Source organism: Anarhichas minor, unplaced genomic scaffold (genome assembly GCF_050575085.1).
Source record: "Anarhichas minor isolate MPS153535 unplaced genomic scaffold, ASM5057508v1 ptg000014l, whole genome shotgun sequence".
Taxonomy (NCBI): Eukaryota; Metazoa; Chordata; class Actinopteri; order Perciformes; family Anarhichadidae; genus Anarhichas; species Anarhichas minor.
This window is the reverse complement of record NW_027466460.1, coordinates 13,147,321-13,212,823: the sequence shown is the minus strand read 5'-3', so window position 1 is coordinate 13,212,823 and position 65,503 is coordinate 13,147,321. Positions and strand designations below refer to the sequence as shown.

The window sequence follows — 65,503 nt, the reverse complement described above, 5'->3', positions numbered from 1 at the left end:
GAACAAAAGTGAGTGGATGGAGAGAATTTAAAGAAAAGAGAGCCGCATGGATAAAAATAGAGAGAACAAAGAAAAGTGCTCCAACCAGATTGATCTCATTTTCCTGCACATGAATCGGAAAAACACTGCTTTCTGTTAAATGTTAATCTCGTTTTCTCTCTCACACACACACACACACACACACACACACACACACACACACACACACACACACACACACACACACACACACACACACACACACACACACACACACACACACAGTCTGTGCAGGTTTTTCCATCATCAATAAAACATTACTGATCTCAGCCTGATGTATGTGGGTGTCCGTCTGGCCCCGTCTATGCTGCTCTTTCCATGATTGTGCGGTATCCAAAGAAGGAATACTCCAACAAAGAAATCTTCCTTTAAATGCCAGACACTGCGGGCAGAAACATTGTTTTTCATCCACTGGTCGATTTTGAGATTTAGGGACATTTTGCTTCTTTCAGACTCGTGGAAAGAAAGCATCCAAAATAAGGTGTCGGTGTTTATTTTACTGCACTTTGTTTATTTGTGTCTGTAGATTGCTCATGAATTCACCAAATGTTAGCATTAAGGGTTAGGGTTACCAATGTTTCATGGCAATCCATGCAGTAGTTGTGATATTTCCGTTTGCACAGATCAACGTTGCCATCTACCAGCACTGAGCCTCTATGAGAATCTGATGCTTCGGGGCTGCTGCCAGCCGTTGGTAATTCAGCTCTGCGTGTTGAACATTTAGATGAAGACCAGAGAACTGAAATATGCTGCATGAGCAGTTTGAGAAGTTGCTTTAGAAGTTTTGAGGAGTTTTTACTGTGTGTCTTGTAGCTGCTTTGAATCCAAGCTGACTTCAGCTGCTGTCCTCCACAAAGCAAACAAGCAACATGGCGACCTTTGAAGCACTCAACATGAAAATAACACAACTTTCAGTGAAGTATTCCTTTAAACAAACACACACAGGCTGAAATCAGGCGGCAAACTGCGGTTCGGAAAAGTGAAGCCAAAGCGTCTTAAACTTGCATTGTCAGGGGGCGACTCCTCTGGTTGCAAAAAGAAGTCAGATTGTATAGAAGTCAATGAGAAAATGACTCTACTTCTCACTTGATTTATTACCTCAGTAAACATTGTAAACATGAGTTCATGGTCCCAGTCACTAGTTTTAAGTCTTCTTCAACAGCATGATGTTCATTTAATAGATTTTGGTCCATTTAGAGTAAATTAGACCATAAAGTAGAGTATGCTTTAGGGCAGGCTTACTGTGATTGACAGGTGGCTATACTGCTACCAGAGCGGTATACAGCCGTCTCTAGATCTCTCCTCTGCGGTCCTTATGTGGTCACTTCCGTTCACTTCCAAGATGGCGACGGCCAAAACAGCAGTCCACAAACCAATTGGCGACGTCGAGGCGACTTTGTCCAGTTCTTACGTACAGTCTATGGTTGAAATACAGGTGAATTGTTTCCTGATCTTTGAGGGGGGGTTTTCGGGGCAGAGAAAAACTTTAATCAATATCACATTGTGGACCAGAATCCCCTGAAATCGTGACTGACGCCACGATACCCACAAAGCTCTGTCCTAGACTGCGACCTTTGACACATCTAACTCCTCCTCCTCTCCCCCCCAACTCTGATCACTTGCCCCCCCCCCCCTTCCACCACTGCATCCTTGTCTCCTCTAGATGTGGTGTGAGAGCGATCCCTCGCTCTGCCAAGAAGAAAGGAAGGAATAAAACATCCTTGTTGTTTGTTCTCCTTCCCTCTCGCAATCACACATTTTCTCTTTTCACGGCAACAACCACACTTGAGCAGCGCTTTATATTCGATTAAATGTAACGAGGAGATGAAAGCAACTTTTAAAACTCTGTGTAGTGGGTTTCTTTTTTCTTGTCCGTTTGTACAGTTCGGAGACAGTGAGAGGAAACGGGGGGGGGGGGGGGGGGGGAGTCCCAACTTGAGGTTTGGAAAATTGTGACCTTGCACTCTGAATCCTGCAATATTGACAAGACAAAGAAAGAAAAGGAAGAGAGGAGGGAGACTTGAGAAGCAGAAATCAAAGAGAGAGGGATTAGGCTAGAAAAAAGACAGAGCTTGACTGTCCTTGTATGTTACTGTTGTACATATCACACACACACACACACACACACACACACACACACACACACACACACACACACGGAGCCTGAGAGAAGCATTATGCTCTAAACACACAGACAGGAGGGGAAAAAGAGCAGCAGGCACGCACACACACAGCGTCTGACAGCACTATAAATAGAGATTCTTCAATCCGCGTCGATTCAACCACCACAACATTCTCCAGATACACACTCGCACACACAAACACAGCTTCAGCTCACACTGCGGCTGCACTGATATGGTAAGAGAGGAAATTAAAGCCATCATGAAGAGGGGGAACTTAAGTTGGTAAGTGCATGTGCAGTTCAGCTGTTGTGCTCTATATGATCTCCAGGATGAAAGCGAAGGCAGTAAGCTGCCTTTATCTTTGAAGGGAAGGAATAAAGAAGTTTGTCATGACAAAGACAGACAGAGGAGAACACACAGCAGGGCGAATAATGAGGTCTGGCTTTACTCTTTTCCCGCTGATTCTCTCAATATGTGCCCGTTTCTTTTCATATGTCTATACTTCATACAGAAGCAAAACCTTTCTGAGGCCAAAATGAATTCATCTTACCAATCGATTTAGACACTCTGTGTACTTCTACGTAGATTAGTAGTAGTACTGCATCGTATGACATTAGCATATCAGGTTTTAATATGTAAAATGTAACAAGTACTTGAGTAAGTTACATCACACCACTGTGTTTATTGGTGACATCGAGGCTGTCTACGTCTGTGGAGAAGAGTTTTTGCCATGCTAGCGGCTTTAGGGATTAAATTATAGGTCGGTTGGTCAGTCCACCACTTTGGTCCAGACTAAAATATCTCAACAACTATTGGATGGATGGCCATAAAATCTCGTACACATTCTTGTTCTTTGCAGGATGAGTTGTATTAACTGTGGCGATCCCTTAACTCTTCATCATACCTGTGAAACGGCAGCGTATCTATGATCCCAGAGTCTTACGTTGCTCAACTTAATATCCTATCTATCTATGACACATTAGAGGGATAGTTTGAGTCTTTTTAGGTGGGGTTGTATGACTTATTCTTAGTCAGTGTATTACCTACAGTAGAAGGCAGTCGGCACGCCCTCAGTTTGGAGAAGCAGACTTGAGTACCGGCACGGGAGCTAAGCAAAGTGCTGCTGTGATCGGGGACGACAGCAAAACCTAATTTAGCAACAAAGGAAAACAGAAAAGAAGTGTCACTCCAAGAACAAGCAGCACTGTAATAAAAAGGCCATCTTCTTTAATGTGTCTTCAAGTTGTCAGTGATCAACAGGAAGATGACTCATGTTCCAGCCTAACTGATGATTAGATTGTGTGAGATACACCTCACAGATCCCCTCACCACATGTTCTATATGTTGCACAAACATAAGGCCAAAGGTCATTGAATGTATAGTCATATTGGTGCTGAGTTACAGCTTTGAGAAGCTTTAAAGTTTTAGTGTCTTGTGGAACAAAATGAGAAGCATGCTAATCAGCTTGCTGTGCTTCCGAGTAAGCTTTATGATCAGTTAACAGACTTCTTGGTAACACGTTGCTTATCTTTAAGGTATTACGCTACGGGATGTGAAGTAATGTTTTTTATGCGATGATATTTATATGCTTCATTTTCAGCTATGTCGCAAAACATCAGAAATACGAACACTGGCCAAACAAGTACTTTGTTTGAACGCAACCCATACAGCATAATGCAACCGTCCTCAGTGAGAGAGTTTCTAAACATGTAATATTATACTGACTTTGCTTGAGGGATCAGAACAGATTATGCAGCACAGACACACTGCACATTATTAGAGAGGAAACATTCCTCAGATGGTTGGTGGTTCTGGCAACCTGGCCGCTTGGCACGTCTGCCTTCTGTGTGTGTGTGTGTGTGTGTGTGTGTGTGTGTGTGTGTGTGTGTGTGTGTGTGTGTTTAGTTGGCAGCACTACACACACTCCAATGTCACGGTCGTCTTCAACATCTGTCCACTTGGAGAATGACCCGCCAGGCTCCCACACAGAGCAACTCGGGGCACATTGCTTTCCAATGAGGAATACTGTTGCTCTCATCTGCGACTCCAAACAACTGTAGTACAACTGTACCCCTGTGTTCCCTTAGAAAGACCAGTTTCAATCTTTAAATAGAGATGGTATCACTAAAACACCATAAAATAAGATTCCTGCAGATTCCTACAAACTGAAAGAGAAAGTGAGTGACTTCTAGAAAATGCAGGTACTTTCTGGTGTACCAAGGTCAAAGCTGAAAACTGACACCGCTTGGAAAATCTCACACAAAATAAATCACTACAAAAAAAACACATTTTCATTCACCCTTTTGTAACAATAAATCAATAGATTCTTGTTTTATACTTATTTTCCATGTCTTTTATCTTTTAATTGGTGGGTTAAACACTAAATTACCTTTGTTTTACACATCGTCCTTACTGTTTTCTATCCCTGCATGTTTTTCTTCCTGTGCAAAGCACTTTGTAAAATGCTCTACACAGTAAATAAAGTTGCCTGTTTGCCGTACTGCCATGTGGATGTTCATCCAGAGAACCTCGTAGCCCCGCCCACATCAAGCGCTCAAACCGGCCATTGGCTCGACTAGACGAGGCCACGCCCACTGGTGGAGTTTATAACTTCTCTGTAAAATAAAGCAGCGCGTGAGGGAGTCTCACAACAAGAGGTCTCCCACTGAATGCTTTTATAGGGTCACTGAGTCTGCACAGAGGAGATGTTGTAAACAGCAGAGGAGACTTTCTTAGACTTTCTTCTGTCTATGAATGAAGCTGTAAAAACAGTCACAATGTGGAAACCCGCCGGTGGATCACACGGCACCTTCAGCCCAGCTGCTGCCGCCGCCGCGGTCACCTGTCTGCTCGTGACCGGGACGCTGGTCGTCACTGTCGGACACCCGAGCAGCGGACACCCGGCGGAGCCTCCAGCAGCCGCAGCGGCGAGCGGGAAAGCTTTCTCGGCGTACTTCAGGACACTCACCCGGGAGAGGCGAGCGATACCCGGCCCGCCGAGGAGAAGCGCTGCCCCCGGGCCGGTGGAGCGTCTCTCCCCGGACGACCTGTTCATAGCGGTGAAAACCACCGGGAGGTATCACCGGCAGAGACTGGAGCTCCTGCTGGACACCTGGATCTCCAGAAACATGCAACAGGTGAGTTCAGAGTGATTCGGAAACAAGTCGGCTGAATTTCATACAGAAAACCATCAGAGATCAGACGACACAGAAACGCCCCTCACACAGCTAAATTAATACAAATGAGACTTTAACTTAGTAATAAATAAACAAAAACATGACTGGAAACCCGAAGATAAGTAAACCGCTACATGCTGTGTTAATGTGGGTCTTAACCATTCAAAAGTGAATAATAAATTGACCTTTATTATGTTATTTTATGCAAATCCTAATCACACAATAGAATAAAGGAACTGGCTGCCAGACAGTGCTGTGAATTCACTTATAAACTTGAGATCTTGTGTTGTGTTTATGTGCTTTTATCAGCTGGTGAAGGGTCACGTGAAGGGGCATTTTGTCTTTCGGTGCTGATTAATTGAGATCGGAGCCAAAAATTGCACATGACGTGGTCTCGTGCAAAGTGTGATCACATGTTAATAGTCAATGCGTCAACAAGGGAAGTTGTACAGGTAAAGGTGTCCCTCGTCTCCTGCTGCAAATTGCCAGCGAGTTCTAATCCCCCCGAAACGTGACAGGGTCCGCCGGCTCTTTGATCCAGCCCGCTGCAGATGGATCGTAAATGAGAGATGGAGGCCTTTGTGAGGCGCGAACAGGGAGACCTGAGGGCGAACAGGTCGGCCACGCTGCTGCTGACGCGGTGACTTTAAAGAAGAGGAGAGAACACACTGCGGGGTGAAACCTGCATATCATTAAGTCTCAATGCTGCAAATCAAACAAAACCACTGTTCAGTTGTAGTTTAGACTGTCACATGCAGAGTCTGGCCGTAGTGTGCATTATATATAAAAACAGCTTCAAACATCATGACAGCTGAGATGACAAGGCTTTGAACTCTCTTGACTTCCTGTTATTTCAGAGTGATTGCAGCTTCAGCGGTGGACAGTAACAAAATACAAATACATTGTTAATATTTCTACTTCAGTTCAGTTTACGACTACTACTGCTATTAATCATACCGTGTCACTTTAACTTACTGTAACCTTGTCTTTGATTGCTCTTGTATCGATCATTCTTGTGTAGTTTATACTCTCACACTATTGTATATTAGTTAGTTGCTTATGTTGTTTATTCTTATTTTTCTCTTTATTTGTTCTTATATCCGTCTTTGTGCTGCTGTAACACCTGATTTTCCTCTCTTTGGGCTCAATAAAGGTTCATCTTATCTATTCTACTACTTAAGAGTGAAATAATGTAATATAAACATCACCAGCAGTTAATGAGGCAGCTGGAGTTAATACTTGTGTTTGCGTTTAAACGATTCAATGCATATAAACTACCCGCTGCTGCAGATAAAGGAGTTTAGATGTTTGCTCCATTAAACCAGGTTCAACATTAAGATGCCTCACCTTAACTCTAACCCTCACCCAGTAATTATAATAACACTGAAGGGAGCCATTCTTTAGCCTGAGTACTTTCACTTTTGATTCTAAACTGCTGGTATTTGTGTTTTTACTCAATTACTTGTTTGAATGCTGGACTTTTATGTGTAATCTTTCTATTGCACCGTCTTTTACTTTTGTCAATGATCTGAATAGGGCTACAGCTAATGACTAATCCACAGATCATTGGCTTGATATTATGGGAAAAAGCTCATCTACGTTTTCAGCTATTCACTTTACTATCATAGAGAAGTAAGAAAACCACAAGACACATTTCAAGAGCTGGAAACTCAGAATCATAGACTATCAAAACAGATGCCAGTTAATTCGATTAATGGACTAATCATCGCCGCTCTAAATCAGAATTCTTCTTCCGCCACTGATCCCATTAGAAACCATCTTCTCCTCATTATTACACCGAGCAGCCTTGTGATCTGGAGGACTTGGAACATGGCTACTGGATTTGAAAGATAAATATTTGAGATCAGACAGCCTGTTTCTTGGTCTGAATCACGGTGGCGAGTGAGTCAAAGATGAATCTGTTGCTGTGAAACACATGGGGCTGTGGTGAACTGCACCCAGCGGCTTCAAAGCTCCTAATCGAATGCAGACGTGACTGCGGAGCGCACGGCGGTCGCTCCGCTTTCCATTTAAACCCCAGTGTGTGAGGAAGGACTCGCTCCAGTCTCATCTCATGCTGCACAGAGACTGTTGACATGTAAATAGAGCTGATGGAGGGGCAATCAGCTGGTGTGTGTGTGTGTGTGTGTGTGTGTGTGTGTGTGTGTGTGTGTGTGTGTGTGTGTGTGTGTGTGTGTGTGTGTGTGTGTGTGTGTGTGTGTGTGTGTGTGTGTGTGTGTGTGTGTGTGTGTGTGTGTGTGTGTGATGCATTCTTGCCTCTGCTCTCACGGTCAGGTGTGTGTAACTCTACCTATTTCCCAGAAACACCTCTATACGATGAGTCTGCTGAGTAATGGAAATACAGCAACACACACACACACAAATTGTCAGTGTTACCTTCACACACACACACACACACGCACGCCCTGGGAACTCACAGGGTTTCTCATGGGAAGTTAAAAAGTGTCTGATCACAAGAGTAAACAAAGACACGCACACAGACACCACTTTCTCCTGCCTCGGTGGTTGTCGCTGTTTCCTGTGTAATCCCCCCCCCCCCCACCACCACCACCTCCTGCCCTCCTATGACACACTCTGACTCACAAGCTGACTGCTCTCTGGAGGCTTAAGAGGCTCAGAGCGGGGGGGGGGGGGGGGTTTGACAAAAACTCACAGCTGTCTGGACACACAGATATGTTTCTGTCTCTCTCTCTACAACAGGCAGTGGTGTGATCACACAGTACACAGACCAAAGATTTATTATTGAATTTGTGCTGCATGGCGGGAAGGTTGCAGATCCCTCTGAGCCGGGTCCTCTCACTGGTGGGGTATTAGGACAGTGAAAGTATTAGGACAGGTCTTCTGTTATTGTCCCTGCAGCACTTTGGATTTGAAAAGAAAGGACCACTAATGAGGTTAAAGTGCTGACTTCAAGCTGTGATTTCAGGATGTTTACAATCCGATGAACTAATTATAAAACTATATAAATCTTTCAGGGGACAGAAAGTAAATAGACAAGTTAACACAAACTTGAACTGAAGTAAAAACATTAGATTTTCTTTATTTGGTCCTTTGCAGTTAGTTCATGTCTAAAGGCTTTAATGCACTAACATTAAACAGGCACCGTCCCCGCTGATGTGGTGCCAGACCCGCACTGCAGCAACCCATTGAGTATCGATCTGTTCGTCTGGAGGTTGGAAGTCGACTTGTATTAAAGAGTCATAGACTTCAAGGACGTACATTCATTATTTTAACAGCGTTTGAATGACTCTATTTGATGTTTGAGCTGCAGGGATGGCCAGACTGAAATCTCTACTTAAACGTTGTCTAAACGTTCAGGATCATTGTCCTGCTGCGTTATCCTAAAATATAGGGACAATGAATAAAAAGGACAACACGTCCTCCACTGCTCACCCAATGTGGACGTAAACAGCGTCGAATTAAAACTGAGATTAGGAACTTTAAACCTCGATGTCATCGTTTCATCTCTCGGCTCTATTGTGCTGGAATACAGAGCCAAGACAATATTTACAGACCCCGCTCTGTATGTGCACCCAGGCTGTGTGTGTGTGTTAACTTCCTGTGGAAAGTTGAGGGGTCTGCACGGCTTCCTGAGTGCGCAGTGACCCCCGACCCCGTCACTCATCACATAAACACACACACACACAGCTACAGAGTTGAGAGCAGCTGCTCTGCTGCTGATAGACAAGAAGCTTACCTTTTTAATGTTGGCCTGCATCCAACATCAGCAATGCCTGCTGCTGCTGCTGCTGCGGGTGTTGGTGTGTGACCGAGGAAACAGGTGGAGTCTCACCTGAGGCCGTAAGCAATGATCCCCGAACAACGACGGTGGAGCAGTGAAAGCGTCTGCACGACGGGTGTTTTTCGTTTCCCCCGCTGGTCACTAAAGGTTTGTTTTTGTTCTTTTCCACAGACGTTCGTGTTCACCGATGGAGAGGACGAGAAGCTGAGGAAAAGGATGGGTGAGCTGCACACACACACACGCACGCTCACATTCACACACACACACACACGCTCACACACACACACACACACACTCACACACACACACACACACACATGCTCACGGAGCAGTTTCGCTGAGTTGCAGCAGTGTTATCTGCAGTCTGTGAGCAGGAAAGCAGGAACCAGGCTGCTGACTGGGCAATATTGTGTTTCCACAAAGTGCAGGAAGTCACTGCAGGTTTTATCAACAGGCCTTTCCTCGTCTAACTCGTGGAATTGTTTTACTTTCAATGAGGTATTCTTCTCACTATCGGACACATTGTACGACTCTATGCAGACAAAAGAGGTGTAATTATTATATTTATTAGCATCCTGCTTATAATAGTATCTAGCTGCAACGATTACTATTTAATTCATCACTAACTATTTTGATAATTGATTAATGTGTAATTGTTAAAGAACAAAAATAGCCAAAATTCTCTGATTCCTGGGGATGCAACTAAATATAGTGTTCATTGTAGATTAATCTGTTGATTATTTTCTCAGTTAATCGATTAGTTTGGTTTATAAAATGTTTTATGTTTTGTCCACAACTCAAAGATTTTCAGTTGACTGTCAAAGAAGACAACTTCTTAACTCAACTATGACTGTAAACTGAATGTCTTTGAGTTGTGAACAAAACAAGACATTTGAGGACGTCCTGCTGGGCTTTGGGAAACACTCTTTGACATTTCTGACATTTAATCGAGAGATTAATCCACAGATGAATCCACAGTGAAAGTGATCGTTAGTTGCGGCCCGTATGGGATCACAGCTTTAAACAGCTTTCTTGCTTCTGAAACAAATATTTAGTCACAAAGTTGCTTCATCAAATACACATAATAATTCGAACCACTGCTGAGTCAGCGTTGGTTATTGATTTTTGTTTGTCGTTGATCATCAGGAGCTCACCTGATCAACACCAACTGCTCAGCAGCCCACAATCGCCAGGCCCTCTCCTGTAAAATGGCTCTGGAGTACGACACTTTCATCAACTCTGGCAGGAAGTAAGACTCACTCCACACACACACACACACACACACACACACAGTAACACTTGACATATACACACAGAGCATTTTACCAACCCTCATCCGTCACAGGTGGTTCTGTCACGTGGACGATGATAACTACGTGAACGTGCGCTCCCTGCTGAAGCTCTTGTCTCAGTACAGTCACACACAGGACGTCTACATCGGCCGGCCCAGCCTCGAGCGACCAATAGAGGCCACGGAGAGTCTCGGCACCTCTCAAATGGTAAACTTTAATCGGTTGATTGTTCAAGTCTGCAGCTCCCTGCTCCATAACTGAGATATGCATCTAGGTCTCAGTCTCTGGGGGGTGTTGCTCAGTCTTACAACCTTGCAATGAAGTGAATGAAACAAGGATTACGCTTTAGCTCGTGATGACAAAGGGTGCATAATGGCTGCTAACAACAAGAGCTAACTATCGCCTCAAACACGTTGCCCCTTTTCCTTCCGCTCCAAGAGCATTATGGGTAGTGAAGTCCTTTCTAATACAACGTAAGGCCTCTAAATTATCTTCCGTACTTATTACTTCATAAAGCCGAAATATTCAAGAGACAGTACAGGCTTCTTTTAACTCAATATCTGTTTTACATGAACTATTATCTTCCCTTCAGGAATAAACATCACTTTCATTAAAATAGCAGTAGTGTAACGTGCGTGTGTGTGTGTGTGTGTGTGTGTGTGTGTGTGTGCGCAGAAGCAGGTGCGTTTCTGGTTCGCCACAGGCGGAGCAGGCTTCTGTCTGAGCCACGGCCTCGCTCTGAAGATGAAGCCCTGGGCGAGGTAAAAACCTTCACCAACAGATAAAGGATGAGATATCTTTCGGCACAGTTTTCAGCGACATCGTCAAACCTCCCTTCTCTTACGCTCTCTTCTTCTGCCTCTGTCCAGCGACGGCGCCTTCATGGCGACAGCTGAGCACATTCGCCTCCCGGACGACTGCACCGTCGGTTACATCGCGGAGGCGCTGCTTGGCGTGAGCCTCATCCGCTCAGCGTTGTTCCACTCTCACCTGGAGAACCTGGGACTGGTGTCGGACATACACAACCAGGTACACACACACACACACACACACACACACACACACACACAAACAGATTTAATGATCTGAAAACTCTCTGAACACCTTGTGTTTGTCACCCTTTAGGTGACCCTCAGCTACGGCACAGTGGAAAACAGCAGAAACATCGTCAACCTGAAGGGACCGTTTTCAATAAATGAAGATCCTACAAGGTAAAATATCCGTGTGAATCAGTTTACGGCAGTGATTTTGTTTCTTCGATATGCAGAAAGGAGAACAGTACAAAAGAGTGCGACATCTGTGTGAGAAACGCCTCTTACAATTTCCAGAAAACTGGAGGCGATGGCATCAAAGTGCTTCTTTTGTTTGACCAACAATCAGACACATAAAGAGACGGTTTATTATCACTACAGATAAATAAAAGTATCACATCCTCACAATAGAGAAGAAACATTTGCCGTTTATGCCGTTATGTCCATCATGTAACCATATGATTACGATCAACATTATGCGTGCAGTAGTGGTAAATACGTCTGCAAAGTATAATTTGACCGGCTCATCCACTGCAGTCTGCGGTGTGATGAGGTCGATCCAACCTTTTCTTGAGAAAAACCCACTTATTTTCTGAGATTTTTTTTTTCCATTAATGTGTTACTTTAAAATTGAACAGAATATTATTATATATTATATTAAGTTTTTATCTTGTAAATGTGTTTTTTTCCTGTTAATTCACGACTTTTATCTCAGAGAATAAAAGCATTTTTCTTGTAAAGGTCTGTTTTTGTTTTTTTCTCAGAATATAACCCCCCCCCCCCCCCTTTTAGCCTGTGAATGCTCGTCTGTGAATGCTCAGTGTAACACAAAAGGTGACCTTCTCTCTGAATATCTACAGTACGGGGGCCGTGACATCTCACTGAAAGGAACGACGTAACGGGCAAACACAACAATTCACAGCATAAAACAAAGACCTTAAAGATCTTATCTTTGGCCTTCCTGACATTAAGGGGATTTATTTTTTTATTTCTCCAGCTTCCCGTCTTTTCTTTCCCCTTCTTTGCTTTGTCCTCGACTCAGTAATTGTATCATTGTGTTTTTATTTGGGCTAATTGTAATTATTGCTGCAGCTTGTCAATGGACTCTGATGGCAGCGTGCCGGGGGGGGCGGGGGGGCTGGACGTAATGCGATCAGCTCGTTGACCTGCTGGTGGACGGGTTAATTGAAAAAGATTAAAGATCTTTTCAAACAATCCATAACAGATACTGTTTATTGTATTTTATCTGATATTCACGACGCGGCCCTGCAGCTGCTCCGTCTGCGTCAGGAAAGGCTTTTAGTTTTAGGACATGTGTACTACAATGCTCCTTTATGTAACTCTTTCTCATGTGTGTATGTTTTTACTACAGTGACAAGCTTCCTGGCTTTGTGCATTGTGTGCATGAGTGTATGCACACGGCTAATTGTATTCACTTATTTTGAAATCCCCAGTTGGCGGCTTCCAGGCATTGTGACACTGGTTTCCCTCTCTGTCTCAGGTTCAGGTCGGTCCATTGTCTGCTGCACCCAGACGCCGCTCGCTGCCCGAGCCCCCGGCCGCTTTAACGCCCGTCCAGAGACACGGACGGACGGGGGTGGAGGAGGAGAACTGAGCGTCCTCTGATGGAGGAGGAAGTCACCGCAGACGTCCAGGAGTCGCACTGCTGCCCTCTTCTGGCCTCCCCCCCCCCCCAAGAGCCCCGGGAAACATTTGGACGTAGATGTTTTAACAGCGGTCCGAGTGGAACACTGACTTTTTATTGATTTGACATCTGAACTCTCACCCTGTGAATTGTCGTTGGGCGTCAAAAGGCCAAACACGGCAACAAGAGAAAAAGACTTATGACCATTATTATGAAAAATGGAAGAGACTGCTCCTCTATTTTTTTAGATCCTGAGAGTGGTCGTTATAATAACATTGTGTGCTCACCAAAGTAACCGCTGAGATCCATGCTTAGCTACGACAAAGTCAGATCAGTCATCTAATCCAACTCTCGGCAAAAATGCAAAAAAAAACTTCTATTTCAAATATGTTTAATTGTTCTTTTTAAGTTGAATCATCTAAACCACTTTATTTAGAGGTAAAACTGAAAGTGAGCACACTTGCGAGTCGCTTCTACTCCCATCACACTGGAAAACAGTGTGTGCATACAAGTACGGTAAGTAGAGGAGGTCAAAGTTGAACCACGAAGTCATCTGTAAACTTGCTGTTGGCCTTTTATTTTATTTGTCGAGTAGGTTTGACCGGTTTGTTTGACGGTGAAAAGATGAAGGATCGAATCAGTCATATTTTTATAATCTGAAGTTTTATCTTGTCAGCGTTCAGTATTATCTTTTTTTTAAGTATATCATCATGCCTGAGCACCTTGCCGTTATATTTCTGCTGGTTTAGTTGCACTGTTTCCTCCTGTCTTCAGTCTTCGTGCTAAGCTAAGCTAACTGGCTGCTGGTTCCAGCTACATATTTGCCGAGCGTCTTGATTCTTTCCATCTAACTCTCGGCAAGAAAGCAAATAAGAGTATTTCCCACAATGAACAGACTATTCTTTTAAAAACTCAACTCATCCAGTGAGGCCTGTTCCAAATGACTCTCCTGAAAAGCCCTCATCCTGTTCGACTGCTTCTGAAACGTCTCTCACAGCAGCGGTGTAACAAAGAATGACTCATGTTGGGTCGTCTTCTATCTTTCTGTGCATTGAAAGCATTTGTTGCAACTGAGTGAAAGTTATTAAGTTAAATTCTGTCCCTTGTTAAGTGAATGTATGTGATGAACCGTTGCTTCTGAAGCGTACATGCTCTCTCCAGTATCTGGACTGTACGCAGACATGCAATAAAAAAACGTTTTTTAAAAAACAACACCTTTTGATCTCTGTGATTGTGAACCGGGGGATTTTAAATGAGGTTGTTAAGGGACTCCGCCTCCACCTCTGACCTCTGACCTTGTTTATGAGCTGGTGGGTTCCTGTCTGGAGACCACCGCCGCCCCCGCTACAACAGCCGTCCTCTTATCTGATGGAGCCATGCACAAGGCCCTGGAGAGATAAAGGCAGAACCAAAACATTAGCAGAGTGTGAGAGTGTGTGTGTGTGTGTGTGTGTGTGTGTCTTGTGGCCTCTCTCCCACTGTGAGACGTCAGACTGGTTTAACCTGCTACAGAGTGCCATCTGCTGGCTGCACGTGTTACTGCAAAGAGCAGCAGCTAGTTCTGGTTATTAAAACTGTCTCTCTGCTGCTTGTCCTGAACCGTTTTTAGCTGTATATTGTAACTGTTGCCAGACTTACAACCCTACCATAATGCTTGTTCAAACGTAGGGTTTATTAAAAGTTTATATTAAAGAGTAAATTAAACATACATGCAAAATTAGCTCTTTTGCTATATTGTATCAGTTAAGGCTTTGTACTCTGTGGGACATTTTATTTGCAGTTGGCTACACATCAACTCCAGCGACAATACTTGCAGTTTATACGTGTAGCTAGAGGAACAGAATATGATGTCGGTGGTCCTTTTGCAACAGTTCCTAGATTTGAGGCTGAAATCATCTTACCTTGCACGGCAGCTAGATTCTCGCGAGAATAAGAATCTATCACAGGACAGACTGAAACGACGTTCTTGTTTTTTTTTTACTAATGTACAGTTTGTAATGGAAGCAAACGTGCATTTATTGATACAGAGTGAACACACAAAGGATGCATTTCACGTATGTCTGATGTTTTTCTGATCATATTTGATAGATTTGTCTGAACTAGGAGTTCATTTGAATGCTTTCTCTTTGGACTTCTGCTTTAGAATTAAATACAGTACATCTGAAGCACACAGAGGCTGACGACTAATGTTTCTGAGTTCAGATGTCGACTGTATTTAGTCACCTTGACTTCTTTTCTAATTAACTGCTTTTAATAAACAAAGAGCGTCTAGATTTAATTAAAATAAAACAATACATTGATAGATAAAATACACCATTCTGATTTCCAAAAATGATACTTGCATCCAACAACTGTTGTAAAACAAATGGAACCATAAGACGGTTAAAATGTCACATTAAATGCACTAAAACTACAAAGATGAGTGGAGATTAATGGAGGTAATTACCTTATTTCATCACTGTCAAACACTGTCCCTCTCCAGTTGACATAAATGGTAGTGCATAGGTATATATACAGTATATATACATATATATATGTATAGAACTGCATGTTTAATTGATTGGCCTTAAGCAGAAGTAGACAGTTTGCAATGAATCATCAATAATAAATGATGGAAGCTGAATCAATGCGGTATGAAAATGTGTTTGGCGCCTATAAAAACCTACCAAACCATTTCAGTCTCACGCGAGAGCTCTCCAAACTTTCCCTTTGTGCTTTCAGGTTCTGAGAGCTTGCCGACCCGACAGATTCATCTGCTTCTTTATAATCTACCCAGCAACAGTGCAGACACACAGTATCAGTTACTGTGTGTCTGCACTGAGCAGTAAGAACTAAGGACAAGGACCTGAATGAAAAGATGAATACTTGCCTCTCTGTTCGTTCACTCACATTAAGAAAACACCCTGCAGTCTGGATCAGTACGTTAAAGTTGCTTTAATTTCTTCTTTTTTTTTAAACATTTAATTCCAGGCTGGATGATATCATTACCACAGTTTTGACATGTACATCATTAATATCTTAGTTAAACCATCGGAAAATAAAAACAGCCATAGAAAACAATGTTTGCCCGTCACATCTGGAGAGAGGTGTACTTGAAGTCCTGTAAATACCGCACACACACACACACACACACAGACGTGGCTGACTCTCCAGCACCAGCGTGGATCTTTTGATTTTTTTCTTCCTCCCCATCAAGACAGACTGCACCAGATCGGTTAAATCGCATCGCACAGGAATTCAAATACAACTTTCAGTCAGCTGCGCAGACGACACTGGAATAGTTTTATTAAAACATTGCAAGACAGAGAGAGTCATTCACCATTAATAAGAGAGGAAAAACGCTGCTCTTGCCTTTGTTCTCCTACAAAACAGCTAGCTATTGTTTTATCTTTAAAGTTTGATTTTTTTTTTTTTTTACAAGACAGAGAAAAAAAAACAACCCGTGATATGAAGAGTGTTGTAAGAGTTTTAAAAACATTATGAAAGGCCATTAATCAGTGACGAGTCCCACAGATCTTAACGTTGTTTGCATTTATGGTGCTAAAAAATAAGAACAAACCCCACTGTAAAGTACTAGACCATCGGTAGCATTGTTACCATAACATGGACATCTTCTCTCTAGCAAAGTCACACATGTAAGATTGTCTCGCTTATACGAGAAGTGGTCATTGATTAATAGTAGAATATTAAAATGCTGTACAGGAATGGTGGTTGGATGTTAGGGCTCGGCTCACTCTGAAACGTGGTTACTACGTTACCTACTAATCACCCATAATGCAAATGGTTATCAGCTGTGGGAGGGCGTGCAGTCACTACAGCTCTAGATGTGAATGTAAACGGGACAAGAGGGAAAGATGCATTTTCATAGGAAACTGTGGTGTGTGTGAGTGTGTGTGTTTGAATGTGTATTGTATGTACAGCATGTATGTGTGTGTGTGTTTTAATGTGTGTGTGTGTGTGTGTATGAGGGCATGCGCGGCGTCTGTGCAGAAATGACTCGGGCTCAGACACACTGATCACTGTACTTACACAGTAACAGTGCGATAGAGCAACAGCCAATCACGCTGCAGCGTTGTCATACACACACACATACACACACACACACACACACGGGTTCACGGATACAGTTTTTTATACACTGTACAGAGAGTTTTAGAGCGGGAGGAAAAACCACTGGCAGTGTGTTTCACTTCTCCAGCTCGCAAAGTCACCTTGAAGAGAATTTGTGCTTGTGGGTAAAAAGATAAAATAAAATAAAAGAAAGACAGAAAGACTGGTGTCTAAAGGTCGATCGAAGGTCACCAGTTAACAAAATAAAAGCACAGGAAGAAAGAAAAAGCGGTAGAGAAGAGGAAACAGAATACTACTCAGTCACAGTATCACATCACATGAATTCAGCTTATGATGAAACATTAAAAAAACACCCACTTTCCCTCATTTTGTAAGACTATTTATCAGGGATTTTCAGGATTCCAGGATTTGATGGAGGTGTTTTATTTTTACTGCTTTTTATATTCCTGATCACATCCCTGAATGAACGCAAAAGTAATAAAAAACAATTAAAAACGTTTCCGTCGCTCCTCAGTCCTGATCGTCTTCTTGACCAGCCCTCATAGCACCTGGCAAATGTGTAGTCGCAATTTCCAGTGAGTCTTATTCCACTTCTGTCCATTGTTTTTATTTTTTCAAGTGTCGTTCCCTTTAATTTACAGTCGGGGGGGGGGGGGGGGGGGGGGGACATTCCACGAGATTTCGTTCCCCTTTATTTTGAGACGTGTGGAGGCAGTAGAAGAAGAGGACAGAATCAGGCATTCAGAGTTTTTTGGCACAGGTTGAGCCTTCTTACGTCCCTTTGTCTCTCGCTTCGACCCCCAAAAATTCAAATCAGTTATTCCACAACAGGATTCCTGGCTCACGTTCATAACGCGACACGTGCACTGTGAACGCACGTAAACAAATACAGAGAGAGAGAGAGATGTGGACACACTTTTCAAGTCTTAGTTAGACGACAATGTTAAGCTAAAGAGGGTGTGGATGTGGTGGTACGTTTTCTATCTAAACATGGCTTTCTAATTCACTGGCTTATTATTTATACACGCGTGTGTGTGTGTGTGTGTGTGTGTGTGTGTGTGTGTGTGTGTGTGTAAGAGAGGTACAGCAAAAGACGTCCATGGTAAACACGCAGCACACCACATTACCAGTAATGATTCAACAGTATACTTCTCATGGAATGAGAGTAAAGCACACGTTTACTATTTACAGGTCTGTACAGTGTGTGTGTGTGTGTGTGTGTGTGTGCGTGTGTGTGTGTGTGTGTGTGATCTAAATGTAAAAGTGTCAGGGGATTGAGTGGTGGGAGCTGTCTCCACCGGAGGGCAGTGTACGGATCCCAGTGGAGCGGAGAGATAATTGAAAAGTAGAAGAAGAAAGTGGACGAATCCAGAGCCAAGGAGCTTTAGTTGCTGTGCATTGTGGGTATGTGGGCTGATGCGTCACAGCTCGGGGAGGAGAGGAGTAGAAATCGTGATCTTCTGGGATGGGCGTCGGCTTTTAAACTTTTGGATAATTGGGGGCGAGAAGTAGAAGTGGACCTTCAGAGGGCAGTCCTTCGCTGAGGTGCTCGGTTGGTGAGTTCGGACTTGCTGTGTTGTTTGTGGGGAACCGGTCGGTGTTGGTGAAGTTCAGTGGACCTTGACAAAGCGGGGTCCTGTTGGTGCTTTTAAGAAAAGGCCCCGCTCTGCTCGAGCTCTGCTGAGCGCCGAGTTGGATCTCGTTACTGGCTGTGAAAACTGGATTTAGGCAGTACTGGGTTGGACTGGTGCGGTTCTGGTCTCTAGTGGACTGAGGACTGTGGTCGGGCAGCGGGGTGAGGCCGGCTAGCCGGGTCCAGTTGGTCGTTGGGAACGGAGCGTCGGTTCTGGTCCGGTCGGTTGGTGGCCAGGTACTTCGCTCTCATACTGGAGGTGTACTGGAGAGACGTGGACAGTGAGGGAACAAAAGGAAGGAGGGGGGGGGGAGGAGAGGGAGGAGAAGTGGGGGAGTTATGTTGGGGGAGAAGACAACCAGAGGGAGGAAGTGAAGTAGGAAAGAATTAAGAGTCAGGAGGGAAGATAACGAGAAGACGAGAAGAAAAGACGTGTTGATTATGATCACGCCTTATTTACACGGAAGAATAAAAGAAGTAATGTAGAAACAGTTTAATCATGTACATTAGATCAGGTAATGTCAATGGTTGTAAGTAACATACATAGATAGGTAGATCTCTAATAGATAGATAGATATGTAGATAAATAGATAGATACGTAGATAGATAGATAGATATGTAGATATATAGATAGATACGTAGATAGATGGGTAGATAGATAGATACGTAGATACGTAGATATATAGATACAAACAAACACAAACACAGCAGAAATACTTTGACCAGTCATTTGGACAGCCGGGGGTTTGATTACAACAGTCACTGGCGACATAACAGCAGATTAAGGTCTGGATGGTGTTATTGTAAATTAGCAGATGTGGTCCATTTTTGTCAGTGGCTTGTAGTTAGTGCTCTAGTTCTGATGTAGTAGGTTGTTAGCCTGGTATGAGTTAGTGGTCTCGTTTGTGAGCAGCTGGCTGGTTACTGTTGGAGGTCCCTGGTTTCCTCACGGCTGCAGACACAGCGATGACAGCGGCCCGGTCCACACACCGGCCTAACAATGATGAACCGGGGCCAGATGGGGTGGCTGCTACAGTTCAGTACCGTGGAGGTGGGGAACGTGTGCTCCTGCTACTGTTTAATGGTGAAGGGTGAGGGGGCACAGAAACAGAGGACACATACACCTGGACAGGAAAATGCACACATAGACACACTGTGGGAACAGGAGGGGGAGGGGGGGGGGGGGAGGGGGAGCAGGAAATTTAGAGGGTTGGGCTCAAAAATGTTTCATCTTCACTGCAGGGTGCGGCCAGCTGTATCCTAAAAGGTGTTTAGAAGCACTAACGCTGCACCATCGGTGTGTGAATGGGTGAATTGAGAGGCAACATGTTAAAGCGATGTGTCCGGTAAGGTGGGATTTAGAAATGCGCTGTATGAATGCGGTCCATTTACCATTTTGTGGATTCGATTTTGTCAGTCCACGCTCTTGTCGCCCCATATGTATGAAGTTGATACTGCATGGAACAACACCCACAACTACAGTCCCAGCAGCACCTTGTCAGAGCCACAACTCTCAACCTGTTTAGTGGCAAATAGTTCAAACAAGAGGTGCAATTCAGACACCTGCAAGGATTGTGACTTGGTGTTGAAGAAAAGGGTTTTAAATGTAAATAAAACAACAGAAAAACATCTCAATGATGTCTCCGTTTGTCGCTACGTGGTCTACGAGTTCTCCTCACATGGCACTGACGGCCACAGTGACACCAACCAGACTTTGTACATCAGAAGTAGAGGACAACAATTGCACTTATCAGAAGAGACAAGCTTCTCTTTTGATGTGAAGTGCAAATCCTGCTAACAACAGACTTCTTTTTCAAACTTCCAGTTATCCCAGGCTGCCAAAATGACCTTTCCGAAAAGGCGATCCGTGATCACGGTCTAGTTTGAGCACAGAGGACACTTGCAGTGGTGTAGGGATAGGGCACTACCTTCCAATATCCACACTAGCATGCTATAAAAACAGTAGACATTAAGACACAAGTGCATTTATCAACACCATGCTTCCTTGGTTACAGTCTAGAATGATCAAGTCCCATCTCTGCGGGTTCTGCGGTTTAGAATATTTCCCAGCTGCATTGTGGGTATTGGAAGGTAGTGGAGGGAGAGTGTGTTCTAGAAAGTGTGCACTTACAGAGGGTGGAGGGGACTCCCTGCCAATCAGGGGGGTGTTCTCACACCGAGGGTTCTGAAAGTTTGCGTTCTGGCTCCTGCATTATAGAATAAGAGGTTACTGCATGTGGTCACCCTGCCACTGGTGCTCAGCTGTTGATCTGTTGTCCATCTGTGGTCTGCTCATGATTACGACTTGAAGGGCAACTCCGGTATTTCTCAACCTGGACCCTGTTTCTCCATGTTTTTGTGTCTTAGTGACTAATGTGGATACACGTTTTTTGAAGCTGTTCCAGTATTGAAGGAGAACGCTGCAGACGGCGGACGCTAAACAGGCTGCGATGTAATTGCTCGGTCAATTTACAGCCACTAAAAGTGCTTGTTTTTGTTCCACTGACAACATTGTCGAAAGAACCCTAGTGACTAAAAAAAAGGTTTTCTTTACCTTTTGCTTGATCCGGTCTGAGAAGTCTCGTTCTGAAATCTTAGCTCGCATCCACATTTACGAAATCAGCAAAATATTCAGCCATGCCATTGAAAACCTTTGAAACAACACTAAGCTATGCTTTCTGTACTCCGACACAACAAACTCTGCCTCAACTCTCATTCACGTTTCCACCGTTTACCTTTTGTTTGATCCGGTCCGTTAATCATTGTGACTTGTTGCCGGAAGACAACGGCGAAAAACTTGAGTGAGAGTTGGAGGGAGATCAGTGTTGTCAGAGTGTGCCGTGTTGGAGTACAGAAAGTGTAGCTTCGTGTTAACTGAATATTTTGTTGATATTGATAATGTGACGCAAGATTTTAGAAAACGTTTTTAGAACGAGACTTCCCTGAGCAAACACGCAAGCGAAAGGTAAAGAAGTGTCTGTCGGGTCCTTTCCGTAATGTTTCCAGACACTTATAATAACAATCTGAGCTCGTCAATGGCAAAAACAAGTCCTTTCAGTGGACGTACATCGATGGCGAGGAATTGCCCTGTGTGATTACATTACAGCCTGTTAGCGGCTGCAGCGTTCTTGTTCAATATATTGGACCAATTTCAAAAATTGTTGTCCACGTGTAACTTCGACACAAGAACGCGGGACAATAGGGTCACGGTTGAACGATAACAAAGTTCCCCTTCACTGACTGTCTGATAAATGGCCTCAGTAGTAATTATAAGTCGGGGACTTAAGCTCGCTGGCACCATATAGCCAGGGGTTAAACACCTCGGCCACAGTCCCACATAGCTGACATTCTTTCTTAACAATGCACAAAAGACAAACATTTGGTCTAACAATGGGACACTGGCTCAGTAAAATAGGACCTTTATCATTGGTCTGGTAAAAAGTATATATTGGTAAATAATAACTATTAAAGGACTAAAAAGGAGCCTCAAAGATAAATGTCCCTTGCGAGCACAGTTTAGCAGCAAGCCAAACAAAGGCTATTTCCTTGATCTCTTGTATTTTATGTACAACAGCGCAACTGATGACTGATGTTAACAGTCTACACGTCTACACACCTAAGAGGTAAATATTATGGATGTCTGAAGGTTCAACTTACAGTAATAATGCAAAGAGATACATAGGTCGCTTGATATAAACAACACACATTAGTCATCGTTCAGTATTTAAAGCTCTGTTTCAGTTTGAAATAAAACGTAAGATCTTTGTACTTAAAGGACAAATAAGTGGTTTTCTATGTTTTGGTCCATTAACTATGAATATAGAGTTTAACTTACTGCCAAACCAGTTTCCAAAGTATAGGTCTACTGAATGTTACTGAACTGGATTATGTGAATCTGTTCCTTTGACTCTTGTTCTTGAATGTCAGATTCCACGAGCACGACAAGGAACGACATATCCTCACGCCTGTATAGTCACGCAAAGATAGCCTAACTTTCACTGTAAGGCCTTACCTATCTCAGGCAAGTGTCAAGTCTCCTAATGTTCTGGCATGGACTCAAACTGACTACATGGAAGGACATAAATCACTCTAAAACCCTACTAAATGCTTTGGAACATAACTCATCGGCTTATAGGATTTGTCGATGGACCAAAACATGAAAAACACGGTCCTTTAATGGTCAAAAACACTCACAAGGCCACATTGACTTTCAGAATACAGGTTTGGTCTATTTTCTTATTTCCTGCTGCAGAGTTACAGCAAACATCACATAGTACTTGATTAGCTCACAGCTAATATAGAAGCAAGCAGTGGCAGACTAGAGATGCATCTGCTAAGTTCTCTTGTTGTATTCAGAGCAAGCAGTCCTTTGGCAAACTGTAACACGTAGCAAGCAGGGTGAAAGCGTTATACTTATACTATGGAAGGTAGAGTTGGACTGAAACAGGCAGGCTGGCTGATACAGCAGGCAGCAATTTTTCTATCGGTATCAAAAGGAAAGCTAGAGCGGGGTTTTAACTCACTGACAATGTGTCACAAGGGACATGCGAGCCGTACAGAGCACAAACTATCTATTCTAACTTATCGCATCGCAGGCAGTGGAGCGTTGCTATGCTGCTAGTCTGGGTCTCGGGGGTTGGGGGGTTGGGGGGTTGGGTGGGAGGGGGCAAGCATCAGCTACCTACGGCAGGCAGTGTATTGATCCTGCTAGCCTCTAGCTAGCGGTGGGTGCTAACTCACATGTATTCAGTGACGGGGGCATTGCTGACAGTGTGGGCTGTAGCGGGCAGGCTAGCTTCGCTACCGTAGCTGGAGCCACAGCTGTAGAGACTGGGCATGTGAACGCGGTACAGGTTATCGTGCACACCGCCCCGCGAGGCACCCGACTCGTCCTCTCCGTCTTCCTCATCCGTCCTTCAATTGGTCAGGGTTAGGGCAGGGCACGAGAGGGCATGATGGATAGGAGGGGGGGGGGAAGGGTAGAGGGGAGGGAGATCCGAGAGAGACAACAGAGTGTAAACAAGTGGTTGAAGAGGAGGTTAGGAGAGGGGAAGGTGTACTTGTACTATGTGGAGTCCCCTGACACACGAGACTGGGTGAGGCCATGCCTTCAGCACCAAAGCAGCTGAACAAGAAGAAAAGGAACATGGGCAGCATTCATCTACACAACAGCTCCACTACAAGTACAGTGGGGGCTCTAATGTTACTACACAGCCCAGAGCGAAGCTGTTTGTCATTGCTGTGTGTGGTTACATAACATGATAGTAGATTCCTCCACACTCTTTTAATACGTAGAAACATGCAGTCATTGTCTTCTCATGCAGTCGTCCTCTATTGACACAGAGGACTCGCTCCTGATAATTACTCTGCATTTCAAATTGTCCAAAACTGAATCAAATTGAAATCAATTTTCCTGAAAGTACTTCATGCATCGCCGAGTGCTCCATGGAACTTAAAGCAAAAACATCAGGGGGAGAAAGAACAAAAAAAAAAAGAAGAGATAACATGGCTGGTTTGGGCAAAACTATTTTCAGACATAAAATGGTCAAAAATGTAAAAACGGGCCAGCGACGTAACACAATGAGGCGTCAAATAAGATATGTGCTGATTTGGAAGTTGCATCTCTGGCTACAGAAATGTAATGGCTTCTACAATGTACGGCTCAACCACAAAATACATGTACGTGTGCATATGTAGACCCTATTATCAGGAATATCTGTACTATTCTTTGAGGTTGTTTTAGGGACGTTTATAACAGCCACCCCACATATTGACGCGTACGCATCAGGCCGGTAATGTTTCAAAGAAAAGAGGGCGGGAGCAGTATGAAGAACGTTAACGCAGGCATGAGGCACGACAGCAGTTACTGCATTGACTGGCCACTAGATGGAGGTGTTTCACTCCAGCAACCAAAAAAAGAGCTCAGCACAGGCAGCGTGATGTGCAACCAACCCCAACAAACTCTGGGACATTATGGATTATTGCTTAAAACCAGCTGGGCCGGTAATTCACACCCAACAAACAAGCGTAAAACACCACAATTATGGCACAGCTGTGGTTCGTTATTCAAATCGTTCACCTGAGTGTTGTCTAGAGCTCTTTGCGCTAATTTAACCAAATCATTATTTGTTTGTTTGGCTATTTGAAAAGGGGCCGTTTTATCGGACCGCGGGGGTTTGATTTCCTCGATAACCACCATCATTCGCTGAAGCCCAAAGCGTTTCCAAATCAGGACAGGGGGAGAGAAAGAAGGGACGGAACAGGAGGAAGTGGGGCACAGAAAGAAAAAAAAAATGAAGGAAAAAAAAACGTGGTGATACACACAATCTAACACAACACTGGTGCTCCAAGTCCACAGCGGAGAAAAAAGAAAATGAGAGATAAGTACAAACATAGAAACAAACATTCAGCCAGACTGGCAGTGCTGACGGTAGAAACAATCAAATAAACTTGCAGAGAAAACTGGATGGATGCAAAGACAGGCGTACGGGAGGAAGGAGGCCAAAACACTGACAGAGTGACACATGCATGGGCACCGAGTGGATTCCTCATGGGGCTTTCCACTGTTTTCAGGTCACAGGATGCATTTAGTTAAACAATTAGGAAGTTAGAACGAGTAACACGTTAGCTGTTAGTGTAAAGAAAAGCCTTGTGCGAGTCTTGTGTGTGTGCTTGTGTGCGAGAGACTGTATATGTGTGTGTGTGTGTGTGTGTGTGTGTGTCACCTCTTGCCAGGCCAGGTATGTGGCACGCTGCACACAATGGAGGAGAACATCAGAGCAGTGACGAAGGAGAAGAGAACCAGGTAGATGACGCCCTCCACCCCGTCATAACACAGCCCAGTCAACGCCTGGACGTAGTCCTGCACGGGGGAGGAGAGGCGTCAGTTTTGTGGAGAAAGTCTTGGATTTTGAGTTTTTCCTCTCTGGACGCACAAAGCGACTCACCATGTGTAGGCTGCGACAGTCGACCAGAGCGGTCAGCTGGTGAAGACCGACCTCGGTGGAATTCAGCACGGACTGGATTTGCTCGAGACTCCCCTGCACACAAGAAGCAACGGTTAAACACGCGCGCTCAAATGTAGACTGTCCGCCTTCATGTCCATCCTCACACACCATCTATGAACACGTGGCGCTTTCTGTAACCGCCACTACCGTCAGGCTCCCGCTAGCGCAGATCCACTCATCCGTGAAAATAAAAGAGCTACACATCATTGCGCACACACGAGCGCGCACACACACACACACCTTGGTGTTGGCATAATCACGTGTCGCTGATCTCAGTAGCTCCGCCACATCATCCTGCATCTCCACCAATGCTTTGTGACTCCCTGACAGCCTCTGCAAAACACAAGAGAGAGAGAGACAAGAGACACAAGGACAAAAAACACGCACAAATACATCTCTGGGTTATTTGATTGCTTTACAGGTTTAAAAAGGCATAATAAGCAGCATGTAAAGTATCGTACAGAATTAACCCCTCTCAATCATCACTTATGACTCACTGAGTTTCTGCCCTCTGCCTGTATTTGCTCTTTTTTTTCTTCTGATATTTTGCTGCGTCGTCAAATATTGTGGCTTTGTCAGGCCCCCGGCGTATGATACGGAGGGAGAAGGCGCCCTTAGCGGAGGTATTTGACGACCAACGTTTTGTTTCCTCGCCGAATGTTTTCGTCTCTCTCTCTCTCTCTCTCTCTCTCTCTCTGGAGGATTCAACTTTGCATGCCGTGTGCTTACAAGCAGCAACCAACAGTGCTACATAGTACAGCTTTAAGGAAAAACAAACACATGAAATGGAGGAAATGTTTTCTATAAAGAGCAGAAATCAAAAGAATAACTTCAACAATAGGATGAAGTTACCTGCTGGAAGGGGTTGATTTGGCCAGGGCTGCACCTCAAGTAATACTGCAGGATATCTGTGAATGAACACATACATACATGTTATTAGAATAATGAACGAAAGGCAAACACTATTACTGTTATTAAGACTTTCTACGCCCAGAATCTCTCTATGGAGGCTCGTTAGCAGTACTACTCAGGCATAATCCTGTGTGTGTGTGTGTGTGTCACAGAGGCAACATCTGTGCTCTACAGAGCGGAAACAACTGACAGACAACAGAACTCATTAGACGAGTGCAAAGAGGGAAGAGAGGGAGGGAGAGGTAGAAGAGGATGAAGAGAGAGAACAAATCAGATAATGAGCCGAAGTGAAAAAGCAGAAATGGGCTCTGGAGATTTTTTTATTTAATTATTTTAACGTTGGGGAGAGGCAGGAAGAAGAGTGAGGGGGGGGGGGGGGAGGGGTAGTGTGCAGGATTCCTGATGCATTGCAGTCAGCAGAGAGAGTGTCAGTCAAACTGGATACACACACACAAACACTTGTCTTAAAACGTGTCTTAAAATAGAAGCAACATGTCAGGGTGAATACTGAAGTCTATTCAAGACGTTTCCGCTTATTTGTCAAACCCACAGTGTCTGTGGACCAATCAGCTCTTGATTCTTCCTTCATGATCAACACTACTGACCACACATTATACAAGCTGTTGTCTTTCTACGGCGGTGGGGAGCTGAAGTCATCCCCGGTGGAGCAGTTGTAGAAAAGGGAATGATACACAGAATCTCTGATATTTTCCTTATGTAACACAGGATTGTTTCATATTGTCAGGCCTCTAAAAATAAAACAATAAGAGGAGGAAGAAAAAGTCTTCAGGTGACATCAAAGGGACATATATTTAAGCCTGTGACAGTTTTGTTTTTTACGATTCACGAGCCTAAAAGTTTTGGAAACGCCGTCTGAAAAAAACGGCTGGTACCAGTTACCTGGTTGTGTGTTTCCTTGTCTCCTTACCTTGGTCGATGACAGCGTTTTCCTTGGTTACCCTGGTGACGAAGGTGTCCGGGGAAACGCAGAAGTCGCTGGCGGACTGTAAAGAGGGTAAAGCACACACACACACACACACACACACACACACACACACACATGACGCATCAGCCTACAGCAGCATCCACGCTGAACACACAAGCAGTGAGGGGGGGGGGGGGATTACATCACTGCGGAGCCTGAGAGCTCAGCGATGTTGCCATGGTTACACTTACAACAGCGACAGCCAGCTCCAGGCCGAGAGACCCCCAGCTGATGATCAGAGTCAGCACACCGAGCAGACACACGCTGAAGGACACAAAGACGCATGTTTTTAAAGTCAAGATTCAACAACAACAACAACAACAACAGATTCTAGACGGGATTTGGCTCGTCCAATGGGAGCACCTTGTGTCGTAGCTTACCCAATCAGAGTGCCTCTAGAGTTGCGTATCAGGCCGAAGAGCACCAGAAGACAGATGAGTACATCGAACAGCAGCAGGCTGAGGTACCCCAGCCACCTGTGGACACAAATACAAATAGATGACACAACACACAGAAGCAACACGAGCCACAAAGTAGAGGGTGAGCTGATTTATCCGTTAACATACACCAGTTCACCTGTCCCTCCTCTCCAGACACATGTCTAGTTCCCCAGATCAAACCACTTTCCATCCGTCCCATCAGACGCCCTCACACTTCCCCTCCTTTCCCCCATCAGCTGACAGCCACACCTACCGACACACCTGTTCCCACTTTACCTAATCAGCTCTGCAGCCATTTTCCCACACAGTCCTTGACCAGCTTGTTGTTTTCGTGTTATGTGCTTTTGGCTTTCAAGCCCTCTGTTACCTGAACCTGAACCTGGACGTTAACATGGACTTGTATCAGCCTGACCCTCTGCATGCGGCTAAATATATTTATTTTAACTGAGTTAAATGACCCAGAAGAAGTATCAAAGTGGCAGCCATGATTTTTTGGACTACTGGGATTTCTGATTCTCTGCCGTACACTTGTTGGATTTGCATTCCTGGTTTGAACCTCTGCCTTTGGACTTTGGATTCTCTTGTCTGCCCCTCGTCAGATTTGTTTGCATGTGCATGATTCATGCTCATGATTCTGTCAGCTCAGCACATTTCTGTTTGTCCTATCCCCTTGTTACCTTGCTTACTCCAGCCGTGACGTCACTGGCAAATTTTTGAAACTTGGTTTTAACACCTTTGTGTTCAGGCCAGAGTGGTTGATTTGAATTTATCTCTGAAATGAACATTTGAAATGTAAAAACACTTTGTAGAATTCCCTCTGAACAGATCGGTTTCCAGTTCAATCCAGCGAATTCCTTCATGCGTTACAAAACACACATCGTTACTCGTTCGTACTGACCTGTAAAAATCAAAAGCCTCCGTCTTGTGGGCCAAGTCCTCCAGGGAAATGTCAGTGTTGGACCAGAAGGGAATGTCCACCATCAGCCTCACCAGCTCGTCCAGCTGTCCCTGCAGCTTTTGGATGATGGACACGTAGTCCGTCTGCTCCTGGAAGGCTATCTCCAGCTGGACCAAGTTCTCCTCCACTGTCTGGTTTAAGGCGAGGGCGCTGTCTGACACCTGGACATTCACGGGACAGAGAAGTCAACCTCGAAACTGCCACGAATCACATGTTTCACTCTTTTATGCGTGAGGATCCAGCAGGTAGCTCACCAGTTTCTCCACCCCGGACACGGTGCGGTTGGCGTGGCGGAGGGAGTACGCCAAGCGGCTGGCCCCATCGCTCGACTCGCCGTTTCCATAGAACCCCACCGCGATGCCGGCGCTGGGAGGCAGAAAACAGGAAGCGTTAACACGGTGACTAATCAAACCGCCGGATGGCATCAAATCAACTAATATGGATATGTATGACACATTTCTCACAGTCATACAGGCGCTCACACACTGAACGAGACTGAAGCGAAGACGGTGAAGTTATTAAGTGCAGTTCCTCTGTTAACCAGCAACAGGCGACGCTGAGCTCGCTGTTCTTTGCATTGGTGTCACCCTCCGGCCTCGGGCAGGCACAGGACTACCAGGAATGATTCTCACACACACACACACACACAGAGTCTACACAACAATTGGGTCACCAGACCGCACATAATATGATCCTTCTGCAGCCCTTCATCCACACGTGACACATGCTACAATATCTGAGGCTCAACAGCCCCAACAGCCTTTCTTCAAAACCCTCGTACTCCTGAAGCATGTTCACCAAACCCCCCCCCCCCCCCAACACCACCGTCACCTCCAAAGAAACCTCCTTTACACTCTCTATCTCCCCTCTCCCCCCCCACACACACACACACAGCCCCTCCCCACTATGCACTTATTTTCTCACTCACCCGCTTGTCTCTTTGTGTACTGTATGCGTTCACGTGTGTGTGTGTGTGTGTGTGTGTGTGTGTGTGTGTGTGCTTGAGTGCACTCTTTGCATTGATGGTGTCTCGGTCTGAACGCGAACAACAGGCAGATTTGTCGAGGGGAATTTATGGCCATTGTTAGGGCAATTCATTGTAGCCCATTAGATCTTGAGTAGCCCCGTGTTACAGCTGGTTTACACACACACACGCCTTTGTGTGAGTGTGTGTGTGTGTTTCAGAGCTTTACGATGGACTTTATGTGTACATGTGACACAGAGGGAAACGGACTTGACAGGAGAATCAGAATAAAGGCATGAATGTGCATTACATGTTGATGTAAATAACGTCTCTTTTTATTGGTCCACCCCCCCCCCCCCCCTCTGCCTCCCACCATCTCACTCCATCCTCCATGTCATCTCAGGTGAATCATCTCCCTCCGCTCGTGTTTACTCATCCTCTCCTTCCCTTCATCCCTCCTCTCTGCCCTCCTCTCTGCCCTCCTCTCTCCGCGGGTTTCATCTCGCTGGTTTAATACCTGCCGCTCCTGTCGGGGGGGATTTCATGACTTTATCAACCAACAGCGTAGGACAAAGGGCCAGTTAGGCAAAGTCAGATAATTGACAGCCAACATCGGCCGGCTGAACTCTGATTTAACATAAACACATACATCACTAAGTCATCATCGTTTCTCAGAGAAACAGCAACCTGTTCACCTGAATCCAAAATAAATGCATCCAATTAGTAGTTTACATTCTGTAATAAACTCTCTATTTAGTAACTTGGATCATTACAGCCGATGTCCGCCATTCCCATGCTGGATTCAAATTCCCATACAGACACCTCCAGTTACTAAATCAACCACGAACTGAAAACGTCATAATTCTCTCTTTGTCATTGTGACGATAGAAATGAGTGTTCGAGCTGCAGCTACATTTATTCAGTCGGAGCCAGCTGCAGGTCTTAGTCAACAGCCCCGCTGGCCTCGTGTCGCCTTACATAAAAGAAATATTATGACGAGTTCTCAGCAGTGAGGTGATGAGGACTTGGTATCGGCACATCCTCTGAGTTGAGGTATCTGAATCAGTTTGTGATTGTTTCTCAATAACTGAAGACGTAATTGATAATAACAACGTTAGATTAATGTTCTGTTGATCAAAAAATAAATCAAGACGCGGCTTCTTCCCTCTCAACACTCTGCAGCTGCACGCAAACGGAGGAAGTCCACATGTGGTTGGTGCTGTGCCAAAAATAAAGTATGATGTCATATTAAATCGTGGACAAAAGAATCGCATGAGCGCTCTTGCTCGCATGAAGACACACACACACACACACTCACACACACTCACACACATACGCACGCAGATTCATATCAAATATTCAATAAGAAATATTATAGCTAATCATGAAATATTAAACGCTGCAAAAAAAAACAACAACACTTTTCTGCACTGAGTCACGCGATAACACACGGACAGACACACACACACACACACACACACACACACACACACAGACTGTATAATTCATTTCTCGTCTCTGCATCAAATCTGCTTCTGTCTCCATGGCAACCTTTCTAGGCCAGGGAAACGGCCGATCAGAGAGAAATGATAAATAACGGAGGAGGACAAAAAGAGATGAAGAAGAGGGGAAGAGAGGGACAAAATGTCTGGAGAGGGGAAGTCGAGGAGCGAGGAACCGTTTGTGTGTGTGTGTGTGTGTGTGTGTGTGTGTCATCTGTGGTCGAAATACCCTGCGACCCCGCTGCTGGGACGATCGTGTATCTCCGTGTACACATCCTTCAGAGTCACATAAACACAACCGGTGGAGCGTGACCACCCAGCTGGCTCCCAGGAACACCACACGGCCTTCCTTGCCTAAACCAGACTAGAGTGGACTCGCTTGGTGCAGTGTCAGTCGATTAACAGTCACGCTGGCTGCTGTCCAATGAAAACTCGTGAGACAAGTAGCCGTGTTTTCTGCTGTACCTGCGATACATTTGTGACGTCATCATCTTTCAAGGGTTTCCTCAGACTTCTCTCCAAACTCACAGTGGAGCATAATCACCTTTTTAAATAATCAAAGATATAATGATTTCACACCACAACTGCAACACACAGTTAACTGTACATAAGGCCCACTAGTCTAAAATGGTGGCTAAGTTTTGAGCAAACTAAGACGTGAACCGGTGAGTGTTTCCATGACAAGAGCGCACAAATAACTGAGCTCCAGTAACTGATACTGTATATCTTCACATTTCATTGTTGTTTCTAAGATAGAATGAGAATTGCTCTGTTATAATCCCCCTTTACGGTGTTTTTATCAGCTGCTATGGCAATAGCGACAGAAGTGAGCTGCAGCAAACAGCCCCTGTCTGGACTGGAACCTGGAACACAGCCGCTACGAACACTCCCATAACTTTGATTGTCTGTTTTTAGGGGTTACTGGTGGTGTGGAAGCATGTAACAGTGAAATGAATGCTTTGTATGCAGCAGTAGAAGCAGGCACCATGACGTCAAGGCTGTTCCCATCTGCTTTTATTGCAACTTTTCAACTTTATTTTGGCATATTAACTTTTATTTTTGTTTCATTTCTGGCCCCAGCTTGTTAATGTGCACATTTAAAATGGGCATGGAGAGAAACATAAATATGAATGCAAGAAAATGGACAGCACCATGTGTGCACATAATGTTAATATGGGTCCCTATGTGACTCAAACACAGTGTCCGTTCTGTGCAGTTTTAGCGACAATCTCGATGCAGCTGTGCAGCAACAGGCTGTATCACACCGAGCCAGCAAAATCAGTGCCCTCTCCATCCCCAGAGATACGTTAGAGACTCTATTTAAGGCTATAGTGCAATTCCTTTAATTGAGAATGATTAAATATATTGACCTTTACTCACTCACGCATTCTTAATAGAACAAATCTTATAGTCGCAGCTGTTGCACGGGAAAATGAGGTTGAACACCTTCCTATAAACACACGACTTTATTCTAAACGCGTAGACTCTAATGGGGGGGTTGACCTCTCACCTGCAGACGAGCGTGGCGATGATGACGCACCAGGCGGTGCAGCAGCAGTCGGCGCTGGGCTGCTGGGAGTGCGTGCGAGAGTGCGAGGAGTCGTCGCTCTTGCGTCGCCGGCAGCAGAGCCAGAATGAGTAGAAGAGGAGGAAGAGGAGGTCCAGGCCCAGGCACAGCAACGCCACCGCCCCGAGCAGCAAGATGGACTGCAGAGAAAGAAAACAATTAGTGGAAACAAAACAATGTACGACGTCGGAATACAGTTTAAGTCACGATTTTCCCGTCAAAGTCTGAGCTTGAACAGCCCTTATCACGGGGGACGATTTAGGAAGTGGGTTGAACATACAGGAAGCAAATCAGCTGATAGGAGCAGAAACCAGATAGTGAGCAGACGGACCACACGAGTTAGTTTCTCCTGCGCGCACAGATACACGACTTGTGTTCCACCTCTCCGGCCATTTGAGGCCAGAAAATAGTGTCTGTTAGAACGGGGTGTATGATGGATGCCATGAAAAACACATTTGCACACCATCAAACATGCATACCTCCGCGGAGGGAGCGGACGCGATGCAGTTGGGGAGCTGTGTGTGTGTGTGTGTGTGTGTGTGCCAGAGACCCACCACACAGATCACACACCCGCTGAAAGCTTTGAAGTGTAGAAGAAGGAAGGGGGTGGTGGGGGTAGACAGAGGGGGGGAGGTGATATATTTGGAACAAAAAAGAGACTGAAGAGACAGAAAAGGATGTGAAAGAAGATGACTGAAGCGAACACTAAAAAGGGAGAAATGGGTAAAGACAGAGATGAGGGCTGTTACAACGATTTGCCTGGGACTGACGACATCATTTTTCTTTTTTTTTTATCACACACACACACAATGTTTTTCTTTCCCCCTCTTGGGATGTCTGGAAAAGTCATTGCACGGCGGGACCACAGAGAGACGAAGGCACGTTTCTGGAAAACCAAAATCTCCACCTGCTAGACTCCTTACAGTAGACAAAGGAGCCGCGCCACAGTGCTGCTAGAAACAGCAACAGCGTGAGTCTGGGGAGTCCTCTGACTCCGCCTCTAACATCCTCGCAGACTTCCTAGATTCACAGGCTTCCTTTAAACTGCTCCCCTTTTTTCGTGCTGACCTCAATTTTTTCCTCGCTTGCCAGCCAGCAATTTCCTCGCCCTGCGGCAAATGTATGCACCTCTACTGTAAATGTGTGTGTGTGTGTATTGTGTGAGTGCATGTGTGTCAAAAATGTATATTCATATTCAGAAATGCCTCAAATATAATGTTTTGATTCTTAACAATGTATCAGGGATGCAATCTTGGCAATGTGAAGCGTAATATTCTGGATCAGTGATTAACAGGATAGGCCAGCAGAAAACAAACGAAAAGATTTTCTGGTGATCTTTTCGGGGGTTTTCTTGTGAATTACAGAACATTTTTTATGTCTTCAGGCCTTGAAAAATGATGAAAAAACAAAGAAAAAACTGAACTAAACTTGTGAACAATCAGTAGACATTTACAACCATTGAAGAGGGCTTGTAAGAAGACTTTATTTCAATTCAAGCGGTGACAAACCAAACATTTTTTAACCTGCTCCAGGGTTACGATACAAAGAGTCCACGCTGCCATGCTGACATGTTCAAAATGGTAACTCTGACAATGCGATGTTGAGCAGGTATAATGTCGGCCACGCTCACCATCACAGATTAAAGACATGTTTAATATTTGTTGCATTAGTGCGTTGATGCGTGTTACTCTTGCGCACACAGGCATCTGTGAAGCAAATTAAGTTTTTCGACAGTGTGTTGAGAAGTTTGACGAACCCGTCAACATCCCGCATTGCTTCATGGCAAAAAAACTCTCATTCTTCCATCAAGAATAATTCATCTCTGGGGCCTGATTTGGCTCTGGTGTTCTTCCTAAGTTCAGACTAACCAGCCACACTACAACCAGCTGACATGCGGCTCCTCGCTTGTCAGTTCAAAGGCCCAAACCTCTGATCACATCGACAAACAACGCAGCCTAATGATGAGGCCGGCATTTCCAAATGAACTGTGGCAGATGTATAACCGGGCCGGCGAAGGGTTCGGCAGCAATGCAGCGGGGCTAGTGGGTCACTGGAGCGCTACAGTAGAGAGGATACAATATGATGTGTAACAGGAAGTGACCTGCAGCGGTGTAACGGGACATCTGAAGGGACAGATGAGGGCTAATCCTCGAACGGCAGTCCAAAGCACAACCCTCGGTCCCCACGGAGGCATCGAAGCGCTTCTATTGTCTGAGGTCTCTAACCATGAGCCTACAGCTCGGAGGCGTTACAATATACTGTAAATGTTCACACTACTCAGGCGCTGGAGGAAACCCTTTAAATATTACAAAGTCATTTGTGGCTCTATCCCTTTACAACTCGCCATAAAATCCATGTGCCATAAAAAGTTCTATTTTCTTTTCTATCAACACGACTAAACAGCCAGATGTTTGACATAAGGTTTATACATCTGCTGCTCTTAAATTTGATTTAAATTCATTCAATACGTTTAAGCTCTAATACAGTGCATGGCCCACGAAGTGCCCACTTAGAATACTGTGATGTTATGCGTAAATCTGTAAATAAGTTAAAACAGGAAGAAATGGCCAAGTATTGGATTATTTTCACGGTCCAAAAATAAAATACTTTTTAAAAATGTACCATTTAAAAATAGGCCTGCAGGCCACAGTTTGGCCGCCCCAGAGTTACGCAATAATAAGTACGGAATAGCTCGTATTTTTGTGTAATTTTTAGTCATTATTACTCTCTCATGGGGAAGCAGTTGGTGAAGCCGGGCGGAGGGAGAGGAAATCAGTTGATTGCTTTTCTCCAACAGGTTGAAGAAGCTGAGGGTGAGGAGGGGGGAGGAGGGGAGGAGGGGAGGGGATAAGCTCTGTATATTCCTGGCATTATACTACGTTATTATCTATAGGCTTAGCGCTAGAGACGCCGTGCTACGGTACGGCCATACTGTGCTGCTCCACTAATGCATTGTTTGATCTCTTGTGTCTTTAAAATCAACATTGGGGCTTAAAACCATGAAGCTTGAAACGCATTAAGCTTTGAAGAATGAGAATGAAAGCTCTCGCTGTGTCACCATGTTTTCATCCGTCATAAATCACGCTACAGGAATGACAATAGGATGACACAGATACAGCGATGATAGAGGGAAGTCACACGATAGAGAACGTGTGATATTACCATTATGAATTATCAGTTATCAACAAATATTTTGATAATCAATTCATCATTTCAGACATTTCTTTGTCATATATGACATTCAAATGAATACATTTGTTGTACTCTTGTTCTGATAGAACCAACCACATAACCTTTGGGAAATTAAAATAATCTTTTTATCCTATTTCTATATGACATTATGACAGTAAAAAAGAATCTACTTTGTAAACAAAGCAATAACAACTGGTCCAGGACGGGCCATGTCTGGTGTACGGGCTTAAAGTTAAAACGTATAATCTGACCGAGGAGCAGGTCTCTGCTGCTCTCTGCTCCCACTGCGAACGATGGCCGCCAGATTAACCGTCAGCCTGACGAACCATCAGTGCAGATTAAGCGTGGATCAATTAGCCACTAATAAGCATGGTGATCTTAGGCGTGCATGTGTGTGTGTGTGTGTGTGTGGGTGTGGGTGTGTGTGTGTGTGTGTGTGCACAGCTATGCTACTGGAGATCACCTTGCACGTTGGAGGAGGAGGAGGGGCTAAATGTTAAACGCCCAGGCATAGTGATCTACTTTCAATCTGTCCATTTAAGTGTGTGTGTGTGTGTGTGTGTGTGTGTTTGAGCTGATCACTTCCACCTCAGCGAGTTGTCCTTGCTCCCCCCCCCCCCCCTGCCTGGGTGTTACTCTGCAGCCGGAGCCTTGCCGTCTATCCTCTCAACTTCTTTCCCGAGGCGCTGACTGACCCCCGGTCCATTCTGCTGTTATTCATCTGTACGACCGGGTCAGAGAGCAACCAAAACACAAACTCATTTCTAAATTTAAACCTTTTGAATTCCACTTTGATCCTTTTCAAAAAATGCATCGAGATAACTTCTTCCACTGTGAAAACTGAAACGCACGATTCAATATAGCAATTACAGACTTTGCTTTCCGCAGCCGGGAATATGTGTTATTACAGGTCACATGACTCCTGCGTAATGTTCTGCAGCTGTTTAACTGTGGCCGGTAGCTGACTCTGCAGTTCTACCATAATACAAGCAGAGGAGCGCCTGCACACACACACACACAGATAAACACACAAGCCTCAGGACGAGAGCTCCTATTTCAGCTCCTCAGGAGACAAAATTAAAAACTGTAAAAACATCCCTGAGTCAGCATCCCAAATAAAGTCAAAGTCATCAGAGACCAACTGCTCTTGTCTGTCTCTCTCTCTCTCTCTCTCTTTGTTTGTTTAAGAAGAAGAAACATGTCTGCATCGGATAGAAGAGGAACACGAGTGAGTGAGTGACACTGTGTGAGAAGAAAGTTTTGAGCAGCTTCAGAGCTCAAGAGCTGAATACAAATGAATCTGCGGCGAAAAACACTACACAGAAGAATCTCTCTCCATTGTGTGGGAGAGAGTGTGTGTGTGTGTGTGTGTGTGTGTGTGTGTGTGTGTGTGTGGTGACGGACTTGGTGCACTGAAGGACACTGTGTAGGACTGTGTGTGTGTGTGTGTGTGAGTTTCTCAGCTGGATGAGTGGATGCATGAAAGCCTTTGAGACAGATATACTGAGCCAATCTAAAGACGGGCCTCAGTGAAAGAGTGAAAGAAAGAAAGAGAGCATTCTTTCACAACAGACTCCAGCCCTCCCCTTTCCCACTCTCTCCCCCCTTTCCCTCCCTCCTCATTCCCTCCCTCCTCATTCCCTCCCTCCATCGCCAATCCAATTCAACCTCCTTTTTCTTGTTTTTCTCACCCTTCTATCCCTCCCTCTCCCTCCCCCCGTCTAGCCAGAATTAATGATTTCACCCTGAATAGAACCCCTATATTCACACACACAATAACACACGCACACACACGCACGCACACACACACAACCCCTGAGGGAGATCTGTGACCTCACCTCGACAAACAACACGAAGAGCTAAATACGCACTGACGCAGAAAGTGACCATACTGTACGTGGCGTCGTATACATGCAGCACGGAGAGCGTGCACCACTGCTGTTCATACAAACATACGACCATAGCGCAGGATGCTCGGTTTGCATAGAAACAGCCTCGTCAGCTTAACTATGTCAAGATGTAATTAGTCTAAAAAGGGGATCCTTAAAATTCTAGTGGTCACACACATTGACACACACACTCACAAAGGCCCTCAGTGAAACACTGAATAGCTCGCAGGAAGTGGCTATTTGGCACTTTAGAAGCACCTCCCATGGCCCATCCAGCCTTCTCTCTGTCTCTCTCCCTCTCCCTCTCCCCCCCTCTCGCCTCCAATCAGCCTCTCTTTATCTTCCTCACTCCTCCTCGCTTCCCGCTTCCCTCTCCAGTTCCCATCTCGCTCCCTTGTTTGCGGCAGTGGGTGCCTTCCCACGCTCGGCTCTTGAACTCGCACGCCCTCCGTCCTCTCCCCCCGTACGTACATGTCAGCAGACTTACATTGAGGGGAGACCGCAGCCCATGAAATGTGGGATTCTAAACGATGTGGTCTTGGCCTTTTTCCTTTTTTTTTTGTGGGGCTGTGTTTCCTGGTGCAGAGACCTGGAAGTCACCTTGTTTGAGGATTCAAATGAAATGCAGCAAAACTGGGCCAAAGCCCCATTTTTTTTGAGATAGAGCTGCTCTCTAAGGCAGCGCTGCAGACTCAGTCAGGGTTTTCACGTTCATGCTTTTAAGGGTTCCAACCCCAGGTTATGGAACCACCTCACTTTTGATTAATCAGCTAATACATTCTGCACAACATATGTCCATAAAAATGATGGAGCAGGTAGGGGATCAGTGTCTTGATTCAAGGACATTTCTCTCTCTCACACACACACACACACACACAAAGCATTGATCGATGCCGGGAGGGAACCCACAACAACTCTGTGGTTGCAGGACAGCCGGGGGCCACCACTCTGCTGTGAAACGACAGTGTGCGCAGGTGCCAGGCGGTGGGACGATAAGGTGATGCTGCGTGATGAAGAGGATGATGAATCCCGAGTGGGAGGTAATTATTCCCCCGTTCTCGTCTTACCTTCTGGTACTCAGAGTCCTCCGGTCTGAAGTCACTGCTGACGAGCTGAAATTCGATGTTGAAATGAGGCATCCGGTGGAGCAGATTCACCCACCAGGGCGGAGAGTAGTTCACCACGGCCGCCATCCTGATCCAGCTACCTGCCGCCTGTCACTTCACTCTCAAAGCTGATTCCTCACAACGGACACTGTGGAGAGATTCACCGCCGTTGTGGGTTATTAACAGGGCAGAGAAAATGACTTCATGCACTGTTCTCACCGCCTGTCATGGCAGACGGAGGTCGAAAACTGCTCGTATCGATGTCATTCCGCCAAACACATTAAGTAAGATGAAGGTTCAGCATCCGCCGTCACCAAAAACACCAAAAGCCTAATTCGGTCAACTGGAGTAATTACCGATGACTGGCGTTATTACAAAGCCAGTGTGATGAGTTGTCTGTGATGAGTTATCTGCGATTCGTCAGCCACAGCGGTGGGACAAACATGCCAATCAAACATCAACACGCCGATATATTGTACACTCTCTTTTTTTTGCACACAGTTTTATTAAGATGTCCTATAAACTCCACATTAATGTGCATAGATTGAAAATATTTAAATCGTGAAATGCGTCCCTTCTAGCAGTTCTGTCTTTGTGTCCGTCTGTGCCCATCAGTGACACACTTGTGCATCCTTGCTGTGCGAGTGGTTAAAAACGGCTAAAACACTGCAATATGCAATATCACATTCATTTTAATTCTTTTTTTATTATTTGAAAGTGGACATCTTTCATAATGACCTCAAACAATATGATTATTTTGCCCATTTAAGGGTCTGTTTTCCTTTGCAGTTCCTGGTGTATTGTGGGTAACAGCTTTGTCACATAATGTGCCTTTATCGTGACAACCGTGGGCAATATTAGTGCCATATAATCTGTCCTTCCCACTCTAATCACAAACAAACCATTAAATGTCCTGATATGATGATGATATTTATCCTAAAATTACATTTTAGGATATCCCATTGTGAGCACATATTAAACCAATGAGGTCATGCTGTATTTGGACATCCCGCACATGAATTATAACACGACAATAGCGTGGCTGACAGCTACCTCGCATCACCCAATTTACGCCCATACGGAGAAACACAGGCTTCCGCGAGACAAACGTGTCGTGCACGGTTTAAACGGCCGTTAAACCGAACCGCGACTCTTTCTATTACACCGACTGTACTGTGCCAACGCATGTAGGTCGACTCAGTGGAGGGTATCCACGCAAAAACAAAACGGATTAGCTGTCTTTATCCCGCTTTGTGCGTTAAAACTACCGCAGTCTACCGGAGTCTGTGGGCATCACACAGCCGCAGACGAGGCACCGTGTGACCGCCTTACCTCGGTGAAAGCGGGCGCAGACTCTCGTTTGTTGGTGGAGTCTTTAGGAGTCCGAGGGCCGGCGGTGTGGTTCACCTATTGTCTTCTTCTATTCTTCTATTGTGGTGGATTTGAACACCACAGCCGTGCGCTGCTGCTGCATCAACGCGGCCGCACCGAGCTCGCTGCGGTCCCAACCACATCGAAAACAACGGAACGACGGTCACCGACCCGGTGCGCTCTCATTTCACCGAGACGCCCTCCTGTTTCCACTGCCTTCCCCCAGAGAGCAACAATGCCTCGGCCGGTTAGGGGTTAAAGTCGTTGACCCGCAACGTTGTTACCGTTTACGCCGTCGTTGTTCTTTCCGCTCTTACACCGTATCGTCGGTCGGTGCTTCGTCGGTGCTGTTCCCCCGATGACCGTCGTCGAGTTGAAGAGAGTTTAGCGCTGCGGCTCTTTAATTGGATGATATTGTTGGAGCGTGAAGCGAACACGGTGTTTAAAGAAGCCCTGGAGGACGGGGCTTTGCGGCACAGCTCTCTCTCTCTCTCTCTCTCTCTCTCTCTCTCTCTGTGTGTGTGTGTGTGTGTGTTTGTGTGAGAGAGAGGGAGAGAGCAAATGCGCAAACACACCGCCCCTTAACGTTGAAACGATGGTAGTACATGTTACAGTCAGGAGCTTCATTAGTACATTTAATTATGTACAATTTTGAGGTAGTTGTAGGCTACATTACTTGAGTATTTACATACTTTTTTTTACAATTACCAGCTGCAACATTTGTGATGCTTACAAATGAATCATCATCCAATGATAATAACACACACATATATATATATATATATATATTTTAATGAAATTAGTCATTCTGCATAATGAGTACTTTTACTTTTGGTAGTTTAAGTGTATTTTGATGCTGATATTTATGTACTTAAGTAAGAGTATTTTACATGTGGAGATTGTTTTATGTTTGATTAAGTCAAATATTTGGAGTACTTCCTCCACCACTGCCTTTTCTTTAAGTAAAATGAATGTGAATATCCTCAAATAAACACTCCTGCTTCATAAATCCTACTAGTACATGTGATCAACTATTCACAGTAAAATGTATCAAGAGTGAAATTCTTGTTTTGCATAAAGAATTATCCTGGGACTAACATACAAGGCACTTATTATTATAATTATATTTGAGTAGAGTACTCCCATTTACTGCTACTTTATCCTTCTACTCTACTACATTTCTGGGGGAAATATTGTACTTTTTACCTACAATTGTCTGGCAGCTGTAGTTACTAGTTACTTTGATCAAAATGTAACATACAAATCATATGATGGTCTGTTAAAATGTGACGTCGTTAAACACAACAGTGTGTAAAATACCAATTGGGTGAACCTCAACCAACTAAACAATGCTGCTTACACGTCAGTGTATCAGTAATAATAATCCCATACTCTGACGGGGGCTATTCTGCCGCCTAAGGAGTACTTTTGATACTTTAAATAAATGTTTATAGCTTGGTATTGGTTCTTGGACAGCTCTGTCATTACTGATGTCACAGCATTGTACTGTTGCAGCACGTCGAGGTGGAGTTATTTTAAACAACTATCATGTGATTTTTATGATAAATCTTAATCTAAAAAAGTAACTGTAGTTGTCAAATAAATGATGTGTCAGTACAGTGCAAGTACCTCAAAATTGTAAAGTGCCAAAGTAAATATACTTTAATATTTCCAATGCTTTCTGATAAACAAAACACACACATAAGAGGTTTCATTATAAAAACAGGATTTTTATTGAAAGTCTCAGACATTAAGTTACACACATCATGTGGGGGGGAACTGCACTCATCCGTTGATCATTTGTCCATGATAGAGCACACACATTACTCCCGGCGTATCCTCCACTGCACTGTGTGTTCAGTATTGCAGCAGAATGATCTATAATTTATTCACAGTTTGACTCAATAGAACTCTGAACTCATCAGTTCAGAGAATCGTCCCTCGATCATACCTCACAATCAGCCGTCCTTTTATGAAGCGCACACGGTAGACGAGCGTAACGCCGTCTGCGTGTTTACGAAGCAGGCAAGTCAAAATACGATCGAGCCTGTGAACTCCAGAGAAATTTAAAGTGGTGTGTCAGGTCATTTTAAGAGAAATTGTTGCATTTATTACCGTAATTTGAATTATAACCATGCACTAAGCACTTTGGCACAAATGATTAACCACAAGATCTTCAAATCAAATGGGATATCCATTTCATGTTTATGCAAGTGCTTTCTCCTGCACTGAAAGAGCATATCCTATTGCCTCACTTCAACACTGGGCTGCATTGAAGTATATGGAGAGTGTCAGAGTGAGGTGTTTATGTGCCTCGTAACGTCATGTCATAAACCTGCATCCGACCTCCCAGAATACTCTGCTTATTACTATGGAGAGAAAATGTTGTCCTGACTAATGTTGAAATATCACAGCTATCGTTTGCAGGTTCAGTGAGAACCCAAACCGTGAGGATTTGGTACCGTGTGTAGAAACACAGACAGACATTCTTCCTGCACACACTCCCTCTCTCTCACACACCCACCCACACACACACACATAAAAACAGAAACACACACACAACCCAGAAGGTCTATAAGATTAAGACTTCTCTGCTTCTCAGAGGACGTGACGGAGATACGATGATGTCGTCGGAGTCGTCAGAATCAACGGCTCCACCAGACTCAGCTGTGCACCGAAGCTCCGTTTGGTCTGCAGGAGACCAAATCAATATTAGTTGAATAATTAATCAACTGGGATTAATTCATTGCTTTGAAACCTATCAGATTAAAAAAAAAAAATACAACATGAACACATGACAGAAAGTGCAATCAATAGGTTGTTTTCAACATAAATATTTATGATTTTATAAAGATGTGACTCTCATTTCAGCAGATTTTCCTCCAGCAAACATTTTCCTGACATCAAAGCTGAAAAATAAACTTTGGTTTAATACGTAGAAAACTGTGACACAAAGACCCCACCCCCTTTAACCTGTTGGTGGTGTCATCCTGGAGGAGTGAGTGCTAGAGACAAGCCAGGGGTCTTCTTCTTCTCCCTGCTTTCCACCATCTTTATGGGGGGGGGGGGGGGGGCACCATGGCAGCAAAACAACAGATACAAAGCAATTCAGACACACCCTCAAAATATACGCAATGATGACGAAGCTATGATACTATTAAATATATGGACCAAGCCATGGCATGCCTGTATGAAAGTTTTCATCTCACATACAATAACTCTGCATCATGCAAACGATTGCGTGTTCGTAACCAAGATGGCAACAAAAGCCGACGAGCCTGTGTCTGCTTCAGCCTTGAGCAATGAGATCAGGTGCGTAAGCTAAAACTGGTGCAGTCCAAAATCTCTCAGGAAACATCAAATGCAGGGGCAGTCTTGTATATATATAAAATAAAAAAAAAAAAAAAAAACGCTGACATAGCAGCTCTGCTCGATGCACCCGTCTCATGTCGACCTATAAGACAGTCGGGGAGATGGAGGAGGGAGCGACGGGGAAGCTGGTGGAGGTCTAACAAGGTCAGTCAGGTTAGGGCCGGTCCAAGTGGAGAGAATCAACTGTCACAATATTTTCTACCTCCATATCGGGACTGCCACGATACTGTAGGGTTGACTATTGGTACAATATTTACCCAATGACATTTTTGATAAATAAACATTTACAACAATTATGAAATACTCCAATATCCAAAACAAGCTATCTGATCTCATATCACGATGGCGATAGATTAGGACAGGGATCTTGAACAGAGGGAACTTCTTTCGGGGTCATGTGAGGTAATGACATCACTGGTCCACAGGCCTGCTGAGTGTCAGTGTTTGACGGGGAGGCTGTGAAAGCTCGGTCTGACGCAGAGGAGACAGGCAGCGGGGGAATTAGATCAGTGTGCCGGCAAGATCCATTTTGACTTGTGAGGTCGAGAGCAGGGGAGATGCCGCGGTGCTGCGTACCCGACAAAACATCCAGCCTGAACCCCCGACTGACACGCCTGAGTGGGGATGGTGCGCTTCCTGTCTAAGTAACATGACTGCTACGTCTCCGGCAGAAAGAAGACTCAACGCACGAGTCGAGGGGAAACTCACACATATACAAACACCACAGAAGCATTATACACATTCATTAAGCGCAGTATGCTATAAACACAACTGTGATGATTTGTGTGTTTGGATGTTTGAAGTGTCATGTACTGTATATTTAGGGTAAGTAACAAGAAATGACTTAAAAGGTCCCGAATTGTAAAAAAGTGAGTCTTTTTTTATTACAAAGCCGGTCTGAGTGCTATATAAATACTGTGATAGTATTCAAACGCTCAATCCATGGAGAAATACACATGGCCAATACTGAGACACTGTCCCTTTAAAGGAGCCGTCAGGATGTCAGTCACTATACAACATATAAACCAATACAACGTGTGTGTCCCAGATTATTTCTGTTCATAGTTTATTCATAGCGTATGTAAATAACATCAGCTGACAGGAAGTAAACATGGAACCTAGCTGTGGCCGAGCGATGCAATTCCTTTGAAATGCGCCGTTTCAGACAGTAACGGACAGTATGAGAAAAACAGAGGTTTTGTTAAACATCAAAGCATGTAAACATGTTCTAGTAGAAACCCCAAACACAAGTATGAACCTGGAAATGAGCCCACTATGTCTCCTTTAAGCTGTGTTTAATCAGAGCTTTGGTGAAGATAGATGTGTAGCTACATGGGGAGAGAATGAGGACGACGGGGGAGCGGGAAAGGGTTTTTATATCTGTATTAAAACTTTTTCTTTCTTTGTTTTAAGCTACCGTTTGTTTCATAAACATAGACGAAAGAATTGATCACAAAGAAGTATGTGTGAACCTCACCTGTTGTGCTGGGTGTGTGTGTTGAGCGAGCTCTTCGTGGCATCAGCGTGGGCACGTTGTTTCCCAGTGGAGAAGGCTCAGAGAACCCTGAACTACACACACACACACACACACACACATAAAGCACTGCATGTTTGACTGGATCTGTTCTCTCCACATTTTCTTTCTCTTAAAAACGTGAGTCACCTGTCTGTTGCCCGGCTACAGCGAGCCAGGTGTCCCCTGAATGCGGACTGTACCATCATCAAGGCAACCACGTCAAACTCTCCGTCTACGGAGGATGCAGCATCACGGCGGCTTGTTGCCTCTACGGCCTGAAAACAGGAGTTGAGGACGATAGGGAGCAAAAAAAAAAAAAAGAGAGAAAGAAATAGGAGTTCAGTAAGGAAGGGTGAGGGAGGTTCAGTGGGGGAGACAGAGGGAGAGATGCTTTTTAAGAGCCATCTGGTGGTAATTTAATTAAACTGCAACTCTGATTTACTTCAGCACAGATGTGTCCATGATGACGTCTAGTTGTACTGCCCCAGGCTCAGAAAAGGGCACACATGATCGTCTATTATTTAGTCTTCATTTCATCGTTCTTTACTTTCAGGGTTTGAGTAAGTTAGTGTGGTGGCGCTGCGTCCTGTGACGCACATCGAGAAGCGTTAAACGCTGCTCCACTTGACTTGACTCTGTTACGAGGGACAGTGGTTTCTCTCCCGTCACGGCTCAGATCACCTCTTTATTAAAGCGACACTAGCCTGTATGAGTGTCATCCTGATTGTAATTTAACCATGTTGGTCCATTCTCAATCTCTTCACACAACATTGTCTGTCCCTCCTAAATTGCTCTTCAGGAAGTTGCTTCCATTTTTTTCCTGTTTTGCAGAGATTGTCTATACATCCTCATCGAGAGTCTAAGTCTCTCCTTAGGGTGCCGTACGCTGTACAGACTGTTGAGCTATAGAGCTGTGAATGGACTTGACTACTTCACTTAATACCAATTCACAAGAAGGCTGACAGACAGTAAAGAGAAAGGGACATTGTGAGGACTATAGTACAAACTGTAGTGCAATATTGTGAGTCTAAACCTAGAACTACATCCTGGTAATTCACTGAAACTACCGTTTTTTAAAGTGATATTGAGACTAAGATGATTGTGAGGTGTAAGAGGATTGTTGGTGCGTTACAGACACAGAGTGACAGTGAGTGTGTATGGAAGTGTTTGTGCGTGGGTGAAACCTTATTCTGCGTTTCTTTCAGCAGGTCCTTTAGCTGCGACTCTCTGAGGAGATGAGCTCTCAACGCTGACTGCAGCATCACAATGTCCTGAAGATAGAATGCAGAGAGATGGAGATAAGATAAAAGAGAATTCAGTGTCAGGACATTTTATTTATATAGAACTTCTTTTACATAATCGTGGTGTGTTGCGTACCCGGTTTCTGTGCTCCCTCCAGTTTGTCTGGATAACCGACGCTGATTTCTCTCTTTCTTTCTTCTCTTCGTCTCCTCCCCCCTCCTTCTCCTCTCGTCCCTTAGTGTCCCTCTCGTCTGCCTCCTCTGGACCTGCTCCAGCCGGAGTGTCCTTGTGGTCCTCTGGCGATGCGGCAGAGAGAGAGGGGAGCTCAGCTTGTGCAGGTTTACTTCTGTCGTCTAGAGTCTGGATCCTCGCCCACAACTGATCCAACTCCAGTCTGAAAACCAAACAGACACACACATGAAAGACACGCAAACCAGTGATGTACTGCAACGTGAAGCCATTTACCAGAGTAGGTAAGCTGCACCTGTAAACAACTCTTCTTTATGATTGAATGTCTTTATAGTATTGATCTGACCATCGACCACACTGCTGTTCTATATTTAGACATTCTCTGCATATAGACAATCCTCCAGTGGATCTCTACAGGGATGCCAACTGTGTTTGCTGGGACGTTTTTGAAGTTACTTCAAAGCATCTGTATGACAGAAGCATCAGCTGTGAAATGTAAAGCCAACAGCTGTCGGTGACAGTTCTTTTAAATTCCACCATATATACAAAGATGTTACGGGTGTAGTTAGGACCCAGGAGCAGTACGACAAGACCCGGACTGGTTTGATTTAAGTTCTTTATTAGAAACGCACGACAGGTAGAATATGCTCTGGCAGAATCCACGACAGGTTTCTCGGGGTCAAGGACAGAAGGGCTGAGTAAGTTTCCAGGGCAGAAGCAAGGCGAGGTAGTCCGGAACAGGCAGGGTCGGCAACAGGGAATCAGTCCAAGGGTGAGTGCGGGAAAGTTGAGCATGTAAGCAAAGAACGATCTGGCAGTGAGTGTGTCTGAGGCAGGGGTTTAAATAGTGAAGAGGTAGAGTTAGCAGGTGAGAGTGATGAGCTGATGAGGAGAGTGTGACTGGCAGGTGCCCTGAATGAACTAATTAGGTGAGTGAAAGGTGGGAAGAAGTGACAGAGCTGTGACAAAAGAATATGAATATGTAGAAGGACAGCTTTTGATTTTAAAAACAAGCAGCACCTCACAAATCTTACTACAGCGGAGATATCGAGAGTATGGCATGTTGAGACGCGTCATTTTAATCATACCACTGTCACAACACAACTAAAACATACTTATGCTGCTGCCTCTCTTTGTCCCGCACATTTGTCTGCTCAGCTTTCCATCGCTCTGTCTCCGTCTCCGATTCTTGTCTTTCTGTCCTCGACTGTCTCAGTTCATCACTGAAAAACACAAACACAACACAGACTCAAGAACTAAACACTTTATAAACTCTACTCATAGGCTGGTGTGTTCTCCCTCTGGTTTATATGACGGATTAAGATTGTTATTATTATTATTATTATGACTTGTAAAGATGTATACATATCATTTAATATACATAAAAACTCAGGCTGCTGCTCACTCACTCTTTACTTGACAGCCTCTCTTGAAGCTCCACCCTCTCCTCCTCCAATTGGCCGAGGCATTCTCTCAGACCAGAAGGCTCCTCCCCTTCCTCCGTCATCGTTCCCACGGAGACCACTGCCTCTGTTGCCATGGTAAACCCCGGAATCTCCGCGGGCGAGGCCTGGACCTCCCGATCCAATCGGCCGCCGCGCTTTGCTGACTGGGCGTGTCCTCTGCCGTCCTCCAGCCTCTGATTGGACGAGAGAGGAGTCGGTCTGTGATGAAGCAGCTATGTGTGTCACAGGTGACTCCACGTGTTTACATGGACAACTAGTCACGGACAACTAGTCAGAGCTTTGTCTCACCTTCTCCACCTCCAACAGCCTTCTCAACAGTCTCAGTTTACTCCACTCTCTGTAACCTACGACACACAGACACACTCACACTTTTTACAATAACTGAATAGAGCTGGATTAATTAAAGTCCCAGTGAAACTTCAGCCTTTTGTGAAATGAAGTATCTGAGCGGTGCTCAGTTACAAGAGGGATTTAAATCAAATCCTTCGCATTTTATTTGTAACTTTTGTTTGTAGGACGGTTGATCATTAGTTGGACATTATGTCATAGTTGATGTCTCTTTACATAACAACCACAAATGGAAAGATTTTGGTGCATATTTGGTTACAAAACATAATAAATTGGATAAGAATTAAAACATAAATGACCAATAGTTGATACTATATTGTTTGGGGATTATATTATGATTTATTTTGTATACTATAAGACAATATAAATATATCAAACAAAAAGAGATTTATACTGTTTGTACAGAGGTAGTTCTTCAAAATGTTATCAGGTTATTGCTGCCAATCAATGAGCACGACTACTTTATGGCAACATCTGATTTACAGGAATGTTTCATCAATGTCATGTACTCAATAATCATAACACCCCCCTATATAGGGTGTCCGTGTGGTTTAGTGTGTGAGAAAAGACCTTTGATTCCTCCTGCAGGACTGTCGGTGCTGAGCTCCTCTCGCAGCGCCGTGTTCTCCTGCTGGAGCTGCTTCAGGTTCTCCGACAGACGATGAACCGCGGAGCTCAAAACCTTCTGCTGCCTCTGGGAGCATTTGCTCTCCGCTCGACTACTGCAGACACAAAGAGAGAGCAGGACAGGTTTTTTATGATTCAATGCAGGGATGGCAGCTTTTTTTTTACCGTTTAATACATTGACTGATCTGTATGGCCATCCTTTAAATCTGTCTGATGAACAACTTTTACCAAGGGTCCCTCGTCTCTACAAAGTCAGAGGGTTTCTTTAAAGGGGTTTTTGGTTAGATGCCTTTCACACAAGTTCTACGACATAAAGTACGTCAGTAAATACTTAAAGCTTTGTGTCTCAGAAAAGGCTGCTAACAAGTGACTAAAATACATCATCATCCCTGCAGAACTCTATTCAGAGCGGTATAAACACAGGTTTATTCAGGGGGGGTAGAACCGTATGTTGTTACAACTCTATGACACGACTTGTCCTCTAGCACAAATAAACAAGAGCACAGATACTTGATGAGCAGATGCAAACCTTTTCTCTGCAGCTTCTAGAAGCATCCTCAGCCTCTGGATCTGAAAGACGATCGCACAAACACACACTTTACAAGTTAGGAGGCTGAGCTCACACTCGGGGAAACCAAAGCAAACGTGGTGATAACATCGCCTGTCACAGCAGCGAAAGGCTATTTGTGGTGGAAGTGTTTCTCTCATTCCTTCGGTGATTGTTTCAGGTGTTCAGATAATATGCCAACAGATTGTTTAACATTTAGGTGGGAAAGGTAACGGTAACAGGGAGACATGTTACCTCGTCAAAGTAGCTTTCTACTGTGATCTTCAGCTCCTCCAGGTTGGTGGTCCTCAGCTCGCTTTGTAGTTTACTGGAGACAAAGAAAAGAGGATAAGCTGAATATTATGCAGCTTCACTAATGAACCAGATGGACTCGTGCAGAGGTGGGAGAGTGTTTTTACCTCAGTGCGTTTTCTTTCTCTCTACACTGCTGCTCCAGCTTCAGGATTCTCTGTTTCAGCCCATTGAGAACCTTGATGGATAGAATCAAGTTGACTAAATCTGTGTAAAAGCCATCCTACAAATCATCTCATCGACAGACTGCACGTACTCACCACACTGCCTTCTTTCTTCTTATCCACCAAACTACGAGTATATTCAGATCCCTACAGGAAAATGTTTTATTAAATGTATTTTTAAATGCATTTGCTGTTCAAATGACAAAAAGAATAATAATTTAGAGATCATACTTTAGTGGGATCCAACAGCTCTTCTATCTGTTTCTCTCGTTTAGCGTTATCTTCCTCCAGGCGGCGTAGCTTGGCTTTCATTTGCTGGTTGTCGGACTTCTGTGCCTGGAGACTCTGCAGAGAACAGCACGAGTGATGAATCACACAGCGAGAAAGGCAGAAGAGGAATACGCATATGGAAAATCCTGAGGTGTCAAATCTAGATGGACTTTTAATCTGTGTGGAAAAAAAAAACTCTATCTTCTGCAGAGGAATACAAGTTACAGAACAGCACACTGGAGCCTTGCTCAAGGCCACTTCAGCAGACATCGTGTTATAAAGAAGACAAATCCTCCATCTCGCTGCTACTGACGCACAACGTGTTCTAACGGTGAATTTGTTTTGTCCTGAATCCAACGTTTATTCACAAGGCAAGCTTTTATTTTGTAACTCTTTACCTTCTTGAGTCGAATAATCTCATCGTACATGTCCTCCTTCTCTCTGTAGTCACCTGTGCTGACGGTGAAGCCTGCAAGCGCAGAGGGACAAATGGGGAGATGGTTTAATAAAAACACCCACACTCTCACCTTACAGTCATGTAACACCTGGTGGTCTCCCTCACTACCCAGTCTGTGTTCTGGTGCCGTCTCCTCTCCTCGGCCAACTCCTCTGACCCCCAAACTTTCTTTTCTTTCTCTACTTTCTTCCACCTCCACATTGTCTCACTGTTGGATCCGGAGAGGAGATGTTTGTGTTTCCTCGTGCTGAAGGTCTGCTTGAGAAGCTCGGGCGTGACATCACACTCTGACCTCAGTGTCTGGGACGCATCTGAAGAAGAAGGAGACAGAGAGAGGTTCAAGGTATTTCACAACACGAGTCAGTGCATCGAACACCATCTGAGAACACTTTGTAGTTCGAGCACTTAAACAAGGGATCAGATGACAACGCAGCAAAGCACAGACATAGTGAAGGAGAGACGTCATAGAGAATCTGCAATCCAACAAAACACTGATAATCAAACTGGGATGTTTCTATTATTTTGTCCAACCCGTTTCTATCAGTGAGGGTAGGTTAAATAAGTTCAGCAGCACCACAAACTACATCCTCAAAATGATAGTGACATTTTCAATCAATCAATAAATAAATTCACTGAAAAAAATGTTAGACTCAATGTTTCTCATGTTGTTGTTATTCTGCCCCCAAGTGGCCAAAAAAATAAATGTATGCAGATTTAAAGGTGCAGGGTGTAGGATTTGGCGACATCAAGCGGCGAGGTTGCAGACTGCAACCAACTGAAACTTCTCCTGTGTGCTCAGTGTGTAAGAGGACTACGGTGGCCGACACAAAAACACTACTGGCCCTACGTAGAGGCAGTGTTTGGTTTGTCCATTCTGGGCTACCGTAGAAACATGGCGGACGGCCCTGTGTAGATATAAACAGCATATTCTAAGGTAACGAAAACGCAATAATTCTAATGTTCAGGAGATTATGCACCAAAGAAAACATTCGTATTTTCATATTCCATTCCTGATAGATCTCCCTAAAGGCTACACACTGTACCTTTAAGGTTTAGAACTCCGGTGTTGAGAAATGAAGCCAACGCAGAAGCGACAAAAGCTGAATATACATATTTACTCTTTGCCCATTTTTGTACTAGCCCAGAGTTTTCGGCTGTGTTGTCACCGACAAGATGGAGACAGCCGGAGTCACAAACTTTGAGGTTCACAACAACTATGACCATAGTTTATACAGTCAGGAAAGATCCTGCCAAATGGAATATTGTTGTAACACGTGCACAGTTGCTTATCATCAGCTTTCCAACGACATACTGAGCAAAGTCAGCAAATCAGCTGAACTAACTTGAGTCTCTCCCTTCTCGCTCTACCCATCTCTCTTTCCGTGTGAGCCTCAGCAGCCACTACTCCTCCCACCATCCCTCCTGAGGAGAGACACTGTGTGCAGAGTTTACTTGTGTGTGTGTGTTTATGTATGTGTGTGTGTGTGTGTGTTGTAACTACCATGGCCGTTGCTGAGGGATGTGAGGCGAGCTGAGCCACTCCCCCCAAGGGTGTCCCCTCTGGTGTCCCCAAGGGAGGCCCTCGGCAGTCTCCAGGCCGCCACCGCTGCTCTCCTGGGGTTCACATTCATACTGGAGAGGTACGGAGACCCTACACATACACACGCTGCACATAAACAATCATGGAAGTTGGAAAGCGGGGTTTGTTACGGTATCAAACTGTCACCACAGAGCAGCTGAGCGGGTTCTTACTTGGAGACAGAGGAGGCTTGGTGGAGGATCTCTTCCTTCTTTTTATCTGATAGTGAACAAAAACAAGGCGTTAAAGCCGATGAGAGGCGTGTCAATCAAACACTGATTAAATTCATGACAATAAAAAGTTCATTTGTTTACCTTTTCCAAAATATCGGCAGAGAAAGAGAAGCTATCCTCGCCCTAGGTTGGACACAGGAGTGAGGCAGAGGGAGGGAGAGGAGAGAGGAAACATCAATCCATAATAATAGTTTCTGCTAAAAATGTTTAGCATGTTTAGTTTGCGTGTCACAATTACTCTCATACACCAGTGGTTCTTAACCTGGGTGTTTGGAATTATGATTATATGGACAAAACATAAATAAATATTATATTTACATATTTGATTTAATATTTTCTTGTGAAACACTGAATACTCTTAAGGGATTGGTTGAAACACTCATCACAAAGACATTACAAGTCGACATCACTTCAATTTAAGGAGTCACAAGCCCCAAAGTGTTGGCAACAACAGCTGCCATAAACTGTTGTGTTGTGTTTGTGTTTTAGGCTCAAGACACAAGTGTCGTAAATGGCACAACTACAGAGGACTCACCAGCTCCTCGTAGTCTTCATCAGTCTGAACATCACTCGCCTCCAGAGACATCTCAGCGGTGGCACTGAACATAGCTGGGAAGCTAAACGTTCTCCGTTACGTTAATCCTCTCATTTCTTTCAGGTTGCCTCTCTCTCGCTAACGTTAGTAGTAAAAAAAAAAAAAAACACGGGGCAACAAAAGAGACGTTAGCTGAACTACAACACGGATGTTCGTCCCACGTTAACACCGCGGACTCTGCGCGTGACGAGCCGTTGATGCGGTGATAGACACTTGTTGACCGTATCTTCCTGAAATCCGTTAAAACGCAATTTTCTTTCCTTGCAGGGTGGTCACTGTTTGCACATCGGTGTTGCGGATTGAGTCGTCTAGCAACCAGAGGCAGCTGGTTATGAGCTGCGTCAAACGAGCTAGAAAAAGTCAGATGTGTACCGGAAACTACGCGACTGTGCCTTCAAAATAAAAGTATAGACAGGATTTTTTTAAATGGCACACTTGTGATAAATTAGGTTTAGCACGATCTATTTATAATAAACTATATATTTTGGATCACGTATATTTTTAGACAGGGCACATAATTGTACTATTCTTCAGAAAATGGCAACACGTTTTTCAATAAAATGTTTATTTTGAAATTTGAAACTAGTTGTACATTTTGAGCTTTGTGTAACTTGATGGAGTGAAACCACTGCCCAGGGCTGAATGTCAATAGTTTTCCTCTCCCTCCTTGCTTCTGACTCATTTCCTCACGTTGCACATTGGTGAAGAGATGCATAAAGGTGGGACTTAAAGTGATTCCCTCCAGTAACAGGAGAGAATGAGACAGGGAAGGACAAGGGAAGGAGACTTTTGAGACTGATCCGGTGTTCCCTGTACTGCCTGTTAGAAGATCTTGACCACAGCAAGTAAACATGGGACTCCCATGTTGTAAAGTACATAACATTTTACATACACAGAAAATGATTGCATATTAAAAACATAAATAAAAATACTCATATGTAGTTTTTATATATAGATGACAACGTCTTTACAAAATCAAAGACAATATCCTCACAGTAGCTTTAGAAACGTAAACTTCCTGCAACTTTTTTTCCCTTGTTTTATATTTTTGTACGTCTAAATATATTCTGAAACATGCACAAAACGCTTGATCTGATTTGACATATTGTGATAGTTATAATAGTTGTATTGTATCAGCAGAATTAGGGCATGGAACTTGCTTTCCTTGTTGTTCACTTTCTTCCTTTCTTTCTCCATCATTCCATCCTTCTCTTGGTCCCCAAATAGGAAACCGCACCGTAATACAACTAATGAGAAAAAAGAAGTTAACATTGGATGCTGCCATCTCTTGACCTATACAGTAGACCAGCCTGGCATAATGTAGGAGCTTCCTTTTAATGTAGAAACAGGAAATAATTCAGGTATGTCCGCATTGCTGAATGCATTTGGGAATGTACATTATATGTGGATGATTTCCGAAGAATTTCTTCCACAAACGGCCATTTCCTCCTTTTGCATTGTTCTTCACACTCTCCTCATCTTTCTGCGGAGAACACACTGGCCTCTTGTTATTGTATCATATTCTCGTACACACTGTTTGTACAGGTGGTGGACCCCCAGAGCCACACAGCTAGGCAGACCAGCATACTTTTGCTCAGGGCCAACAAACCTATTGCAGATCTAATCTAAGACACGTTTTAAAAGAGTTAAACTGGTTCAACAAAAATATTTTTTGGGAGGCCAGGAGTCGACAAGACTATACCTCCAGAGTCTGTGAGTCAACAAACACGGTTTCCAGAGAGATCATCTCTGCAGAGACGATGGAATGTAACACTGAACATGATTCCACACATACTGAAGAACGGTCACCACATCGGCAGTGTGAGTGAGCAAACAACACGCCAATCAACTCTCGTGTCTCCAGTTGTACAAAATCGACACCTAGTAATTTGGAAATGTGCTGTGCAGTGTGAGTGTAGATTGTATCGTGGATGTTGTTTCTGTATTTCTGTGTTACTAACTTAACTTTGAATAAATCAAACAAGTATTCCATGCAAACAACCCCAATCACCTCACAGACAAAATCCTGCCTGTGTGTGTGTGTGTGTGTGCAGTATATAAAGTATGTTTGTGATGCGTTTACAATCTTGCATGTCTGAGCATCAAACTGCAATGCATGTTACCTGGAAGGCCCCACCAGCAGGGATTTAATAAATGGATCTGTAAGATTAATCATAGCCAAAGTAATGATTCTGGTCATTTAAACACAATGTTTATTTAATTTAGAGGAATGCTGTTATATAATCAAATATCACAAAAAAATGTTCAATATTAGATGTTTTGAAAGACAATTCCAAAGTATGTATAAACAACATCAAGCCTCTTTTCTACTGTTGTTGCTGGCCTCTCCATTGCCCACTAACTGAACTCATGCAGATCAATGTCCTTGTTGTTGTTCTCTGAATGCCCAGAAGGGGGCGATGTGTTCTAAACTGAACCAAGGCCATGCTTTTTCCAACTGTCCCTCAAAGGCCTGGACCGGTCCCAGCCGGGTCCTCATCTCGTGTCCATCTACCGATTCTCAAAGCAGAGGCCGAGTCCTGCTCCCAGACCTCAGCCTTGTTCACACGGTCAGTTCCACACTCACCACTTTGCTCTCTTAAACTGATTCCTGCATTCTCCAGTGTCACCTCCCTCCCATCACATCACATGTTTAGTATCATGCAGTTCTTCTTCCGCAGATGATAATTTATCCAAACATTGATTCATTAAGACAAAAGTCAGTAAAAACCATTTCCCTTACTTTGACTGGTCAGCTTTTAATACTTACTAATATTTTACAACATGCAGAAAGAGAAAAACTGAGAAATGAATATTAGGGATTTGTTAAAATTATGGAAATCGGGTGATTTTCTGTTTTTCCAGGTGACAAGATGCTAGGGCTGCAACTAACATTTTTTTTAGCTATTAAGTAATCATGTTTATAATTAATCGATGCATTATTTTACCGAGAAAATGTGAAACCTACCTAAGAGCAATAAGGTGGAACTGCTTATTATTTGATAACTGTCAAAAACCACAAAAGTATTCAATTAACACTGATTTGAAAGCAAAACCTATAAGCTAATAGATTTGGGATTTAAACAATGATTAATTTTCACTTGATTGAAACAATGACATGCACACACTCCACATGTGTTATGGGCTTTGCGGGACAGAAAATAGCATAAATATCGATATGTAAACATAAACTTACGCAAATGTGCATGCTGTGACCTACTCTCGAACCTTCCTGTTCTTCACATTTAGAGAGGAACTTCCACTCAGGGAAAACCAGAAAAGCGTGTCATGCTTTTGCAAAGTACACTCAGCACTATAAGTGAGTTATTTGAGTTGCACTGGTCCTCCAAAGAAAACAGACAGTAACTTATAGGTGAGTAGGATGGACATTACAGGACAAAAGGAGTCCACTTACATCATTCCACTGACGCAGATCACTTTTTAAAAGGCAGCTGTCTAAAACACTCCAACCAGATATTTAATTACACGGCCAAAACAGCCAACCGACATAATCAGATACACGGTTAAAATAAGAAGAGGCAAACAAAATGGCTTCACAGGATAACATGGCTTCTCGTGGGGCTTTTGCATCGCCCTGCTGATATTATTGTATGAGGTGTGAGGGGAAATGATAAGCACGCACACGGTAACAGTCTCTCCAGTATAAATAACAGCGGATGTGCAGACAGGAGTGATAACAGAGCCCAGGGGAAGGAGGACGGAAGAGACAGGCGGGGCTGAGCCGACCAGCGGACGGACACGGGTGGAGCGAGGTCAGGAAACAACTGAGGCTCATAGCCCTGATTTATAATTATGCCGTGGACGTCTGATGTGCGTCCTCCAAAGCACAATGTTTTTCACCACCTGCACGGCTGCAGATACTCATTCAACACAGTCCTGTAACTAATCTATTCAACCCAGAAAAAACAGCTGCAGAGCAAAAGTACACATGAAGTAAAAGCAGTGGTGGAAGGTATTTACTCCAGTAGGCTAGTGTGCTTTAGTACAAATTTGAACAACTTGTACTTTACTTTAGTATTTCCATTTTATACTACTTTATACTTCTACTTCACTGCATTACTGAGGGAATTATTGTACTTTTACTTCACTACATTCAGCTGACAGCTTTGGTTACTTGGTACTTTGATGAAAATTGTACATAAATAACAGAGAGGTTTATCAAATACATTTCTAAATTCTGAATTCAGAGCATTAAAATAGCAGCAAACATTTACTATGTAAAGATAAAGTGGAGGGATTTCTAGACCTGAGCAGAGAATGAAGTCACTCTCCCCGTGTGTGTGTGTGTGTGTGTGTGTGTTGTAATCTGAGCTTGTCTTGTTTGTGCCCCATCGATTAGCTAACTATCGCCCTGCACTATATGCGCTCATACGGCGGTCACAGCTGATAACGCAGTCCCCCCTCAGATAAACACTGTTAGCTCTGTCAGCACTGCTCCCATTGTTTCAACTGTGCGCTGTTAGCACCGTTAGCTGCAAGCCACCGGCTCAGCCGTCGCCATGTTGAGAGCCGTGTGGAGGCAATCCCTCCGTCACAGATTTGCTCAGAATTTGGAATTTAGTACCTTAAAGATTAGACCAGTGGTTCCCAATCGTTTTAGCCTGAGACACTTTACCAAACAAAACAAAAAACTGTATCTTGTTGTGGAAATCCTTCCCATGTTGCAAATGTCTAGTTGAGTCGATAGCTGTTTGGCGAGTTGTTGACATTTTGCCTTTAATCTTCTCACATGATCTTATTTAAAAATAAAAAATAAAGTGGTTCAAAGAAGTAAAATTATTCTACATTTCACAAGTAGAATGTGTGTATCAGAACTTATCCCTGCTCACGACCCATCCAATTTATCTGGTGACCCTTTGGAGGGGCCCGAACCCCAGATTGAGAACCTACTGGACTAAAGTAGGTAAAACTAGCTTTCACTCAACCAGCATAAGAGTAAAATGCTGTTTACACGTTGACTTAGCAGTATTACATCTAACATTGTCAGTAACTGCTGCTATAGAACCAGAACGTTTACTTTTGATACTCACCAAGTCTACATTTTGCTAATACTTTGAATGCAGGACTTGTGGTTGTAACACTGCATTTTTATAGTGTGGTATATGTGTGTGTGTGTGTGTGTTACGTAAATGATCTGAATACTTCGTGAACAGACCTACTTTTGATCAGATATAGATCATCTCGTTCTAATAAACATTACACCTCAGTGTCTTCATAAGCCAGCACGCATACACACACACACGCAGCCCTGAAGACAAACACTGTTCTGTCAGTGGGTGAATGGCTCTATCCATGTGGAACCGAGGATGAGCACATCTCAATTAGAGTGAGGCAAAGTAAGGGGGGGAGACACAGATTAGTAATAGTTTGGATGATACTGTGTGGAGTAGTATGTGAACAGTGGTGGGCTGGTTTATTCCAAAATAACAGTAAATCTCCCTCCAGCTCCTCTGCCTGTAACTTGGGCGTGTACCGCCGTTAGGGGGAAGGAAAAAAAAGCTCACGGACTTGAAACTCAGTGAGGCAGTCTGGATTTGCAGTCAGGGGAGACTAATCATCATCATCATCATCAGTCAGCAGAGAGCATCTCTCTCTCTCTCTCTTTCTCTCTCTGTCCCTCCCTCAGACACCCCCACATTCCCCCTCTCTCTCGCCCTCTCTCTCTCTCTGCCCGTCTCTCTGAAGACAAACATCTCGTCGCCTCTCTCTCTTCTTGACTCACGGCAAACATGTCCGCAAACGGCGCCGACGGGGACCTTCTGCAGATCCCTCTGGGGCTCATCAACAGCGACGGCAAGTATCTGACGGCCGAGACCTTCGGCTTTAAAATCAACGCCTCGGCCAGCAGCCTGAAGAAGAAGCAGACCTGGACCCTGGAGCAGACCGGGGAGGACGGCAGCGCCGTGTTCCTCCGCTCCCACCTGGGCCGCTACCTCGCCACGGACAAAGACGGCAACGTGACCGCGGACAGCGAGACGCGCGACGGCAAAGACTGCCGCTTCGTGGTCACCGCGCACGAGGACGGGCGGTGGTCCATGCAGTCCGAGCCCTACGGCCGGTACCTCTGCGGCAGCGAGGACCGGATCACCTGCTTCGCGCAGGCTGCCACGCCGGCGGAGAGGTGGAGCGTGCACCTGGCCGTGCACCCGCAGGTCAACCTGTACAGCCTGGCGCGCAAACGCTTCGCCCACCTGAGCGCGCGCGGGGAGCGGCACGAGGTGTCGATAGACCGGGATGTCCCCTGGGGTGTGGACTCGCTCGTGACGCTGGTCTACCGTGACCAGCGCTACCACCTCGAGACCTCCGACAACCGCTTCCTCCGCAATGACGGCAGCCTGTCCACGAACACGGACAAGGACACCGGCTACGTGCTGGAGTTCCGCTCCGGGAAAGTGGCATTCCGCGACTGCAACGGCCGCTACCTGGCGCCCTCGGGCCCAACCGGCACAATGAAGTCTGGGAAAAGCACTCGGTTGGGGAAGGATGAACTGTTTGGCCTGGAGCGCAGCCACGCGCAGGTCGTGCTGACTGCAGGCAACGAGAGAAACGTCTCCACGAGGCAAGGTGAGGCTCTGCGGTCATTCAGAGCCAGAGAGAGAGAGAGAGAGAGAGAGAGAAATCCCATTTCACCACACAGATAGACTCGCCGCATAACCGGGCACACAACTGATGCAGCTGTTGCATGATTTTGATGCGTGTCTGTGAAAGAGTGAGAGAGATAATTAGAGACTCCTGCTACTTAATTTCTCTCCCACCATGTGTTTTTCATTATCATGCTCTCACTTTCTCCCCCTCCCCTCCCCTCCCCATCCCTCCTTTTTGGCCAGCCTCTGCCTATAGCTTAACATTTTTCTGCAGTAATTCTACCCCTGCATTGTGGCCGCTGGTTCAGGGTCAGCTTCAGTCTGCAGTTATCCCTCATTCTTCATCTCAGAATAGACCGAGAAAATAAGGACGGACTGCGTGGAGGAGACAAAAGGGATAAAATGGAGGAGAGGCAGAGGGAGGTGTGCCTCAGATGGTCCTGATGTGGATCTTTGTGCAACCTCTTTGTCTTGTCGCCACTCAGTCTCACTCTGGGCTGCCATGCACATGGGACTGATCATTGACAGAGGTTTATATCCATGCAGTCGGTGTGTGTGTGTGTGTGTGTGTGTGTGAGTGCATTCCAGGAGAGATGGCTTGAAGAAGAAAGATGATCATGTTTGAATGAGGTCAGTGTAGGGCAGTGACTTGTGACATGTGGACATTAAAAAATAATTTTAAAGGACCACCTGTGCTTCTGCATTTGTAGCCTAATAGCTCTGGTAGGCTCAGTGTGGCACAGACACTTTGTTATAGCCGGCGACTCAACGATAAGAATCAAGAAAGGGCCCGTTATTAACCAGTGTCTTGCACCGAGACAGCTTTTCGCTTCAGTGGGTCAAATGACAACCTGTTGTGCAAAAGGTGCCGCTCGTAGTGACGAACCCCACAGAGAACCCACAAAGCGTTTTAGCGTCCTGCAGCTCGTTGTTTTGGTTCAATCCCACCGCTTTCAGAAGCGTCGTCTTCAGATGCGGCGGTTTTCAACGTGAGAGCTCTGATAATCCGACTGTACGCTACCTGTCCGCCACCAAACGGCACACGGACACAGTTCGAGACTAGCTGGTGAACACAGTGCAGCATTTAGCAGCTAAAGAGACAAATACTTGGTGTAGACTAAAATAGAGCTTTAAGTGAGTGAATATTGGACTTGGATTCATCAGTTGATCAGAAACACGACTGCAAAGGACCGCTAATGTTTCTGCGTGTCTGTTTGATGTGTATACATGCAGCTAACATGTCCACGATGTCAACTTTGTAAGGTGGTGTTATGCAAGTGTTGTGTTTGCATAACTAGTGTTCTTACATAACTGAGACCTAGTCTAAGTTATGCATGAGCACTCGTGTTTAATGCATAGGCCTACTACGTATTTAAAGTGCACAGCCATGAAAGGCGTGCCAGGTTGTTTTTTTTTTTACCTTCTGCATTTTTGCAGTTTTGAATTAATGTCTCAAGTCTACAGTTTATATATTCACCATTGGAGAAGCAGTCCGCAGTATCCTCATTAGATCAGAATGCAGTCACAAGACATTTTTGGCAGATTTTACTGATAACTGCAACTCTTTTTTGGGGGTTTTATTTGGAAAAACGTGCTTTATGTTTATCTTGGGGCCACACCTTTCTCCTTCTTCTTCTGCAGTTGAATTTGCGGCAGACTAAACACACCACAGTTCATTTGTAGACCTCCATTGTGTGATTTATATCCTCATGAGTACAGAACGATTGAAAAAAATTGATTCCAGATCTAAAATGTTTCAAAGTTTCCCACAGTGAGAATTGACTTTTGGGCAGAGAGTTCAGGGTGTCCTGTCTCTTTAAGAACCTATCTGGGGAACTTCACAAATTAGAGGGAAGGAGAGTTTCAGACTAACCTCCAGAGATGAATGCAATCTGACAAAGGACTGCCCCACTTTCCTAGGCATGGACCTGTCAGCCAATCAGGACGAGGAAGGGGACCAGGAGGTCTTCCAGTTGGAGATGAGCCGTGAGGACAGGAAGTGTGCCTTCAGAACCGCTTCTGGGAAATACTGGACTCTGACAGCAAGTGGAGGACTGCAGTGCACTGCCTCCACCAAGTAACCACACACACACACACACAGTGCATCATGATGACTATCACACACAGTGAACGCGCACAGTCTGAATCATTGAGTTTGTTAACGTGTGTGTCACAGGTCGGCTAACAGCTACTTTGAACTGGAGTGGCGTGACGGTCGTGTGTGTGTGCGCGCAGCCAACAACAAATATGTGATCGCTAAGAGGAACGGACATCTAGCTGCTACTGTCGACGGCGCAGGTCAGTGGCGTTTCTGAAATGATTTCATGTAGCCTAGATGTACTTTTTGAGGAAAAGATTCTGTTTTTAAGTCCAGGGTCAGTACTTCTCCTCATCTAGGATATCTTAGTACTTCATACTCTTTCCATCGCTAAAAAGGAGAAATAACACACCCTGTTTCCCAAAAGCCGATGGGCATGATTATCTTTCCTTCAAGGTGCTTTTTGTGAAACAAAAGCCTATTTCTGTTGGATGCAACCCTGATCAGCTTGTCTCTTCAGGGGAGGCGGAACAGTTCCTGATGAAGCTGATCAACCGTCCAATCATCGTGCTTCGTGGGGAGCACGGTTTCATCGGGGCTCGTAAAGCAGGAATGGCATCTCTGGACTCCAACCGAGCATCGTACGATGTTTTCCAGCTGGAGTTCCACAACGGTGCTTACTCCCTTAAAGGTGGGCAGTTTACAGAATTTATATAACATTACTGCTGGCCGTTTTCCACAACATGGCAACGCTGGTTAAATTAAAGCCCAAAGAATATAGAAAACGGGAATATGGCATGTTCTACCATCCTGATGGCAGAGGTTTTTGATTATAGAACAGTGGGACAGTTTGCCAGTGTCTTTTTTGATACTAGCACTTGACGGTGTCAAAGTCAAAAATGTTCAAAATGACAACTTTTTTTGGCCACATGGGGTCAGCAGAAACGAGCTGTAAGCGCAGCATTCACATATTATTGCCACATAAAATTGAAACGACATCCCAGTCCACACGCTGTTGCCTTTTTAAACAATGTTTGTCAATACCAGCAACGCTTTACCACACGTAGCAATTTGCTCAATTGCTAATATAAAATATTGATTAGTGCAGCTTTAAATTAAAACACTTTGTGGAAAATGTATGTAATATACAGTATGTTGTTTTTTGAGAAAAACTGGAGCAAACTAACTTCTGCTTTCAGCGTGTTCATCAGCATGCATTGCTGTCTGTCAATGCGTCTTTCTTACCACTTAACTTCATCAAAAGATTTACATGTGAACACGTAGTCATCTTTATATACATTATGTGCTGTTTGTCCAGACTCCCAGGGGAAGTATTGGTGTGTTGGAGACGACACGGCGGTGGGGTGCAGCAGCGCCACACCTGTCCAGTTCCTGTTTGAGTTCTGTGACCTCAACAAGATGGCCATCCGCGCTCTGGGGGGGAAGTACCTCAAAGGGGACCATGCTGGAGGGCTGAAGGCCAGCGTCGACTCACTGGACAGCGCCACCCGCTGGGAATACTGAGACCGAGCACAGCCAGACTTCTCCACTATCTGACGCGACGCTTCAAACTATTCATAAATACTGTAGGTAGCTAGGTTTTTCTGCATATGAATGTGTGTAATTGTGAATTTGTCTGGATGGATGTGTGGTGGAAATTGAAGCTGATAAACTGGAAGTCATGGCACCAAAGCACTGCAGGTGTTTTTTCTTTTCTCAATCCTTAACTCTTCTCACCGGGCTTTTTACTGGAGTTTTGGATGTACGATGTCGTTTAATGAACGAATAACAGTGTGATTATTTCTTTCACTTCCAGTCACATTAACACAAGCCGTACCTGACAGACGTCCGGACGATTGCTGTTATTAGTTGTGTGCCTATCCGTGGTAACTACTGGTGTAAGCAAACATATAGAATGCTATAACTCATAATATCTAGCCTTCTCCTGTTAAAATGTCCTGCTGGCTCTTATTGCGCTGCTTTCATCTCCTGCTCTTTTTTTTTTTTTTTTTCAAACTATATAAAGCACAAACACGCATCAGATAAATGGATGTTAGACTTACATGTTTCTGCTGTAAATAAAGGCTGTCTTTGTCCCTGAATGCTTAAAAAAAAAAAACATAGTAACCATGGAAACGTTGAGTGCAAAAGTGTGTTGAGGGTGTAAAGAAATAAAATGGGATGTGGCTGGCAGATCTAACATGTTCTTTGCCTGTATGCTACTAACTGCACCTCCTCAGATTTCCTTTGTATAGACGGATGCATCTACAGGAAGTAGTCAAAGGTTTTCCTTAAAGACTGTAATCCACTCCTGATTAGAAGGTTTTTGATTATACTGAAGGAGGTAACAAAGCTTCTTAGAGAGAATGATCGTCCTTGCAGCGGGTAAGGACTAGTTACTACACTCTGAAATGCACATAAATATGCAGTCATAGATACAATAATTCCTACTGTGACTCAAAGTCTGCACAATAATGTCCCAATTGCAAGAAGTGAAAAGCACATGTTTGTGTTAGATTGGGTGCTGCTGTTGGTGTGTAAACACAATGAAATGTGTCTGTGCCTTCCATAGAGCACTTCAGTCTTTTTCATGTTCTTACATTTGAAATGAACACAATAAAGATTTTCCTCTTAACAGCAGACTGTCTTGATTTGATTTTTTTATTTGTCCATTTTCTGAAACATGGATATTCCACAGACCTTCCTGTCAACAGTTTTTATTGGACCTACTTTCTATCAAAGAAATAGTCTCAAAGGAAACTGTTGGCAGTAATGTGACGTGGTTGTAGCGATGCTAGTGGCGTGAGTGCCGCAGGAATGAGTTCTAAAACCCAGAAGTGAGTCAGTATCTTTGCTCTTCTGGTTCCATTGTCTCAAAGTCAAAACCTGATCACGCTGACTGGTCCGCCTTTACAGCCTCGTTGTGTTTATACTTGCGTTCATGTAACTGGTGTAATTTTGTTTTTTAGCCTCACGTTAGCTTTTTACTTCTGCCGATTGCAGTCGCTTCAAAAATCATGAAATAAAAGTGGTGTTATTTTTGTGAAGATTATCCTGCTGAACAAACTTGTAAGTATCATAAATGTTTCTTGGTCACTTATTTTCTGGAATAATTCAATGGAAAAATGGCTTTTTGTCGAGGGAACCAGTGTGATGCTGAATTCCGGAGTTGGCCTTATAGTGAATACGATCGGATGGACTCCCATTGACTTTCATTTTGTTTGGTCAGTCATGTTCCACTTCAAGATGAACTGTAAGGACTTTGGTGATCCTCTAT

At 44.4% G+C, this 65,503-nt stretch overlaps 4 protein-coding genes across 7 annotated transcripts; 2 read left to right on the top strand and 2 right to left on the bottom strand.

The window, feature by feature from the left end:
• Nucleotides 1–4,787: 4,787 nt before the first annotated feature.
• LOC142949752 (beta-1,3-N-acetylglucosaminyltransferase lunatic fringe-like) lies at nt 4,788–14,281 on the top strand. Its single transcript, XM_076091570.1, has 8 exons — nt 4,788–5,299; nt 9,273–9,321; nt 10,248–10,350; nt 10,447–10,600; nt 11,069–11,154; nt 11,263–11,422; nt 11,519–11,604; nt 12,926–14,281. Exons 1-8 carry the CDS (start codon nt 4,913–4,915, stop codon nt 12,990–12,992), a joined length of 1,092 nt encoding a protein of 363 aa, XP_075947685.1. The 5' UTR covers nt 4,788–4,912; the 3' UTR covers nt 12,993–14,281.
• Nucleotides 14,282–15,984: 1,703 nt separating this feature from the next.
• On the bottom strand, nt 15,985–41,151 carry ttyh3b (tweety family member 3b). 3 transcript variants are annotated; one of them, XM_076091567.1, is made up of 15 exons: nt 40,628–41,151; nt 39,257–39,443; nt 33,052–33,248; nt 29,330–29,441; nt 29,016–29,236; nt 28,058–28,153; nt 27,869–27,941; nt 27,621–27,696; nt 26,633–26,688; nt 26,021–26,113; nt 25,721–25,813; nt 25,499–25,635; nt 23,514–23,687; nt 20,905–20,980; nt 15,985–19,037 (listed from the first exon to the last, which is right to left on the bottom strand). In XM_076091567.1, the coding sequence occupies exons 2-15, from the start codon at nt 39,380–39,382 to the stop codon at nt 18,903–18,905; spliced, it is 1,665 nt and encodes a 554-aa protein (XP_075947682.1). In that variant the 5' UTR covers nt 39,383–39,443; nt 40,628–41,151; the 3' UTR covers nt 15,985–18,902. The 3 variants fall into 3 exon arrangements, with proteins under 3 accessions (XP_075947682.1, XP_075947683.1, XP_075947684.1); XM_076091568.1 differs by lacking the exon at nt 23,514–23,687; XM_076091569.1 differs by lacking the exons at nt 20,905–20,980; nt 23,514–23,687 and having other exon boundaries at nt 18,894–19,037.
• A 1,224-nt stretch (nt 41,152–42,375) lies between these two features.
• On the bottom strand, nt 42,376–53,940 carry iqce (IQ motif containing E). 2 transcript variants are annotated; one of them, XM_076091565.1, is made up of 21 exons: nt 53,524–53,940; nt 53,070–53,111; nt 52,929–52,974; nt 52,678–52,842; nt 51,386–51,487; nt 51,118–51,188; nt 50,681–50,794; nt 50,546–50,596; nt 50,393–50,463; nt 50,229–50,301; nt 49,956–49,996; nt 49,370–49,521; nt 48,740–48,795; nt 48,395–48,624; nt 48,101–48,208; nt 46,932–47,190; nt 46,739–46,825; nt 45,702–45,829; nt 45,516–45,607; nt 43,640–43,717; nt 42,376–43,357 (listed from the first exon to the last, which is right to left on the bottom strand). In XM_076091565.1, the coding sequence occupies exons 1-21, from the start codon at nt 53,593–53,595 to the stop codon at nt 43,239–43,241; spliced, it is 2,157 nt and encodes a 718-aa protein (XP_075947680.1). In that variant the 5' UTR covers nt 53,596–53,940; the 3' UTR covers nt 42,376–43,238. The 2 variants fall into 2 exon arrangements, with proteins under 2 accessions (XP_075947680.1, XP_075947681.1); XM_076091566.1 differs by having other exon boundaries at nt 52,678–52,827.
• A 5,393-nt stretch (nt 53,941–59,333) lies between these two features.
• On the top strand, nt 59,334–63,815 carry LOC142950041 (fascin-like). Its single transcript, XM_076091947.1, has 5 exons — nt 59,334–60,168; nt 62,109–62,265; nt 62,365–62,486; nt 62,747–62,917; nt 63,545–63,815. Exons 1-5 carry the CDS (start codon nt 59,334–59,336, stop codon nt 63,748–63,750), a joined length of 1,491 nt encoding a protein of 496 aa, XP_075948062.1. The 3' UTR covers nt 63,751–63,815.
• The last annotated feature ends 1,688 nt before the right edge of the window (nt 63,816–65,503 follow it).

What these genes read in the sequence shown, in the direction of transcription:
- LOC142949752 (XM_076091570.1), top strand. Translation starts at nt 4,913, where the DNA reads ATGAATGAAGCTGTAAAAACAGTCACAATGTGGAAACCCGCCGGTGGA. An exon ending in GTCTCGGCACCTCTCAAATG is followed by an intron (nt 10,601 to 11,068) that starts GTAAACTTTAAT and finishes GTGTGTGCGCAG; the next exon opens with AAGCAGGTGCGTTTCTGGTT. An exon ending in AAGATGAAGCCCTGGGCGAG is followed by an intron (nt 11,155 to 11,262) that starts GTAAAAACCTTC and finishes GCCTCTGTCCAG; the next exon opens with CGACGGCGCCTTCATGGCGA.
- LOC142950041 (XM_076091947.1), top strand. Translation starts at nt 59,334, where the DNA reads ATGTCCGCAAACGGCGCCGACGGGGACCTTCTGCAGATCCCTCTGGGG. An exon ending in AAACGTCTCCACGAGGCAAG is followed by an intron (nt 60,169 to 62,108) that starts GTGAGGCTCTGC and finishes CCACTTTCCTAG; the next exon opens with GCATGGACCTGTCAGCCAAT. An exon ending in CGGTGCTTACTCCCTTAAAG is followed by an intron (nt 62,918 to 63,544) that starts GTGGGCAGTTTA and finishes CTGTTTGTCCAG; the next exon opens with ACTCCCAGGGGAAGTATTGG.
- ttyh3b (XM_076091567.1), bottom strand. Translation starts at nt 39,382, where the DNA reads ATGGCGGCCGTGGTGAACTACTCTCCGCCCTGGTGGGTGAATCTGCTC. An exon ending in GAGGCTTTTGATTTTTACAG is followed by an intron (nt 28,154 to 29,015) that starts GTCAGTACGAAC and finishes TTGTGTCCACAG; the next exon opens with GTGGCTGGGGTACCTCAGCC. An exon ending in GGGAGTCCCCTCCACCCTCT is followed by an intron (nt 19,038 to 20,904) that starts GTAAGTGCACAC and finishes ACGTCTCTCCAG; the next exon opens with TACACCTCCAGTATGAGAGC.
- iqce (XM_076091565.1), bottom strand. Translation starts at nt 53,595, where the DNA reads ATGTTCAGTGCCACCGCTGAGATGTCTCTGGAGGCGAGTGATGTTCAG. An exon ending in AGAAGAAAGAAGGCAGTGTG is followed by an intron (nt 50,464 to 50,545) that starts GTGAGTACGTGC and finishes CTATCCATCAAG; the next exon opens with GTTCTCAATGGGCTGAAACA. An exon ending in GGAGGGAGCACAGAAACCGG is followed by an intron (nt 46,826 to 46,931) that starts GTACGCAACACA and finishes TTCTATCTTCAG; the next exon opens with GACATTGTGATGCTGCAGTC.